The sequence below is a fragment of the Aedes aegypti genome, chromosome 2, assembly GCF_002204515.2.
Source record: "Aedes aegypti strain LVP_AGWG chromosome 2, AaegL5.0 Primary Assembly, whole genome shotgun sequence".
Classification (NCBI taxonomy): Eukaryota; Metazoa; Arthropoda; class Insecta; order Diptera; family Culicidae; genus Aedes; species Aedes aegypti.
In genome coordinates, this window is record NC_035108.1 from 473,315,652 (window position 1) to 473,387,740 (window position 72,089).

The 72,089-nt window shown below is 37.8% G+C and overlaps 3 protein-coding genes and 1 long non-coding RNA gene across 9 annotated transcripts in view; 2 read left to right on the top strand and 2 right to left on the bottom strand.

Annotated features, from left to right (window-relative positions):
- The window catches only part of LOC5564878 (cytochrome c-2), a 6,232-nt gene extending 5,796 nt beyond the window's left edge, over nucleotides 1-436 (top strand). For both annotated transcript variants that reach the window (XM_001649186.2, XM_001649188.2), the window contains exon 2: nucleotides 1-436. This exon is cut by the window's left edge and continues 595 nt beyond it. The gene's annotated coding sequence lies outside the window, so the exon portion shown is untranslated.
- Nucleotides 437-6,577: 6,141 nt separating this feature from the next.
- On the top strand, nucleotides 6,578-45,402 carry LOC5564871 (AP-2 complex subunit alpha). Of its 5 annotated transcripts, none has more exons than XM_021848370.1 (8): nucleotides 6,578-6,700; nucleotides 7,278-7,565; nucleotides 19,442-19,653; nucleotides 19,715-21,396; nucleotides 29,817-29,960; nucleotides 30,028-30,444; nucleotides 43,358-43,562; nucleotides 43,633-45,402. In XM_021848370.1, exons 2-8 carry the CDS (start codon nucleotides 7,502-7,504, stop codon nucleotides 43,708-43,710), a joined length of 2,802 nt encoding a protein of 933 aa, XP_021704062.1. In that variant the 5' UTR covers nucleotides 6,578-6,700; nucleotides 7,278-7,501; the 3' UTR covers nucleotides 43,711-45,402. The 5 variants fall into 5 exon arrangements, with proteins under 5 accessions (XP_021704062.1, XP_001649235.1, XP_021704063.1 ...); XM_001649185.2 differs by having other exon boundaries at nucleotides 6,600-7,006; nucleotides 43,633-45,274; XM_021848371.1 differs by lacking the exon at nucleotides 6,578-6,700 and adding an exon at nucleotides 6,707-6,870 and having other exon boundaries at nucleotides 43,633-45,274.
- Nucleotides 37,688-38,644, bottom strand: LOC110677253. Its single transcript, XR_002501054.1, has 3 exons — nucleotides 38,344-38,644; nucleotides 38,202-38,284; nucleotides 37,688-38,136 (listed from the first exon to the last, which is right to left on the bottom strand). It is a non-coding gene; the product is annotated as an uncharacterized LOC110677253 (long non-coding RNA).
- Nucleotides 45,403-50,919: 5,517 nt separating the features above from the next.
- Nucleotides 50,920-69,895, bottom strand: LOC23687430 (DNA-directed RNA polymerase I subunit RPA2). Its single transcript, XM_011494946.2, has 4 exons — nucleotides 69,699-69,895; nucleotides 68,890-69,635; nucleotides 52,655-54,072; nucleotides 50,920-52,147 (listed from the first exon to the last, which is right to left on the bottom strand). The coding sequence occupies exons 1-4, from the start codon at nucleotides 69,765-69,767 to the stop codon at nucleotides 50,991-50,993; spliced, it is 3,390 nt and encodes a 1,129-aa protein (XP_011493248.1). The 5' UTR covers nucleotides 69,768-69,895; the 3' UTR covers nucleotides 50,920-50,990.
- Nucleotides 69,896-72,089: the final 2,194 nt, after the last annotated feature.

Below are 72,089 nucleotides of genomic sequence, written 5' to 3' on the forward strand. Positions count from 1 at the left end.
TTGTATTGATCGAGATGCTACAATAAAAAAAAAGTGGAACACAGTTCGGTGGCCGGATTGTCCCCCGGGATTCCGGGAGGAGAATCTTCCACGAGTAGTATTATCAAAGCCCAAATATTACGAGTACATAATATGTTATTTGATGGATGAGAAAGGCAAGAGGAAGTACGTTTAGGTAGTTTACGTTGGTTACTCTTTTTCGAATTCGGATGCTTTGATTTGTTTTAAATCCCTGATTTCCTATTTGGCAAAACCCCGACTGGATAGACTTTTAGATTCTCTGGAAGATGCATTGTTTGGTCTGCTAGCAATCAGTGAAATTACTAACTTTACACACAACCTGTTGGCGGGACGTTGAATTGAACGTTCAAAAATTTTACAAGATCGTGAAAAAAAAAATTACGAAACCCGGAAATAAATTTCAAATTCAACACGAGGTTCTCATTTGTCTCAGTTCATCCGAAACAACGATCATTTTGTGTTAAAAAGAAATGAGGTTGAATCATTTTGTAGGCAAGGCATTTGGCTTTGGATTTTTTGCAGATAACAGGGCTGGTAGCAGGTCTCTTCTTAGAGATTTGGTCACTTTTGTTTATTTGTCGACTGGCGTGAGGTGAGAATTGTCGGTGTCGTATAGCGAGGTGACAATTCTCGACTCGAGTGAAGTGACTCTCCATTTGATTTGCACGGCGAGTCACTTCACTCGAGTCGAGAATTGTCACCTCGCTATACGACACCGACAATTGTCACCTCACGCCAGTCGTAGAATAAACCCAAGTGTCTGCATAATTCAATACACACTCAACAACGCTGACCCTCATTAGGATCCGTCATCGTTGATTTCTTCTTTGTGTGAATGTTTTTTCGACAATAATACATGCACGAATCTGGTAGAACGTGCATTCAGTTTTTCTATTACTTTTTTTGCAATTTCTCATCGTAATGCATTTGTTTACATCGGTGGAGGACCGGTGCTAACGCGGGCCTGTCATTTCCATAGAAGAACTGTCAAAATGCTAGGAGATCAGCTGATTTTAAACGTCAAATGAAAAGGCCTATAGGCTGTTTTCCATCACGCCAATCTGTCATGAAACGGCCTACTTTCCTGCACTGAAGTATGCAGTGCGGCCAGAGTTGGGAAAAGTTCTGAGATTCACACTACAGTAGGCAAGCATAGCGAAACACAGTCACCGGAGCCAGTGAAACTCATGCGTATCGCTGCTGTAGGCAAAATGCCTTGAAAACAGCAAAACACCCGTTGCTAAGGGCAACCCAAAACTACTGTACTAAATGTTCTATTTCCCGTTGCATTTCCGCATTTGTGGCCTCCAATGACACTACTCCTGATTTTGAAAATTCATGTACTCAACATAGCCTACTTGATGAGATTCACAATTTTGAACTACTGTATTAGGAGTGATTTTCGCAAAAACTCAAGCCTACTACTACAGTGCCTCCCGATTTTGGCAACACCCGTTTTTGTCTACCCCCGATTTTAGCAACACCCGTTTTTGGCAACATTTTCTTCCCGATTTTGGCAACATGTTGAAAAATATTTTCAATTGATTATTATAAAGTAAAAATAAGTCGAAATAACAATGTGGTGAACATTGCGAGCTAAGAATAGCTAGCAAAGATTTTGTGCAGAATTTGCAGATTTCAAAGTTATTGTTTAACTATAGGAGAAGTCTTATAAAGCAGGCTATCTGTAGTAATCTAGGGTAATATCAATAATGGAAGGCAAGCATATTACAGAATTGACGAATTAAATAAAGGTTAAATTCAGTAAAATCTACAATGAAAGTAGAGAATAGTGTGATTTGAATGTAGAGAAAATTGCTGTGATTATGAATCTGACAATTATGATTTGCATTGTACAGTCGAGAAAATATATTATATTAATACAGTGCCCGTTCGGTTTTGGCAACATGGCAAAAACATTCATGTTGCTAAAATGGAACCGTGTCAAAAACTAACGGTTGCTTTTATTACAATTGTTATCACCGTTATAATGATTTACAATTAAACTCACCTATGTTGAACATAGTTAGCCTCAACAAGATCAACAGAAACAATGAGATTGGAAAGATAGGCAAATGACTCATCATCTAATTTTTGGGTATGTATTTTCGTGTTGCCAAAATCGAATCGTGCCAAACATGAACCGTGCTTAAATCAAACGGACACTGTACTATTTCTGTTCCTTGTTTTGGAAATCTATCTTTTGAATGTCAATAAGTTTAATGTGACCATCGACCCTATAATTAAAAAATAAATAAACATCACGCGAAAATATGGACAAACAGATCACTAAAATTGCATTTTTATTTTTTCAATATAGACGAAGTGTACTCTTTTGTACTCTTTTACAGAATTGAAAAAAATGTACTCTTTCCAGGGAGAGCAAATATGGTAACCCTATGGTAACCCAAGTGTAATAAAAGCTTTGAATGTTATCTTCTTAACTTTTACTATGTTGCTTTACTATGTTGATCAGAAATGTTTTGTTGTTATTGTGCTTGTATGTTTTTTTTTTAACATATCAATTGGATTTATCTACTACAGACAAATTATCTCTATACACTGAGGCAAAAAAACTTAATAATTTCTTAAGGAATAATTATGATTTGGCGCCAAAACGATTATTGTTGAAATTCTTAAGTTGTACTTATGATTTTGGTGAAGAATTTCATTACTAAATTTCATAAGTCAACCAATGAAAATCTGTAACCATACAGTGAAAATTACACAATTATATATATCAATTATTATTAATGTTTGCCTTTCATTTTAGGCGTGCTCAAAATTTGACATGTTTCGATAACATGTGACCTGCATTCGATTAACTTGTACCCAACATCGATAGCGGGACAGTTCCTCTAGCGATGGCTAGAAAACATTTTTCGAGTGATGGCTTTTAAATAATTCAAAGCTCTCACTTATGAAATTTATGATCCCATATTCGAAATGGTTAAGCGTTTAATGAAACCATAATTTGGCTGGTTCATAAGTCATGATTTATGGAAAACCTAAGTATTTTTGCCTCAGTGTAGCCATCCAAACGAGATTGACGCTTCTTCAGCAGTCAAAAGTTTTTCTAAGCACAGCCTTGCGACAATTGGAGAATGGTTGATACTTAAAGAATTATATTTGCAGACACCTCCATAACTAAACGTTTCACAAAAAAATACTGTGTTAAAAAATTAAATTTGAACTTCACACGTCATTCTGTAAGAAAAATAATGAAGTCATTATTACTACAATTTTCTCCACCGATTCCGAAAAATGTTAGCTACATATCCGTTTTCATTTTCACAGATGCCACAGAAAATCTCTCAAAAATAAAATCGAAAACTGTATCCCTTCTTGTTCCGACTATATTTTTACTAGAAGCATTAATTGGTAAAATGATTGAGAAAATTCATATGTGCCAAAAGGATTTTGTAAGCAATTTTTCCAAGAATTCGTAAAATAATCTAACGGTATTCTCGTGAAAAAGGAAACGCAATGAAATTTGAAATTTCAGCAGCCAAGCTATCAACTACCGGGTACCCCCGTTGGTTCAAACGTCATTTAGCTCATGGAACGGAGTAAAGTGAAATGGAACGCTGTGGAACGGAACGCAGAATCAAAACAAAACAGTGAAAGAGGTAACCAGAAACACGTTTCTAGGGTGACTAGATGTTCAAATAAAAAATGAACCCCGATGGTTTGCATGAGGTACCGTTCAAATTAGCGGGGGTGCACGGTATTTTCAATTCGAACATTGCTTCAACAGTACTGCTACGCCACACATTTCTTCTTTAACGGTTTTTTTTTTCAAAAAAATCATATGTTTGCAACTCTCATCAAAATATTTCCCGAAACATAATGCTCGATGAGATCTCGTCATTAAATCTATTTATGGGTGTATTGTGGTGCCAGTCTCGATAAAAAAGCATTGAAAATGGTCATGATCCAAAAAAGGCGAGTTATTTTTTAACGAGCCTTACAATAAATATTTAATGGATATCTCTTATCCTCTCTTTTTTTTCATTCTTGACAATTCATTCTAACTGTGATAACATTTATGTTAGCATAGTAATTTATAAGAACTTTTACTTTTTGCAACTCAGAACCTTGTGCGATGTTGAGACCTATGGTAACCAAAATTGCACTCTATGTTCAGGAAATCCCAGAAATAAACTCATCCGAAAGGATCCTCAATCGCATCTGTATTCGAAATCTGCTACTTTCAATATGGTCTGGCTTTGATGCTGCACATTTGCACTTTACAATAGTCTAGAAATGACCACTGAAAGTAATACCACGCTTGTACTGTGTATAACAAGTGTGCTCTTCAGATGATGCATATAATCAGTACATGAAGAATCTGCTTTTGAGTCAAAAGCTAAACTGAAAAAGATATTTTTCACATCATTCATAGTAGTTGCCATACATTTCCTGTTACTTTTAAAGATTGGAATGGTAAAAAACATAAGCATTTTAAATTTCCCGAATTTGGCAACATCCCCATTTTGGCAACATAAAAATTACGCCTTGTTGCCAAAATCGGTAAGGCACTGTATTACCATTCCCAGCACTGAGTGCGGCAATAGTCATTACAAAACTGAAACCAGTGTTGTAATGATTCATTACGCAATGTTTTTTTAATTAAGTAATGAATCATTACAAAACAATAGGCTAGGAGAAGTGGATGAACAGGATGAATCTGTCAATCAAATACTTGTCAAATTTCATACAAAATCTACTTTTTCTCAGCGATAAGTTCATCCCTCATTCATGCTAGGTGAACCACTTCCCCTAGCCTATAGAGCGCTGCATATGACGAGCCTAACCTCGCTTATTTGACAGCTGCTGGTCCTGTTGTTTACGTTTCGGACTTAGTCGTTTTTTCCATCATTTTTTCATCTTCGCATTTCTATCACCAGCATGCTGATGGTGACGATTTTTAACGGTAGGAAGATAGAATCCGTGGGTTTCTGCAGTGGATTTGACCTCTCCTCGCAGCAAACTTTCACGAAATTAAGAATGATTCGAAAAAAGTACTAAGTCCAAACTGTAAACAACAGGGCCAGTACCTGTCAAAATTGATGCGTGACGTCACAGTGCAGTGAAGTATGTGTAGTGTCATGTGCAGTGAAGAAATTGTAAAATAATGGTGAATGCAATCTGATACCCTCAAATAGTCTTCTACAAAATTGTAAAAAAAATGTTGCTGTACTCGATTTTCACAGCACTCATCGTAATTATCCTACTCGGCAAGCCTCGTAAGTAAATTTACGACTCGTGCTGTAAAAATCATCATTCTTCAACTTGTTCCGTAAACTACTATCTATACTGATTATCAAAATAATTGGAAAAAGAAAATGGAAACGTAGATTTTAATAAACGGAGAGTAATGGTCGAGTTGACGTCATCAACATATTGTAGTACGAGTTATGCCATTGCCAATTTGTTCAATATCTTTTTTTTGCATTAGGCTTGACCAACGTAAAATAGGAGCTCGATGAGCAATACAACTTTGCTGCGTTTTATTGTGATGCTCGCAACACGGCAAAATAGTTGGAAATTCGATTTCCACACGTTTGCTCAACATTGAAATAAATTTCACCTAATAATGAGTAGGTGAAAGCATTGACATTTCTGTAAATACTCTGAATGAAATGTATTGTCAACTGAATATAAAAACTAATAATGAAATAATAATTTGTGTCATAAAAAGCAATGTAGTTTATATTGCTGATATAAGAAATTCATCATTTTTACTTCAATGATCATACGGGCCCATTCACAAATTTCATAACGCTGGAGAGGTGCACTCAGGCAAAAATACTATGAATATTCATTATTTCCCCTTATGTTCATTAGCCACAAGAATCATAAAACAGTATTAGGGCTTGTTCATATATTTCATAACGCTAAAATTGGCCATTTTGGACACCCATCCCCTTGTAACGCTTTTCGTATTGATACTTTTTTATTTTTGTATGAACTGTAACAACTTTTGGACACTCACCCAGTGTTATGAAATATATTAGCGTTATGAAATATATGAACAAGCCCTAATACTATGTTTTATGATTCTTGTGGCTAATGAACATAAGGGGAAATAATGAATATTCATAGTATTTTTGCCTGAGTGCACTTAATGTAATAGAGAAAAATCTTGAATGCCTTGAAAAGTGTACTGTGATTTGTCAAACTTAGGTACTAAATGCAGTACTAGAAGTGGCAAACAATGGGGGTCCTCGATATGTTACAACTCATACAAAATTAGTTGGCCATTCATACAAAAAAGCGTTACGAGGGGGTGGGTGGGTGTCAAAAATGGCAATTTTTAGCGTTATGAAATTTGTGAATAAACCCTTATACGGTTTTCGTGAACATTTCGATTCTAAGCTGTTTCACCTTAATATTTCTAGGTGCATCTCGTTCATTTTGAGTACAAGTGTTTGTATTTTTACTCATTTTCTGTGTCGAACGCAAAGCTGAGCAAATCACGTTAATCGTGCATTGTGTGACAGATTGCGCATCCAGTGACGTTTCTCCTTTTGTAAGTGTTGGTGCGCGGGGGAGAGCGAATCGAATCTAGTGTTGGAACGGTCCGAAGAGCGAAGAAAAATCGATTGATTTTTATCCTTAATCCCCGAAGGGAAAAGCAACTTGCAGGGAATCCTTTTCTGGTTCGGTGTTTGAGGTACGGTGTTATGGTTCCAGGGTGGACAGTGAAAAATAGTCTCGACTCGGATCACGTAACGCAGTTTCGGAACGCGTCCGGCACTTCCATCGGTCGGAAGAGCTGAATTCCGGGAGTGCAATATTCGCAAGAGTGTGTGGAAGTGAATTTTTTAGGGCGTCAAAAGAAGAGTGATTATCATCATTCGTCGTCGTGGAGTTTAGTCTTTGAGGCTCGGTTCCATTGCCTGATTCATCCATTCATATACTATTGTCGTAATCTCCCGGAGGAATCTGCCACGGGTAGAATCGGGTGAAAAGTCGTATCGTAAGAGTTTCTTTTTTTTCCATTTAGGTGCCTTCTTCTAAGAGGCTAGTTTTGCTTGTAAATCTCTTATCAGATAATTGAGCTAAATTCATCTTTTCACTTGACTTTCGCTGTTGCGGTTTAAGTAGATTCCGGAGGGTTACATTGCTGGACAGTGGCGACATATTTTCTGCAAATAGGAACAGAAAAGAGTATTCGCGAATAAGTCGGAAGGAATAATGAAAGAGTTGCATTGATTTCTTGTTGTTTTCTATTTGCATTTGGTTCATAGCTTTGGGTTCAGAAGCTGCTGGTCATACATTGGAATTAGATGAGCCAAAGGAAGTGAAAGACGTGATTACAATAATCATCGATCTGAAAGTGTTTTTCTGTGTGTTAGTTCTGTGAGCTCGAGAGCTGTTTGATTCGAGCAAAACCGATAAACAAGTGATTCCTGGGAACAAGAAGAATATATAATAGGAGCATTTGACCGGAGGACCGTGTTAATCCAGCAGGATGGCCCCTGTGAGAGGAGACGGAATGCGCGGCTTGGCCGTGTTCATTTCCGATATACGCAATTGTAAGTACCTTTATCTAGTCAATTAAGTATCTTTTAATTTTCCTATTATTTCGCTGTTATGTCCTGTTATAACATGACTTTTCTATTCTTGGCACTTTTGATTCTTTTCGATAAGGGTATTTTAAAGCTACTGAGCTAATTATTAGACCACAATATGCGTCGCATTGAAGGGCTTCTCACTGTAAAGTTTCAGGCAATTCGGCCGAGAAAATATACATGCCAAAGTGAATCATGAAAGTGCCAAAGCAGTTCTTAATCATAATCATAATACTTGCAAATAGCATTTAAGAACTTTCTATTTTTGTGATCTCTGAAGTCTCTTTTCTTTTTGCAAAGGGCCACATGGTTCATATTTTTTATGAGATCTCTAAAATTTATGAATTGTTGAAAAGGCTATGTTCCTTTTTTCTGAAGTTAAATAATAACTAAGTCCATTTTCAATTTTCAAATTCATATGTTTCTTTTAGCATTCTTCTGCTTTTGGAAACTGAGCTTGAAATTTTCCACAGAAAAATTTGGAGGAATCAACAAATTTTCCATGATACGTGGTGGAATCTTAATTTTTCGATGAAGCTGAATTTCTTTTCAAAGGTTCAAGCTGATTTCAATCTTATGTCAATATTTATACAAACTGTCCAACAACATGCAAAATTTAATCGGTTTATCTTATTTTATTTTGTTTATTTCTTACATCTTCAACTAGTGTTGCCCAGATATTTACTTAAGTTAGATATTTAATTCTATGCGTATATGCAGACTTACTCAAATTAAAATCAAAGACGTCACATGTTTAGTTGAACAAACGGTCGCACATGGGCCATTGCTCGTTGTATCAATAGTTGATGCGATTAGCTGGTTGCCACAGAAGACTATAGTCTCGAATGGGTCTTTGGGGAATGGAGAAATTGAGTTGACCCAAAAGGAAGTTGCAATCTACATCACCATTCAGTAAACCAAATACAAAAAATCGTTACAATAACTTTCTCCTAGTTGCTAGTGAATCAGCCTACATCGTTCTTATTAGGGCGGTTAATTCATGATACCATTCCAGGGAAGAACTCTTAGAGCGTACTTGATGAATTTCCGTTGGATTAATTCTTTTCTGTTGCACAGCGTGGAGAGGAGCCTAAACAACATCTCCGTATTCCAGAAAGCTGCGATCGCGTTCGTGTTCCTTTTCAAAAACCCCAGCGTTGCGAATGCTCTAGCAGTGATCGTGGCTATATGCTCGTTAAACCGGACTTTGGAGTCAATGGTGATGCCCAAGTTTTTGACTGCATATAGGAGAACTGGGAGTGAAATGAACACCCTAAGCAATTTTCACGTTGTCTTGCTTATGAAACTGTCAGATTATTTCTAAATTGCTCAGAATTGAAGAATGGTGTTTATGTAATGTAACAAGTGAAATATTGAGATGGAAATAGATTTTATCAACATTATATAAATTTTGAAAATTTCTTTCCACAGAGTCAATGTTCCAAACGATTCTATAACATTCCCCAGAATACCATTCCCCCGAAACCCGTTCACCAGAATTCCATTCCCCAGAATGAACCATTCCCCGGAAAATCAATCCCCAGAATGAACCATTCCCTAGAAAACCATTCGCCAGAACACTATAAATCTATTTCAAAATAAAAAAAATCTAGTTTAAAATATGTATTTGAATCTCCATCAAAAGACGTTTTCACACGGCATAAAAATTAACAAGGCAGGCTCTTTATATGTAAATATTAAGTTTGATTGTTAACATGTGACGTCACTCCTATCGACCATTAGATCATTTTTTTCGCAAATTTGTTCGACGTGGATAGAAATAACGTCGTGGAGTAGCTGACAGTTTTCGAAAAAGAAAGCTTTAGTATTATGTTATACATTTCCGAGCTGATTAGCTATATTATGGCAATTCGGGAATAAATAAGTATTCATTACTATTCTGCACATTTAAATGATACATTCTTCTTTACGTCAAATCTATAGAATGTACAAATGGCTTAATGACTTAATTTAATTTTGCACAACATAGTGTGTACCCTTCTTTCGGTCTTGTCATATTGACGAAATAGAAAAAATATTCCGTAGGGAGACCATTAGCCTGGCACACAGTTATATGAAAAAATATCGTCAAAGCACCAGCATCCGCTAGTGTTCCAGTAGCGAACTTGAAAAGTAAGGTTACTTGAGTTACTACATAAACAATTGCACACAGTATGCTTTAATATGCCGATTTGAAATAGCTAGGGTTAAAGTTTACAAATTTACTTTGTTTAAACATAACTTTTTTCAGTGTGAGCGAATTGTATAAATTATCGCTCCTGTACATTTTTTGGATAGCATTTGGGTCCCATAACAACTATGCAAAATTTCAGCTCAATCGGTGAAACCATATTTTAGCGCCAGGCTTTCAAAATTTGTATGGGATTTACTATGGAATTGCCCATTGTCCTCTATCAAAATTCGTAACACAGATCTCGATAGATATCAATGAAGAACAACATTGTTGAAGACCCTAAATCAATCCGTTGCTTTTATGAAAAATGTTATCAAGCAAAGACTCAGAGGCGACTCGTAACCTCACTTTTACCTGTTCTACGAAACTAAAAATGATTAATTATTCGGTAAATTGAGATTATAAAACAAACAGTAAATTATTGGAAACGTCCTTTCTAACAAATCTCTTCTCAATAGATGCAAATTTGTTGCTGAAATTCAAGAATTTATATTCGTGGAACAGGTAGATTTGAGGTTAGAGAATCGCCACTGCTGAATCGATTCAATGGGCACTCAATAGCTTTGCTCACTTTTGTTGAATCTCGTAGCAGATACGCTATTGAAGCCGGCGAACCTTTGGTAAAACAGTTGTTCGACCAATATTGGTATATGGATGTCTTGTGTGGTGGCAAAAAGGCGAAGTCAGAACACTTCAATCAAAGTTGGGCCATCTCCAAAGGATGTCTGGTGCGTTCTCTAAATAGAGGTAATAAACTATAGAGGAAGAATGTCGCTGGCGTCGCTGCAGGAACATCTTTTGCTGGCGGAGATAGGCGGGGCTATAAATGTCAACGCGAAAAAGTATGCAGTTTGACACTTATGTACCCGACATGTTTCTGAGCGAGAACAAAGGGAACAGCAGCGACATTCGTCCTCTATAGTTTTCTATCTCTATTGTTCTCTACGACTCCCACAGCAGCGCTCGAGACTTCTTTCGACGTTGTGCCATTACACTTTCTTCTTCTTCTTGGCATTACGTCCTCACTGGGACAGAGCCTGCTTCTCAGCTTAGTGTTCTAATGAGCACTTACATAGGGGGAGATCCCCCAGTACCGGACACTTAAGCCACTAAATTCATAATTCGTAAAATATTGATTTTATGCGCTCGTGTTACTCATTTATGATAAATATTATCATTTATATAGTGTACAAAAATAAATTTGAAAATATAAATATGAATTTTGACATTGCATTTTGAAGATGTATTTTAGTACCAAATTGATCGATTTTGAAAGGTGGCACCCAATACCGGACACGATCTGGAAATGCCTCGAATTCTGTAAATTTGAACATCATTGAATGTGTTTATTATAGGAATAGTATATAATTGCTAATTCAATGCATTTGCAACATTTACAAGAACAATTTGAATATTTCTTAGTTAGCAAGATGTACATAAAAAACCTCTTTCTTATATGATGAAAAATAGCACATTTTATGATGTTGTTCTGAATGTTCATTTTCCTTATTTTTATTGCATCTTTGATACCATGATCGACGGAATCCATGAAAAATGAATGTATTTTGAGACACTGGTGCAATAATTACAAAGATATCATATAACAAATCAGGCTGTCCGAAACTGGGGGACAGGAGGTGCTTAACCAAAATTGTGATTTGTTCATATTTAGTCCAATTATGGTACAAAATACATTCATACTATCAAAATAGGATTATGTTCGAATATGCTTGCGTGATCCAAAGTATTTTTTCATATTCAAAATAATTACTAAATAGGCTCAAAATTAAGGCAACACGTAAATTTTTTTGAAATTTTCAAACTTTTGTACTTTTTTAAGAAAGTATGCATATTTCAAGGATGTGTTGTTCTACGCAAACATTAGTCTCCATAATAGCTTCCTTTACTACTAATACATCATCTTGATTGGACCATGATTTCTCAATGTTTCGACTTTGTCCGGTATTGAGTGCTGTCCGGTACTGGGGGATCTCCCCCTATTTATTAACTGAGAGCTTTCTGTGACATTTACCACACAATTCCCTTCACGAGAAGAGTGGACGTCTGGCTATTTGGAAATAAGTATATCAAACAATATAGTATGTTACACTGATGGCTCCCTTCTTAAAGGTAGAGCTGGTGCAGGTGTGTATTCTCGTGAGCTATGGCTGAATCAGTTTTACTCACTTGGTAGAAACTGCACCGTTTTTCAGGCGGAAATATTTGCTCTTATGTGTGGAGTGCAATTAGCACTTCAACAGCGCGTCATGGGTAAATTCATATACTTCTGTTCAGATACCATCAGTGTACCAGTATCCGCTTATGCCCCTATTTCCGCTCACTAGTGTAAACATTGATTTTTCGTGTCAAAAACCAACATTTTTCGCACGGATATATTCTAGCAATACTAACAACTTTTAAATGAAGTCGTCTGACATTCTTTTCATTTGATAAAATCATTCTTTATATTGAAAACACAAGACCTCGTGAGCGGTTATTGGACCACTAGATTTTTTTGTGTGTTCCAATAACCGCTCATGCAAAATATTGAACAGAATTTCAAAGAAATATCGATTTTAGTATACAGCCTTCTTTATTGCAGTAGTAGCTATGGTTTGACCATAAAAAACATCAGTATAAATCAAGACTAACAATTCAAAAGGCCTCATCTCCAAAAAGTAAACAATGAGAAAAATGCAATCTCGTTTTGTCAAACAATAAATCAAATTTAAATTATGAATTTAAGCTTTTTATGTTATTTTATCGTCCAGAAAGTCGATGGATAAACTGATTTATAGCTATGAATATTCATTACTATCGTTTTAGCAAAAAATCCTGCTAAAAAACGAGTCAAAGGAAATGAGGCTTTTATTTCACCAAAAGCTGTGCAGCCCTTTTCATTTGTGCCCATAGACGCCGGCCGACGCTGATGAGGCCTGTGAGTTGACGCCTTTGTTTACTCTAAAATGTGTTGAGGCCTTCTAGTTGTGGCATATTTTTTAACCATCTTCAGATGTGGCCTTTTGAAAATCATCCCAAATTGATGATAAAATACGATAATTGAAGTGTAGAAGAGTTTACGTGGTAAAGCAAGGTACATGGGATCTCTGCAGCAAGAGGAGATTCGTGCGGTCGATTAAATATGTGATTTATTCAATCATCGTCATCGATAAACATAATGAGGGATTCCACGGAGGCATGCAAGTAGATTCTGATCGACCATTTCAAAAATATCTGAAACTATGCACAGTTTTTCAGTTCCATTTAAATCGTCATTTTCCGATATCAAATCTTCAAGTTAAGTCACGACTAACTTTTCAAAAGGGTGTATGTGAAAATGGTTCAAAAATATTCAAAAAGCTGCACAGCAAAAACGGTTCGTTCGATTGTTAGACAACTAAAGAAACAAAGTTAGACAACTAAATAAAGATTCCAAAAAAAATACACACAGTAAAAAAAATTTTTTTTTTGCATTAAAAAACATCATTTTTGTCACAAAAACTCAAATATCTCAAAACCCTATCGGAATACCAACGTAATTTTTTGAGGGAAAACGGTCCATTATATTAGCTATCTACCATAAAAATTTGGTGTTATGACATTTCAAATATTTCACAAATTTGACACTTAGTGAATTTTTTTTTTTTCATTGTTATTTTTTTTAGGACCGCAGTTTGTTGCTGAATTTTTTGTTAAGGGTACCACATGAGGTTAACAAGTTGTTTTCATGATATTTTATTTAATTATTCATAACTATTATAGCATCTATTAGAAAGTTAGACGCGATCCAGTGTTGTGATCTAAAGTCTTGATAGTGTCATATTTTTTATTGTACGTAACTGAAGAAAAATTCTCTCAATAGTGTTGAAACCTTTTGATAAAAGAAACCTATAAGAAATCTAATATTGAAGACAAAAGCTACAAAAAAAGTTTTCTATACAGGTATACGACTAGTTTACCTGTAAAAAGTTTACCTCGTAGAGAACAAGGCGGGTCTATACCCAGGTGATCTAGTATACGTAAAGCAGGTCGGTTTTCTCGGCGCTGGTTTTCTCCACAAAGTTAAAATCTGATTACACCTGGGTATAGACCCGCCTTGGTAGAGAATAGACTTTGTTAATCATATTTGGGAGAAAGCGAGTAACTTCAACAACATCAAAAACATGATAGGTACATACCATGAACATACTCACGAAAAAGCTAAAAATATACTACCACTATGGTTATAAAAGATTTAATTGTAAAATGTTTCTTCAGTCAAGCAAACGACACCAAACTAGTCAGTAAAAACTTAAAAGTAATTTTGTTTATTAAAATCTAACGAGCAACATGAGTAGGCGCTTTCTCAACTGTTGCAGGCCGTTTGCAGAAAAAAAGTGTTCGAAAGAGCTACGAAATCTCACCGAAAGCACCATAGATAAACTGAAAGCGGCTGGTTATGCTCCAATGTCTACATTGAATACAAATTTAGGCATTTGTACGTCCTGCCGTTTAAACGTTGACAAACGGGCAATCTGTACATCATCGGTGCAGGAAGTTCGAAAACAACAACAACTGAGGAATTACTAGATGCACCGACAACAACTGAGGAGTTACCAGAAGTACCAAGTGCAGATAGTCTTGCCACGGTACCATCAGCGACATCTGTTTCAACAAATCAATCAGAAGATGAGTGCATCCAGAAGGTCAACATCGAACGCTTCAACGAAGGGATAGCTGGAATAAAAGTGACTCAGATTAAATGGACGAAGATGGGTTACGTCAATTTTCCCGAGAAAAAATACCGTGAAATCAACGAAGCTGTACGAAGAAACCTCTTCAAATTAGGACCTGAGGATGTGGAAAATACAGACTACGATGAGGTAATTATGAATATGAAGGAAAGGTTCTCGAATCTAGCCACGACAAGGAAAGAAAAGTTATTGATTTTGTCGATGCTGCCAAGCTCGTGGTCTATTCAAGACGCCATTGATGAGTTCAAAACCAATAGAAATACAGCAAAAGAGGCAGAACAATTCAAAAATAACTGTCTTGCAACCAAAAATGCTAGGTCGAGTACTTCATTAACAGATGAGACAAAAGAAAAAATAATTCAATATTTTGAAGACGATGAAGTAAGTAGAGCTATGCCTGGCCAAAAAGATTATGTATCTGTAAAAAAAGATGGAAAGCGTCAAGCAATCCAAAAACGATTAATGATCACTACTTTGAAAGAAGCGTATACACGCTTCAAGGAATTTAACGAAAATATTAAGGTAGGGTTTTCCTCATTTGCAAGCCTTCGTCCAAGGCAATGCAAGCTTCTGTCCAATTCAGGAACACATAATGTTTGTGTGTGCACAACACACGAAAATATTAACCTAATCTTACATAGTTTGAAAAGAATCAATTTATCAAAGGATATTAAAATGTTAACTGGTAGTCTTTTGTGTGAAAATACAACATCAAATTGCTATCTACGATCTTGTTCGGATTGTCCAGATTCTTCATCATTGGAAAATACTTTATTCGCTGAGTTTGAAGAAAATTATATTGATCAGTATCATTTGAGCAATGGGTGACCACGGATAGGTGTGACCTAGAAACTATTGTAAAACCTGTAGAGTTTGTGTCATTTTTTTGCTTGAAATTAGAAAGTTTAATTCCTCACGACTTTATTAAAACAGAGCAATCCCGCTTTTTAAAAAATACGAAAAATACATTACAAGATGGTGAATTTTTAGTCATTTGTGATTTTTCTGAAAACTATAGCTTTGTATTGCAAGATGAAGTGCAGTCCCATCACTGGAACGTACAACAAGCTACAATTCATCCATTCGTTATTTATTTCAATGGAAGTACGCAAATTGAACATTTTAGTTTTATTGTAATTTCCGAAGATTTAAGACACGACTCAGTATCTGTAAATTTGTTCATTGCCAAAATGATTAACTTTTTACGCGTTGATAAGGATAAAGAAATCAGAAAGACATATTTCATGTCTGATGGAGCAGCATCGCAGTACAAAAACCGTAAGAATTTTTCGAGCCTATGTCAATTTAAATCAAAGTACGGAATTGATGCAGAATGGCATTTCTTTGCTACGTCACATGGCAAAGGTCCTTGTGATGCTATTGGAGGAACCATAAAGCGCATGGCCACAAGAGCAAGTTTAGCCAAAGAACATGAGCATCCAATTAAAACTGCAAAAGAACTATTTGATTGGGCGAATCGCAGAAAAGAAGAAGATTTAACAAAATTATCATTTTGTTTTACTACTACTGAAGAGTACGAATTAACGGCATCAGAGCTCAGCGAGCAATATAATAACGCGAAAACGATCCAAGGAACCCACAAATTTCACTGTTTCATTCCATTGTCAGAAAATAAAATTAAAGCAAAACTATACTCAAACTGTACTGATAATGATGCAAAAGTGTTCGATATTGTAAAAAATTGAATAACAATAAATAAATAAATAAGTATTAATAAAATGTTTTCATGATCTCATAACGCATACCCAAATCCAAAACTTTTAAAGTTTATATATAACATTTAGAAACTCATCGATCATACTCTAAAAAAAATATCCTGTTAAAAAAAAAATAATTTTCGTGTAATTTGTTAATTTATTTTAATTTATACATATATACATATACATATAATATTTATACATATACATAATACTAATGAATACATGAAAACGACTTGTTTAATTCACGCAAGGCCCTTAACAATAAAATCAGCAACAAACTGCGGTTCCCGTAATAATTTACACCGAAATTTTTTTTTTCTACTAAATGTGAAAATTGTGACATGTTTGAAATGTCATAACTTTTTTGGTTTACCATCACCAAATTTTTATGGTAGATAGCTAATATTCCCTCAAAAAATTACGTTGGTATTCCGATAGGGTTTTGAGATATTTGAGTTTTTGTGTCAAAAATTATGTTTTTTAATGCAAAAAAAAAATTTTTTTTACTGTGTGTATTTTTTTTTGGAATCTTTATTTAGTTGTCTAACTTTGGTTCTTTAAATGTCTAACAATCGAACGAACCGTTTTTGCTGTGCAGCTTTTTGAATATTTTTGAACCATTTTCACATACACCCTTTTGAAAAGTTAGTCGTGACTCAACTTGAAGATTTGATATCGGAAAATGACGATTTAAATGGAACTGGAAAACTGTGCAAAGTTTCAGCTTAATAGAAAAAAATGAATTAAAAAATTTACCAAATTTTGGTGCTGTTGCTTGGAATCACTCTAATGGATGTGCTAAGCGAGAGTGTCGTCGAGCAATTATATGGAAATATTTGTAATATTTCAATTGAACGTTATGTTTCATGCAATTGTAACGAAATCGTGTTGTTATTAATAAGTCGTGAAGTACAGACATGCTGACACAGGTATGTACAGTATTTAATAGTGTACAAATGCACTATAAAAAAGTTTTGTTAATTTCACGTTTATACACTGAAAATAATTGAAAACGTTTTTAACTACCCTCGTGGGGTAACTTGCAACAGCAATTTTAATCTCAATGGCAAGATGTTTTCTGCCGCTTGTCATCAAAAACACATGAAAAAGCAAGATTGACCATTTATTTGTAGAATTTCATTAAAATTGTTAAACCTCAACCAACTTATTACACGTTTGGTAGAAAATAGTAACATTAATCGCATTATTATTGGAATTTATTACTTTTTATTCGTGAAAACTATGATTAATTCTAAAAATATGTTTCAAATGTAACTTGCAGATCTGTCATTATGAACTTTTTGCATGAAATATGAATATAGCTATTTTCAATGACCAACAGAGGCCATTTCAAGACATGCGATCAATATATGATACGTTGCTTTGGTTAAAACATGAATGAAAAATATCTTATGTGAAGCAAAACCCCAAAACCAGTTGAATAAAAAAGTAGCACTAAAACTTTTAAATAGCTTTCTACTAGCCGTCAAGACTTCTGATTTGCTAACTTGTGGAACAAATAAAATACAAAATCAATCGATTTTTTAATCGTATATGGTCAATACTCATGATACAATTAAAAATAATGATTTTTCAAAAATGATGGTACCTAGTTTCTGTTTATTGTCATGTTTTCACTGCAGTCAATTATTTAATGTTTTAAATAACGGTATTGATAACATTTTTGATAGTAAACTTCAGTCTGTATTGTGTGTTGCATGTTACCCCACATCAGGGGTAGCATGAAAAAAGCATATTTCAGCCTCTCCTGATCCCAGGAAAACCAATTTTAATAAAATAAATACCACATGGCATTCTTTACGTAGCCATTAGGATACCAGATTGTATTTGGTTCATCTAAGTCCTTAAAATTTTCGTCCAAATAGATTTGAAGTTGAAAAGTGTTGCAAGTTACCCCGTTTGACGGTATCTGCTAAGTAAATTTGAAACATTTTTTCGTAATTTTAGTTGCAATTTCGATGTTTGTTTAATAGGCCTCAACTCGGTTTCAAGTAAATATAGAAATGGGGCCTTTTTGGGAAAAGGCCGCATTTACGATTAATATCCTAATTATCGGGAAATGAGGTGGGGCCTTTTAGAAAAATGATATTTTTTCAACTTTCATGCATATTTTTGCATGACTATTGTATGTTACAGTAAGAATAGGCTCTTATACACTTAAATCAGCAAAAACCCGATTTGTTTACATTTTGGACTTGAGGCCTTTTCAATTGTTGGTCTTGAAACGAAATTCGAAATACAGTTAAACTTCCATGAATCGATGTTCCATTAGTCGATATCGACTCATGGAACAATACTTAAAACAAAATTTCATGGTTACTATGATGGTCCCTTTAAATAGCTTTATATAGCATTGATATTCCATGACTCGATATTTCCATGAGTCGATGGTCCCTTCAATATCGACTCATGGAGGGTTGACTGTAGTGCAGTTTTTAGTAATTTCTCCCGAAATCTGTTTACCGTGAGCGGAAATAGGAACACTAAGATGCACTAACAAAGTCAATTGAATATTTTGTTATGAAAGTTTTTCAAATTATTTTTATTTTGCCGCGGATTACCTATACTTGGAGCTACATTGTGACATGAAAATAGTTTTGATCGACACAATAGTTATTTTATAATAAATATTTGGACCCATAACTTCCCTTAAATGAGCGGAATCTGATGCACTGATAATAGTCAGGCTGCTATAAAAGCTCTTGCTTCGACCAACTCAATAGTTCTGATTTCGATTATAGAATTTCGTATCACCTGATAGGGTAATTTACGGCTTCGGCACCATTCCACTGTTATCGGCAACCAAACTTCAAACTTCAATTACACAGTATTTTTCTAATAATGAAAGGATTCAGATGATTCTTTGTTCTGTCAGCTTTCCACTGACGAGGTTTCCGAAACTAAACAAACTACTTCGCCAGAGATGTCATCAATTCAAATGTACACGCCTCAAAATAGATGGATGGATCCTTCAAGAAATTTCTGAAGTTTTCCAGAAGGAGTTTCTAGCTTCAATGTCGAAGTTTTCGAAAGAATCCTTGGAAGAACTTTGAAATACATTTATGTAGAAAGAACCCTTGATGAAATTTCTTGACGAATTTTCACTTTAAAAATTTTTCAAGTATGCCGCTAATAATAATGTTTTCGTCTTTTTTTTTTTCAACACCTCAGGTAAAAGCAAAGAAGCCGAAATCAAGCGAATCAACAAGGAACTGGCCAACATTCGGAGCAAGTTCAAAGGAGACAAAACGTTGGATGGCTATCAGAAGAAGAAGTACGTCTGCAAGCTGCTGTTCATCTTTCTACTCGGTCATGACATCGACTTCGGTCAGATGGAAGCGGTCAACTTGCTGTCCTCGAACAAGTACTCCGAGAAGCAGATCGTAAGTTTCACATGGAATCGGAGAACATTTCGAGAATCTAACTGTTTTTCCTTTGTTTCAGGGCTACTTGTTCATCTCGGTACTGGTCAATACCAACAGTGACCTGATCAAGCTGATCATCCAGAGCATTAAGAACGACTTGCAGTCGCGTAATCCAATCCACGTGAATCTGGCGCTTCAGTGCATTGCCAACATCGGAAGTCGAGATATGGCCGAAGCGTTCTCGACGGAAATTCCAAAGCTGCTGGTTTCCGGCGACACGATGGACGTGGTGAAACAGTCGGCTGCTCTGTGCTTGTTGCGTTTGTATCGAACTTGTCCGGATATTATTCCGGGAGGCGAATGGACCACTCGGATCATTCATCTTCTGAACGATCAGCACATGGGCGTTGTGACCGCGGCCACAAGTTTGATTGATGCTCTGGTCAAGAAAAACCCTGACGAATACAAAGGATGTGTCAGTTTGGCCGTTTCCAGATTATCTCGAATTGTGACCGCGTCCTACACGGATTTGCAGGACTACACGTACTATTTCGTGCCAGCTCCATGGCTTTCGGTTAAACTGCTGCGTCTGCTGCAAAACTACAATCCACCAACTGAGGATCCTGGCGTGCGAGGTCGTCTCAACGAGTGCTTGGAGACGATTCTTAACAAAGCTCAGGAACCACCCAAGAGCAAAAAGGTCCAACATTCCAATGCAAAGAACGCGGTACTCTTTGAAGCAATAAATCTAATTATTCACAACGACAGTGAGGCAAACCTTTTGGTTCGAGCTTGCAATCAGTTGGGACAATTCCTGAGCAATCGCGAGACAAACTTGCGCTACCTAGCTTTGGAATCGATGTGCCACCTGGCCACATCAGAGTTCTCTCATGAAGCGGTCAAAAAGCACCAAGAAGTGGTTATCCTTTCGATGAAAATGGAAAAGGACGTTTCGGTGCGCCAGCAAGCAGTCGATCTCCTGTACGCCATGTGTGACCGCACAAACGCCGAGGAAATCGTTCAAGAAATGTTGAACTATCTCGAAACGGCCGATTACTCAATTCGCGAGGAAATGGTTCTGAAGGTGGCCATCCTGGCCGAGAAGTATGCCACCGATTTCACTTGGTATGTGGATGTCATTTTGAATCTCATTCGAATCGCCGGAGATTATGTCTCCGAGGAAGTGTGGTATCGTGTAATTCAGATCGTAATCAATCGGGAAGAAGTGCAAGGATATGCAGCAAAGACTGTTTTCGAAGCTCTGCAAGCGCCGGCCTGCCACGAAAATATGGTTAAAGTCGGTGGTTATATTCTTGGAGAATTCGGAAACCTGATTGCTGGAGATTCCCGTTCCGCTCCAATGGTCCAGTTCAAACTGTTGCACTCAAAGTACCATCTCTGCTCTTCAATGACACGCGCTCTGTTGCTTTCGACGTACATTAAGTTCATCAACCTTTTCCCGGAGATACGGTCCACCATTCAGGATGTCTTCAGACAGCACAGCAATCTCCGGTCGGCCGATGCTGAGCTTCAACAAAGAGCCAGCGAGTACCTTCAGCTTAGCATTGTGGCCTCGACGGATGTGCTGGCAACCGTTCTCGAGGAAATGCCATCCTTCCCCGAACGGGAGAGTTCCATTTTGGCCGTACTGAAGAAGAAGAAGCCCGGCCGGGTTCCGGAGAATGCGGAAATACGCGACAATAAGAGTCCGGTGCCGAATGCCCACAATGCTCATGCTGCTCAAACCAACCATACTGTGAGGTGAGTTCGAATCTATTTTACCTAGAACAGGGGTGGCATCAGGCTTCTTGTTAAAGACATGGTCTCTATTTTAATGCAAGTCTTTAAAAAGTATCTAAGTTTTCAATGAAAGGTGTCTAAAGTTTCTTTTCCAACCAAAATGATCAACCAACCCAGTCACTATTTTCCAACTCCTTGCAGTGAGCCAGGATTACTCTGAAAGTTTTCCAAAATGCTATTCCACGATTTCCTTAAGTGATTTTCCCCCACCAATATCAGTTTTCCACTGCTTTTACCAGTAGTTACTCTAACCGATTTTCGATTCCTACAGGAGTCATTCCAAGAAAATCTTCAAGATTTTATTTCAGATTTCTTAAAATAATTCGTCAATGTTTTTCCAGTAACTCGTACAAGAATTCCTCGAAGAGTTTCTTCGTATTTTTTCAGTTATTTCTCCAGCCATATTCATCTGGACTCCTTCGTGAATTCATATAGGGGAAAGTGGGTCAGTTTGGCCACCTTAAGGAAAAGTCGATAAAAATATTATAGAATCTTCAGTTTTTAGATTAATACGCTAGATCCTTATGATTTTCGTTTTCTTTTTACCGATGGGGTGAAATGAGCACCCTATTTTTGGTTGTGAAATTATCATAATCTAAAAATTTAATATATTTTTTTCACTACACTTCAAAGTTATTAGTATTTTTGAACACTCTCTGCAAAAAGTTTAAATTTTATAGAAAATTCTAATAGTCGAACATCATTAGCTTCATTTCCTTGTCAGCAGAATTTATGCAGTTTTCAAGGGGTGCTCATTCCACCCCACTGGCCAAATTGACTACCCCTACGGGTTATCGCAGGAATTGCTCCAGAATTCTTAAACACATTACACCTGGAAACTCCCCAATACATTTTATCAGTAACTGATTCATCATTATGTTCATCCAGCAATGCATCCTGACATTCCTCCAACATTTAATTTACGATTACTCCTTCCGATGATTACTACAAAAGTTCTTCGATTTTCAGCTAAATCGGGCAAGCTCTCATCCAAGGATTCAATTGATTATTCAATTTAGCCTTTTCTGATTTAACAATAATTTTCAGATTTTTCGAGAAATTTCTCCCATAATTGATTGGAGACATGTCTGGATAAATTCTTTGAGAACTTTCTTAGGAAATTTCTCAAAGAATTTCTGCAGTAATCATATGAGGAATCTCTGAACGTTTTTGTTGATACATTTATGAAAGAAAATTGATAGAAACTCTGGAGTAATTTTTGAGATTATCTCTGAAAATACGGGTTGAATTCTTAGAATAAACCTATTGAACTAATTTCTTAGGGAATTCCATGAGAAGGCTGTTAAAATCAATAAATGTATTATTAGGGCAAATACCTGAATAAGTTTCTAATAAAACTCTTGGAAAAAATCTTGAAATAATACATACAGTAAAACGAGCAGTAATAATTGTAATTGCCTTCTGTTTGGATTATTTTTGTTTTCTTGGTTCCTGAGTGGAATCTCGGTCTCATTTTTGTTCATGGTCGGCTACTTTTAATCTCTTTTTTCAAGCATGATATCTCTTAGGTTACTATTTTGAAAGCACCTAGTCGCTACTCTTTGAATTAATATAAGGTTTGTCTCAAAGAATTGCTCCAAAATTCTACCAGCGATTGCTCCTGGAAATCTATTACGAACTCTTCCAGGGATTCCTCGATGAACTAGTTATTCATATCAACTAGTTATTCAAATCACGTTTACTTCTTCAGTTGATCCATGATTACTCCTGCAGTTGTTCCAAACAATTATCGAGTAATTTCTCAAGAAAAAAAATCATGTTTGCTTCAAAATTTCATTTGAGGTTTCTCACCAGCAAATACGACAGCATTTATTCCGAAAGTTTTGTCACAAATGTTTCTGGAGATCTTCTTCTTCTTCTTTCTGGCGTTACGTTCCCACTGGGACAGAGCCTGCTTGTCAGCTTAGTGTTCTTATGAGCACTTCCACAGTTATTAACTGAGAGCTTACTATACCAATGACCATTTTTGCATGCGTATATCGTGTGGGTCTACCACAAAAGGCCGAATCACAAAAGGCCGAATCACATAAGGCCGAATCACAAAAGGCCGAAAGCACAGAAGGCCGAAACATACAAAAGGCCGAATCACAGAAGGCCGAATCACGAAAGGCCGAATCACAGAAGGCCGAATCACAGAAGGCCGAATCACAAAAGGCCGAATCACAAAAGGCCAAATCACAGAAGGCCGAATCACGGAAGGCCGAAATTTTAAAATAAATTTTAGTGAAAGCTACAAACATTCAGCACATTTTCCTACAAAAAAAGGAAATTTTTACAGTAGGGTAAAGCGGGACAAGATGCACAATGAACATTACTAGCTGAATAAGATTGTATGGTTAGTGTTTTTTGGGTTCGTCAGCTGGTCTATTCTTAGCTGACAAACCCAAAAATATCTATATTTGGAGCTTAAGTAGTCGCGCTGTTGTGTTTTGTACAACATAAGTGTAAATACCTTGCGAAAAAAGGGTTTACAGTGCCTGTTCGATTTTGGCAACATGCCAAAAATTTTCATGTTGCCTAAAATGAAACGTTCCAAAATGTAATGGTTGTTTTTATTGAAACTTGTATCACGGTAATAATGACCACGAATTAAATTAACCTTAAGAAGGCCCATAGAGCCATTGGAATTGACAGGATTTGCAGGGCTGGTAGCAGTTGGACAGCAAAATAATAGTGACTTTAGAGACCAAAATTATCAAAAAAGTGACCAAATAGTAACCAAAAAGTGACTTGAAAATGACAAGCCAAGATTAATAATTGAAAAGGTCTCATCTCCAAAAAGTAAACAAAGAGAAAAACGAAATCTTCTTTTGTCAAACAATAAATCAAATTTATATTATAAATGTAAGCATTGTTTCTTACTTTATCGTCTATAAAGTCTCTGCACAAATTGATTTACAACAATATTTACAACAATGAATATTCATTACTATCAATTTTGCCAAAAATCCTTCTAAAAAACGAATTGAAGGAAATGAGGCTTTTATTTCATCAAAAGCTACTGAGCCCTTTGATTTGTGCCCATAGACGCCGGCCGACGCTGATGAGGCCAGTGAGTTGACGCCTTTGTTTACTCTAACATGTGTTGAGGTCTTCTAGTTGTGGCATATTTTTTAACCATCTTCAGATGTGGCCTTTTGAAAATCATCCCAAATTGATGATGAAATAAGAAAATTGAAGTGTAGAGGAGTGTTGAGTGGTGAAGTAAGGTACAAGGAAATATCTACAGCAGAAGATGATTAAATATGTGATTTATTATTTCGCTCGTCATTCATGAACATGGGTATGTGCTACGCGAGTTTGCGTCAAGAAATTGTTTGGAAATATTGGTAAAATAGTACAAAGCGTAGTCGCTCCGTAGCATAAGGGCCCATTCACAAATTTCATAACGCTGAAAATGGTGGGTATACAAAAATTGAAAAATATTCATACAAAATGCCTTACGAGGGGGTGGGTGGGTGTCGCAAAAGGCCATTTTTAGCATTATGAAATTTGTGAACAAACCCTAACTTACTTCTACTTAGTAAATTAAAACGTTTTTCTTCATCAAAATTTCAATTTTGATGTTTGTTTAATAGGCCTTAACTCAGTTTTAGTCGAATATAGAAATGAGGCCTTTTTAGGAAAAGGACGCATTTGCGATAAATCTCCTGGTTAGCGGAAAATGAGATGGGGCCTTTTAGGAAAATATTATTTTTTCAACTTTCATGCATATTTTTGAATGACTATTGTATGTTTCAGTAAAAATAGGCTCTTATACACTAAAATCAGCAAAAACCCGATTTGTTTACATTTTGGACTTGAGGCCTTTTGAATTGTTGGTTGAAGTAATAATCATAAAAATACGAATTTAAAATGAAGAGAACTAGAGTAATTTAAAATCTTTCTTAACATCTGCCCGAGATTAGACTTGATTGTCATAAATGATCAAAAAGATTGTGTATTTGAGATTTCGCTTATAATTTTTTTTACGAGACAAACATTAGCTAAATGTAGGTTACTATGTTATATTTCTGATTTCAGTCGAAGAAAAAACAAAAAAAATCATATACATGAACTCTGGTAAACAAACTCATGATAGAATGTTTAGCGAAATTCCTGTTCATGAGGATTTAGCAAAAATTCATTGAAGATTTTGAAGTAGAGATGCAAAACGAGTACTACAAATATCTATATTCCAACTGAACGTTTCATTTATTGAATTATTGAAAATAATCATATCACTTAGTGGCGACTCCTAACCTCACGTTTCATCTGATCTACGACCCCGAAAATGAATAATTTTCCATACTTAAGGCTGGTTTGCCACTGACAACAAAAGGTATCGCCTATCTCGATGCGTGAGAAATATCTTCTCAGAAATGGTCCAGAAAATCACATTTCTCTTCACGCAGTTGAGAAGAAATGTCATTGCAAATGGGGCTCTCTAGAGGAAAGTTTCGTGACCCATTTAGTCATTTTTTTTTTTACTTTTCTTGAGTGAAACAGGATACTTAGCTGTAGGTTATAAAGCAACCAGTAAACGATATAAATCGCATATTTGGGGGCCCAGATAGCCGTAGCGGTAAACGCGCAGCTATTCAGCAAGACCAAGCTGAGGGTCGTGGGTTCGAATCCCACTGGTCGAGGATCTTTTCGGGTTGGAAATTTTCTCGACTTCCCAGGGCATAGAGTATCTTCGTACCTGACACACGATATACGCATGCAAAAATGGTCATTGGCATAGTAAGCTCTCAGTTAATAACTGTGGAAGTGCTCATAAGAACACTAAGCTGAGAAGCAGGCTCTGTCCCAGTGGGGACGTAACGCCAGAAAGAAGAAAGAGAATCCAGGACGAAATCTAAGCCTAATCGATTGAAGCATCATGTGAATTCCCTCGTGAATCAATATACTATTATTCTCAGGAATTGCTGCAAAATTCTACCAGGGATTTTTCCTGGAAACCTAATAGGTTTCAAATATCTGCTGACCACTCCAATTCATCGACGATTAGTCCTGCAGTTCTTTCGAACAATTTGAGTAATTTTCTTTCCAAGAAAAATATACATGGATCCTTCAAAATTTAATTTGAGGCTGCACACCAGCAAGAAAAACAACCTACACAAGTCTCTTCAGAGATCCTGTTCAATATTTCTTAATGAATACCTCCAGAAAATCCTGCAAGTTTTATGCAGGGATTCCTGTAAGATTTTATGCAGGGATACATTTGTCTATTTTTTTTTCAATAATTATCTTAGCAATTCAAACAGCAAAACCTCCAAAACTTCCTCAGAAGTTAGAGATTTTTTCCAAAGATCGAGCACTTCAGAAATTTCTACAAAATTTTTATCAGAGATTACTATAAAATATATTTTAAAGGTAATTCCCAGATTGTTTTTAGAAATACCTTCAATAGTTTTTTAGAAATATCTTCAATAACTCAACTAGGGTTGTCATGTTTATTACGGCTTAACCAGCCGATGGTGTTTTGAAAATACCTGAAGGTCGTAGACACAAAAGTCAATTTGGACAAATTGAGATGTAAAATTGTGAAAATTAATAGAATTGTTCTGGTGGGCTTCGATCCCACGACTCCCAATACGCTAGACTGTGCGCGTTTACCAACTACGCCACAGAACGGGTAACGATTCTGCAGCGCAATCAGCCAACCTGAAACCAAAGACCGTCACGACCCCATTTTCTCCTTCACAACCCTACATCTCCTTCGGCTCTCTGAGATGCCCAATTCGACTCTCCTAAGCGTGCCTACGAACAACAGTGAGAGATTTTATTTTTAGCGTCGCACTGATGCCTTGTTTGTGCCACACTACTCATAAGCCAACGTTGGCTCAATGAGATGGTTAGGACCCATACTAATTTTGTTTTTATTTCTGGGGTTATCTCTAATTCCAGAGTTAATTCTTAAAGGTATATCAAACTAATTTCATGGAAAATCTTAAGAAGTTTTAGAAAAACCATTACAGAATCGATAATTTTGTATTTTTTTTTAGAAAAAAAAATTCAAATAGTTCCTAATGAAATTCCTGGAAATAATCTTGAAAACCTGAAAAAAAAATGCATACAGTAATGCGAGCAGTAATACTTGCTACTCAAAATAAAAGTATTCGGTCTCTTTTTTTCAAGCATAAGGTTTTAAAAGTTACTATATTTAGGACTGGTAGCAGGTATCTTTAGAGACTTGATCACTATTTTAATGGAAGGTCTCTAAAGTCTCTTTTTTAACCATAGTGCTTTCCAAAGTCTCTCACAGTCAATCCTGGTGCAAAATTCAATAGGCTTCGAAAAACCTTCAGGGAATCGTACGCGACTATTCCACAAGTTCTTCAGAAATTTCTTCTCAGATTTCTCCGGGAAAAGCTTCAGGAAATCTTCTCGTGATTTGTCCAGAGATTTCTACTGAAATACTTTGGAATTTTTGCTAATTCTCCCAGGAATTTTCAGAGATTTTTCTAGATGAATTTCTCTAGAATTCGCACCAGAAAATTCTTCAGTACTCAAACTCTATTACCTACAGAATTTGCATAGGGATTACTTACTCTTGAAATTTTTGCAGTGACCTAGTATTTCCTCCAGCGATTTTTCCACTAATTCTTCGACAATTTCTCGAGTTGTAACTCAAGGAAATCTTCCAAAAAGTTCTTTCAAGAAAATTCTCATAGATCTATTCCAGAGTCTTTAAATAAATTCGATTAGGGATTGTTTTCAGGAAACCATACAAGAGTAAACCGATTTTCCGAGTAATTCTTCCAAGCATAAAGGTTTTCTCAAGAATTCTCACCCTCTCTTTCCCAGAGCTCCATTGATTTTTGGCGAACTGAAAACGAAACGAATCAGATGAATACTATGCATGAATTGCATGCAATAGTTTGTAGAGTATGATTCCACAATGTACTCAACAGATCAATCCAACGGTCAACTAGTTGTTTCAATAGTAAAATTATTGATAAACAACCAATTTACTATTAAAATACAATCAAAAATTTTTTAACTGATTTCAAAAAATGTATCCCATTTGCAAGCACTTTTTATATAAACGCTTTTTTCGTGAAGAAATATCCGATCAAAGTCGTGCGAAAAAGAGGGTTAAAGGTTTATCCCAGGCATTGCTTCAATAATTCCTCCAGGGTTTATTACAGAGAATCTATTAAAAACTTTTCCAGAAATTTGACTATGATTACTAATGAAGGTCCTCCAAACATTTTCAAGAAATATTTTCAGTAATTCATTCTACTCCTGTAGTTATGAACATTTCTCGTCTAACTTCTCCATGAATCTCTGAGATTTTACAAATAATCTCGTCATCCTTTCGAACATTCCTACACATCCGTCGATGTTTTTTAAGCTATTCCATCTGAAAATTTCTCCAACAATTTATAAAAAATTTCTTAGAGACATCCCTGAAAGAATTCCTGGATAAATTTGTTTAACACATCATTGGAAATGTATCAAATAATTCCGGGAAGCATTCCTAAAAAAGTCTTAGCAGGATTCTCTTGAGTTATTTTTCATTTTTTTTATCTCCTGATTCCTGTTTGGTTTCATTTAGTTTTATTGGTTCTTTTTGGTTTTTGTTTTAGTTCTGGCTTTTTTCACGAATGAGATCTCTCAACTTCCTATTTTAATACCTTCAGTCGCTACCAGCTCTGTATTTTAACCCTCTAATACCCAACTCCGCCTTTAGACGGGGTACACTTTGGAATTTTGTGTATTTTTTCGTAGCTCGGAAATCAAAATGATTTTATTTTTGGCTAAAACCTTGACTCATAACACGCATATAAGAAAAGTTTTTTATGACTTTTGAAAGTTTTTTGTATTTTTGAAAATTGTTTGAAAAATTGTATTCTTATATAACCTACAGATACCCGGGGTTCATTTAACGTGTGATATAAAAAATCGTACCTTTTATATTTTTCTACGATCAACCTATCACAAAAGAAGAGCTTGGTGGTATTCAAATAATTTTAAATCTGTTTTTTCGTTAAATACACGTAAAATAAAAATATTTCCAGAAAAATATCAAAAATTTAATATTTTTAAAATTAGCGGAAAAATTTGAATTTTTATTATTGCCAAAAATCAGTAGCTAGAAGTGGCTTCAAGAAAAAATGAAAAAGGGTAGGGATGTACAAAAATAAAAATTATAAAAATCAAAAACCGAAATCCATAGATTTGCGAATAAAAATAAAACATTGCCCAAATCGTGTTTAGAACGATTTTAGATAACTAAAAATGATATTTAGATCGAAAATAAAAATTTGGGTATTAGAGGGTTAAAGGCGCTTATTCTTGAACTTAAAGCCCTCTGGAAATGGGCTACTTGAAACTTGAAACTTGAACTAATACTTCTTATTTCTTTCCAGTATAAATTCTACTGCTAGTTCCGATCTGCTCGGTTTGAGCACTCCACCGGCTAATCAGTCTCAAACCGGAACACTGATTGACGTCCTCGGAGATATCTACAGTGCTACGAACGGCACCGGCAACGTGATTAACAATGCCAAAAAGTAAGCTACTGAGAAGATTACCTCCGAAATCAAGACACTAACTACCTAACTAACTTCCATTCCACAGATTCGTCTTTAAGAACAACGGGGTGTTGTTCGAAAATGATCTCTTGCAAATTGGCGTCAAGAGCGAATTCCGTCAGAATCTGGGACGCCTCGGACTGTACTATGGTAACAAGACGCAAACGGCGTTGCAGAATTTCGTTCCGACCTTGCAGTGGTCTCCGGAAGATGCTCTCAAGTTGAACGTACAGATCAAGGCGGTAGAACCGACGTTGGAAGCCGGAGCACAAATCCAACAACTGTTGACGGCCGAATGTATCGACAACTACAGCGAAGCGCCATCCATCGTCATCAGTTTCCGGGTCAGTGGCGGAGCGCCACAAAAGATCACCGTACTGCTACCGTTGACCATCAACAAGTTCTTCGAGCCGACGGAGATGAACGCCGAATCGTTCTTCGCGCGGTGGAAGAATCTCGGAGGGTGAGTAGAATTCAATATATAAAGACAATGCTTCCCGAAGCGGAACGATCAAACAAATCTTCACCTCCATTGGCGTGTGGATGATAATTGATCACACTCAAATTATCATGTGGGGGTGCGAAGGGCTGCTGTTAGATCTACTTTTACGTCTAAACTTCTTAGTCGACTGCTTACTCTTTTAGAGAACTGAAATCAAGTGTTTTCAACCCCTTTCAGCACTTCTGTCGGTCATGTGGCTTGTTTGCTCAAAGCCGCGTTATAATTTATATGTCATAGACGCACTAATCTCTCGGATGCCATTGATAATTAGTCTATTCAAAGTGGACATTAATACTATTGGCGACGATCAGTTAGCATTTTGCTAACCAGAATGATCCGTAGCCATTCTTACTATTAGCTAGGTAACATCGTTAACATTTATGAAGTAGAATATATCTGTTTTTTTTTAACTACTCTGAGAAAAATGCCAAGTAGGTAGATTCACAGAGTAGAAATAAGTGGCGACAATCTTATTTTAATATGATTTTGATATTGCCATGATAAAAAATACCTCTTTTGTAACAATGGTATAACAATCTAATTGCAGCTTCATTTTCGCAAAATTTACAAGTAGAAAGTAGGCGTTGTGAAGCATTGCATTTGCCACCGAAAAGTGAATCTTGTAGGAGACTGTAATATATGTTAAAGCCTAAGGAAACTTTACTCCTTATTATTCACTAGATTAATTGAAAGTAAGACGCTGAGATTGATCATTAGAGTACACATGCTAGTTTCGAGAAATTGTTGAACAAACAAGGAAAGTGACTTATTTCTTTAAGGACATATTAACGCAATGACCAATAAATACTTTCAACAACAAGAATAACGAAATGAGCTAGAACTACGACTAAACAGCCTAATTTTGTTAAGACTTGATGACAATTGACATTTAAGAATCTAAACTCTCATTTCGACTAGACAGTATAGTAATGACACTACTATTTCAAACAAATTCTGATGAAGTTGCTGAATTTTATAATGCTTCCTTTTCTCAGAAGCAAGGGAATATGGGAATTTTTCAAAAACTACCATGTCACAATACTAATAAAAAACAGTGTTCATGTGCGCAGCATAGCCTAGTCCGTCTGAGTATTGGTCCTGGTAGAGGGGCCTGATCGAGGGTCCAACTGAATACCATACAAAAATAAGCTTTTCAGAGCGTCATAGACATCCAGAAAGCAGACTTCCTAATTAAAAAAATCATGTTGGTGACCCTGGTAAGCAAATAAAATTAAGGATATCAAGCGAGTTATATCTTCTGATCCAGATAAGATAGAAAGTTGGAGTCTTGAGTATGCAATGATTTAAATCCGAATTACCGTAAGGACGCCATTCACCGCTCATTGAATTATTTTGAAAAATCTGAACAAATTTTCGCAATAAAAGTCATCAACATGTATTAGTATACCAGAATGGATTGTACTAGAATGAAATTCATATGGTTTAATTTTATATACTAATTATAATAATTTTAGGCTGTTTAAGGCGGTAAACATGAGTTGAACAATGATTTTATTATGGCAGATCAAAAATACTTCTTAGCTGCCACGCTTTAATATGTTGTTGTACTATAGTACAAATATAACAACCAGCTAATGAAACTAAATTAATTCCAACTAGTTGTGTATATGAAGTCTCATACTTAGGATGAGCGGTGAATGGCGCCATACACATGTATCATTGGCATACATGTTATGCGGTACCATTATATGTTGTTCACATTTCAACTTCTTTCCTACAAAAACAAATGTTTTATCTTGCGTCTAGCGCAAAAAGTTGTGAAAAATATCGAAAAACCGATTTTTGACAGAATTTAATGTGTTGAAATACTGTTAAATGAGCGGTGAATGGCGTCCTTACGGTACTAGGAAATGAAGTGAATCAGGACTGAGTCACTGGAATATGAAGTGAATCAGTCTTAAATTTATTTGAACATGAAGTAAATCAGACCTGAATTGTTAGAAAATGAAGTGGAAACTTTTAGGAACACATGAATCACTAGAAAATGATTGTTGATTATAAAGTGAATCAAGTCGGAAACACACGAATATAAAGAGGATCAGACATTAATCACATTAAAACCTACCATAACTTGATGTTGCAACTCGGAACTCAGTAACGTCTGTGACGTCCGAATTCCTTTCGCTGTCTGAACAGCTTTGTCGAAGACTCGAACTTGCTATTTTATTAGGATAACAATACAGAACTACATTAAAATTCTCCATTCTTCAAAATTCATCTTCATTCAACAAGTTCACCACCGGCACCTAGTGACAGAATTACGAGCAAAACTGTTTGCCTTTCGAATTACCTTCTAACAACTTTGTCAAAAACTTGAACATTCTTCCTTATCAAAATTATGAGATAGAGCTTGTAAGAAGTTAAAAACAATGTTGCTGAACAACGATCGGAAACGCGAGGCACGATGAATTTTCGTAGGCATCAAAACAGAATCTGCGAATAAACACAAACAACCGTTCGGGCGCTTCATTCGTTCGTGTTTCATTTTCGGATCGCTGTTTCTCCCCTAAGTATATAGGCCAGGGGAAGTGGTTCACCTAGAGTGAATTTCTGTCAGAGAAAAAGTAGATTTTGTATGAGATTTGACAGAAAAATGAATGACAAGTTCATTCACTTCTCCTGGCCTATTGACAGCTATAGAAGGTATGCTTCACGCCTGTGCATTGGTATTAGTAGATAGTTATAAACTTTTACCGGATTTGTATGGAATTTGTTATATTTTAATGCAATTTAAGTAAATTTAGGTATTTAGGATAACAAAATATCGATAATTTAGCAGAATAATTTGTTACGTATCCGATTGGGAGGTCATTTAATGCATTTGTTCTATTTATGAGGAGTATTTTTCATGTTTCTCATCACAACCCATTACCTCTCTCAGAAATAACTAGCAGTGCAAGTTGTTTTTTTTTTTAATTTTATATACAAGAATATATTTACTATATGTACATAGAAAGGCCTGATTGTACGGAATGCAGGAGTTGAATCTGATATAATTTGGGAAATTTGACCGAATGTCTTGGTCACATGAGGGGCCTAAATACAAAGGAGTAAGAGTGACATTTAGGTCGGTTTTGAGTTACGTATACTGAAAAGTTTCAAGCTTTACAACAGTGTTTTCGGAAGATTTTCGATAGACCTTTTCGATCTTTTAGATAGGTATAATAAAATATATTTCGATAGTTTGATGGTGAAATTTAAGCGCTTTTCTAGTATCAAACCGGTGAAAACTGGCTCTGCAAAAGTTTTCGTAGCTTGATCGAAAGAGTAGATTTGTCTAAGTATAATACAAATTGATAGCGCTTCAATATCATAATTTTGACGTTATAAATGATTAATGAAGATTTAAATCAGTAGACTCAATGAGATTTCAATTTACATAATAACAGCTTGTCCCGTAGTAACATTTGCCGAGCAATGATTTAAAAGCGATTTCCATACTAACTTCAAATTTATTTTAAAAATAGTTCCAGGGCACGGAAAATTATAACATTTTGGATTCTGGTTCTATTTTTTACGTAGAATCATGATATGTAAAAAAAATGGACACTTCTAAACAAACCATTTGAATTAATTGAATTTATATTCCGATTTCAGTACAAATCTGACGGATTTTCATAACTATTTTATCTGTGTGAGTGTTTTCGTGTAAGATAGACAAAAATGCAGCGTACCTTTAGTAGCTGTCAAAATACGTTGGTTTCTCCCGAAGCTATCATCGGGTGATTTTCCATCGCTCGGTAATAGGCCAGGAGAAGTGGATGAACTTGTCATTCATTTTTCTGTCAAATCTCATACAAAATCTACTTTTTCTCTGACAGAAATTCACTCTAGGTGAACCACTTCCCCTGGCCTATGTGAACCAACCCCCTGAAGCAAGCGCTAGTTCTTGAAGCCTACCACCATCTGTGTGGCGCTAGTGCTGGAGTAAACAAATTTAGGCTTTGCCCTCATCAAACCCCGCGCGGAAGCGACAAATGTCGTATGAGAAAAACATTATACTATTGATAATCGTTTATCGTTGGGCCTAATCAAATGTGGCTAAATTATCTAGCAATAGGGCGATATTCAAAACTGAAAAGGCAATAGATGGCTCTTTTTCAATGGTAATAAAAACGAAATCCTGAACCAAAGAAAGCACCACGGAAGATGAACTAAACACAAAAAGTTATGTTTTCACTTTACACTTGATTTCTTATCACTACTTTTTTGATTCAGTTTCCTAATTGCGAGCAATTTACGATTTTCATTATTTTCCATACGTTTTGACAGCTCTCCGACTACCATTCTTCCATGCGCTTGTGTTGAAAGTTTGAGAAATTTGAGAATCCAGCGTAGCGCGATCAGTGAGAGGAATACAAACATCAGTGTCGCCGCTCGGCGGCCGGTAAGAGAAACTGAATGTTCGAAAGGTTGTTGTCTGCAATTTTTGCCGCTGGCGCCAACTGTTAGTGGTTATCAACGAAATAAACAGTCGTTACCCTATTACAGAAAAACTAGATAAATTAATACACACTAAACACCAGATTGGTAAGTAAAATATGAATGTCGCATTCGAAAACGAGTGTGTCTCGTGCCTAAAACGGTATTTTTGGACGAGCTGTCAAATCAGCACCTTCTCCAGCACCAAATTTTTGGCTTCACTCCACTTGTTCGTGGATGACAGCCGTTTCAGTCCTGTGATGTGAACGGTACGATCCACGCTGCCTGTTCTTCGCGAAGAGCAGGAAAATATTCATTTCGATCATCTTCATACGGGCTCGCAACAATCACGCTAAACTTGCTCTGCTCAAAAATGAGTGCCGAGCGCACAAAATTGGCCTCTTTTCGTGCAGCACAGATTCTGTGCAAAGGGGCTGTACACAGTTTTGTGCAAACGGGGGTAAACAAAACTGGATGAGTGAAATGAGCACAGAGGAGGAACGCTTGGAATGCGGAATTCACTTCCAATTTTAAAGTTTTTCAGAGATTGTTTCATTTGAATGGCCGAAGTGGAAGCAAATGGGGAAAAAACTTTCGCATTTGCGACCATCTTCCGGCTTTTCGCTAGGAAACATTTCAGAAAACTCCCCATCTTACCAACGGCCAACTGTTTGCTGTCGCGCGGGAGATCATAGGCCAGGAAAAGTGGATGAACTTGTCATTCTTTTTCCTGTCAATTTTCATACAAAATCTACTTTTTCTCTGCTATAAATTCACTCTGGGTGAACCACTTCCCTTGGCCTATTGACAGTTCCATTTCCATTGATCCCCGCACAGCCGCCCATAACAACTGTGCAAAATTTCAGCTCGATCGGTGAAACTATATTTACGCGCCAGCCATTCAAAGTTTGTATGGGATGTACTATGGGAAAACTCACTTTTGCAAAGAAAAATCGCCAGAGGTCGCCCATAGTGCTCTATAAAAATTCTTAACACAGATCTCAGTAGGTATTTCTACGTTGAAAAACATTGTCGAAAACCGCAAACCAAACCAATGCTTGTGAAAAAAGTTATTAAGCATATACTATTCGGAAATTTTGCCCACTTTTGTTATTATTGTTATTCCTTTACGTGTTAAACAACGTTACTCTGTCAATAGGTTTTCATTCGTAGAAATACCGAATAAAGTCTGTGTTTAGAATTTTTATAGAGGTCAATGGGCGACCTCAGGCGATTTTTCTACGCAAAAGTAAGTCTTCCCATAGTAAATCCCATACAAACTTTGAACGGCTGGCGCTAAAATATAGTTTCACCGATCGAGCTGAAATTTTGCACAGTTGTTATGGGACCTAAATGCAACCCAAAAAGTGGACTGGAGCGGGAATCTAAACTTTGTCCCACACTAGTGCCACCTAACGGTAAAATTGCGAACCGAACTATTTGCTTTCCGAATGTCCTCGATTTGCTGAACAACTTTGCTGAAAACTGCACCATTATAAATCATCAGCATCGCGAGATATAGCGTCATGAAAGTTTTGAGGTGATGCTAAACTCCGTATTTATTCTACTATCGTAGAATATTCTGCGTAAAATTCTGGTACATATTCTTCTGGAAATTCTCTTACCAGGAATATTGCTTTGAAATTATTTATTCAGAATTTTTTAACCCTCTTTTTCCCATGGTAGCTTCAGCCCGGCAAGTATTCGGCTTATAGGTATGCGGCTGTAGAGCGTAAGAACTCAGTATCTATAAACAATTCGCTCTCACTTGTAATCGGGAGATACAAACGCAAGCGTGTTGGGGATTTGGCAAGTTCTATGAATGAAGAGTCGCGCAAAGAGAACTGGCATCAAGTTCCCCAATCACAAATCATTTAATTATTCTGGCCACCTATTTTACTGTGAGCGTTTTCCAGTGACTTCACTCAAATGCACTCTCAATACAAATGTTATTTTTACTAAGTCGCGAAGAACAAACTTGAAATTGATCTCTGGTTTTGTAATTATAAAGTAATAACAATGAAGTGTTTATTGGAAAATTGCAACAACACATACGACAAACAGCATGAACTCTTTATCAGCTGATATTTGTGTAAATTTTAATGTCTTCGCAAAGTATAACTGTTAGCTGTTGGATGTACCGATAATAATGTTGATTTAATTAGTTTTAGTATTGTTTTACGCAAAAGAATGGAACAACATTTTGATTCAAATGCCGAACACTGTGTTAATTCTGTCTCATATTCCGAACACCTTGATTCAAATTCCGAACAGCACGAATAAATCGTATTCAAATGAATAATTTCGCAAATAAATTTATCTGAGCTTGTTCTACTGGTCTCAAACTAGAGAATCATCACTATCACGATGGTATAAATTATATTGGAGACGATTTGATTGAATTGCAATTGACTGCCATTTCCTTGTTATTTGGTGACATATTTCTACGAAACATTTCAACAAAATCGCCATACAAAAACCGAGTGTTCGGAATATGAGTCTGTTCGGAATTTGAGATAAAACGGTAAACTCGAAATTTTCAACACAGATCCTCAAGCGATTCGAGTGAGAGTGCAGAAAAATGCGAGGATTTTGTTGCAAAGTTCCCGGTATGGGTAGAGCAGAACTACCGGAGCGAACCACAGAGCAGACACTGAAAGGCTAAGGCACCAACATAATCTCAAACACGCAGTGATAATTTTAATTGCTTGTATTGATTGCCATTATGATTGCATCACACCTGATCCCTACTTCTAGCTTCGCTTGTCTTATATCTAGATTAACATAATACCTCCGTCCCAATCATCGTAACTTGGCTTAATCTAGGCGCTGGTACTCACGGCACCGCTTCTCTGCACTAACACCGACCGCGCGCTCCCGACTGATGCACCATCCTGCCAGCTCATCCTTCCTTGACTGATGGATGCTGAAGAACTTGCCCTCAACCGGCGGGGGGCGGCCCAGCATGAATGGGATTCACGGTGACCGTCTCTTGGGACTGCGCTGCCTTCGGCCGCTGGCCGAGTTCGTCTTGAAGCGTTTCGGGCCGTATCCAACCACCGTCGTTAACTGAGCGCACAATATCACACGGTCTTGCCTTGATGGAGTTCTCCTCACCTCGGATCCGAAGAAAGATGACCCAGTACTCGGACGGCCTGAGCGACTGCCCAACAATGGCAAAAGTGGTTCCAGAAATGGAACACAAAAACCCTGTAATGATGTAATTACGCTTTCAGTCGGATGTGCTTTATTCGGCTTCATTTTCGCTCACTCACCCTTAAAGGGGCCTTCCGATGTCTCTTCTCCTTCGAGCTGTTGGTCGGTCTCTCTCGGCGTCGGTCTTCCACAGGCCGGTTCGCTGCAATTATCCCACATTTAAGTCCAAGCTGATCGACCACCATTTTGTTTTTGACTCACCTAAAGCTTCCTCGCTAATCAACGTCAACTGCCTGGGAGATCCGTTTTGCGCTTCCTGTCGGCCGCTGTGATTCAATGATCTTTTGGCCTGCGTGGGATGTGGATCCTGATCGGCGTGATATCTGCCACTTCCAACTATTTTCTGCACCTGCACCGAGATGTGCACTTGAAATCCGCCACCGCAATTCACGAAAACAACTTTCACTTTTCGGAAACTGATCCGCACATCAAGCCGGACTGACTCGAACTACAGTCGCCTCTCCACATCTCGATATCGAAGGGACCATCGAGATAGGGAGAGATCGAGACATAGAACAAATTTTTAACGAATACTAGATTGAAAATCACCCCGTTGCCAGGAAAATCAAAAACAAACAGATGTCATTTCGTCTTCGCAAATTGTTTTGAATCTCTGAAATCTAGTCTAGTAACCTTTGATAATGGGCATATCGACATACGGAGAGAAAATTGGGAACGAAAATCACATCAGGATATGGAGATATCGAGATAAGGAGGATATCGAGATATGGAGAGTGAAAATGTATGCAGAGTGAAGGGACCGAAAAAATCATCGACATAGGGAGAGATATCGAGATGTAGAACATCGAGATGTGGAGAGTCGACTGTACCACTGTTCTGTTCTCTCACCAATCGTCAACACACAGCTTTCGCTTGTGTGAGTATTGCGCCGGTATGCTGAGAGGGGTCATTTGCCGACTGCGAGCGTAATCTCACTCTCCCTCGCCGTGTGGTATTGGATTTGTGCTTCGGTGTGAGTTTGCTTGCTCGATTAGGATGGACGCTCTTTGCTCGTGCAACGGTAGTAGCAGAGATGTGGTCGAAGAATGGAATGTGTAGAGATTTCTGACAGGGGTGCTCAACTACTTTTGCGTTTTGCATCATATTTGTTGGAACTTATATTTTGCTAACATGATAACTTATTGACTAGATGCATACAAACGACGGCTTTTGCGGCAAATCAAATCTAAACGTAACAATTTTTTCAGGCACTCTCTCTCTCGTTGCGATGCTCACCATCACTCACACTTCAAACGAACTCTCGAGTCTGCCGCCCGAACAGACAGTCCTCGGGGAGTTGTGAGAGCACCCTTTTTTGATGGAATTTTACTCGGTTTTTTTTGTGCTGCATCTTCCTCGCTCATTTTTTGTTCCCTCTCTGCTTAGCATTTTTTCGCTCCCTCGCAAAGAGACAAAGGCAGCACGCTGCTCTAGAGTATGTCACCGAACTCTTATGATGTTGAGGAGAATTATCAAGCCTGGTTACATCATCGTATTACACCGCAACATAAGGGTTCATTCAAATATTACGTAACGCAAAAAATGACGATTTCATACCCCCTCCCTCCCCCACGTAACAGCTTTTGTATGAGAAATTTTATTTTTTTGTATGGACCGTAACACCATGCAAGACCCCCTCCCTCCCCTGTTGCGTTACGTAATATTTGAACAATCCCTAAACCGCAGCAATATATTTTTTTTTGTCGCGATAACAATACTCCTCTCGCCCCAAAACGTATTTGTTTATTTTGCTTAATAGGTAGACGATTTGACGGTTCACTTTTAGATTTAGACTTGGTTTCACCACAGACAGACGTTTAAGCAGGAACAAATTTATTCAAAATTCCTGTGTAAATTCTACCGTGGTGTCACCTAGGGAGCAAATTGCTGCAGTACAGTGACAGTTCGTAAAAGCACGTGGCTTCATCTTCTCGCTTACCACCCAGTCCACCACCCACTGAACAAAAATATCAAAACAATCACTTTGAAAATGATTCACACAATTGTGATATTTTCACGCCAATTTACTTTACATGAGTTACGATCATTCAAGGGTGTTATACTAGCATGAATCTGTGAGTAAATTAAATGCCAACTTGTGGTAAAAATTACAATGGCTTTAATTATCTTTTACATGAGAAATTAGATCCAAAAGGGAACATCACCCACCCAGCGCGAAAAAAAGGTGCATGGTTTTAAGCGTTGAGCACGTCGACTGTGGGAGCGGTTGTGTGTCATGCTGTCAACGAAATGTGATCGGGATGGTGGCGGGACGCATACGCCACTAACGCCATCTGTTAGCTTATTGCCACTTGACGATTTGTGGCGGCCATGTTTTTACACAAGTGGCTGAGTCTAACTTGAACGTCTGTCTGCGGTTTCACTTTTTGCGCAACTCTCCATTCATAGACTCTGCGGTTTGGTATCTAAGTCTCTTTCGGACATGGATTTGCGAAAAGAGACGTGTTAATAGTTAGTACTCGGATTCAGTTTGGCTTTCTATTCCACAGTATCATAAGGTGTTCTGTAGCTTAGTTGGTCTAGCGTACACGGAGTCGTGAGTTTGAGTCTCACTAGAACGCGTATTTTTTTCGCAAATTCATGTCTCAATTTTTCAAACAAACACACTGTGTCTTCTGATTATAAGTTCCCAAAAGTAATAATAAAACTATTAAAAAATAATTAATTTACTTTAGCTTAGACTAACTACACATATCAATGGTTGCTATTCCGTGATTGACCGAAGTCAGTGAAGACGCACAAAGAACCAATTATAAGTTCGGCTGGGATTGGCCATATTCTTCTTTCAGTGTCTCTATTTATACAGCGTCAATAGCGGCGTCGGCCACGTCCGTCAGGTTGTATTGGGGGAAGGAATGTTAGTGTGTAACCTTTGCTATTTGGAGACCGTGTTTACCTCTGTATCTCCACAAAAATCCACAGGATTCACTTTGATAAGTGATTAGACCATGATAAACAATTATGTGTGGAATATAAACATGCTTATAAATAGGTATGATATTTTTGATTGATATGAAAAATTTCCAAGTAGAAGAAAATAATGTCGACACTTGAAGTGACGTTTTTCATTCAAAATTTGTTGAACAAATAGCTAAACGCAACATTCCTACAGCTGTCACGACGAAAGCATGGGTTATTATATTTTACTTATATGAAAAGAAAATCTCGGTTGGCTGGACCATCACAGAACACTATTATGCCGAAACTTACAGTGATGAACCATTCAAAGTTTGTTGTAAAAAGTTGATCTTTTGCAAGTCTACATTTATAGTGTCGAACTATTCACAGTTTTTTTTAATTACAAAAATAAAAGTAATAGGAAAAGAATATTTCGAAAAAAAAAATAATACCTATATATGTAAAACATAAATAATTTATAAATAAGAGTTTATGCCGACACTTACAGTGACGAACCAAAAAAAATCATGTTTATGCCTCACCGTTGTAAGGATAAAATTTGCGATCATACCTACACTCCCGTGCATAAGTTTGGGTTCACATCCTAAAAAACATGCAAAAGTGTTCTGCCCATATCTCTGTGATTACACGTGCAATTGAAACTCTCTAAGTCGCATTCGAAAGGCAAAGAGTTATTCTTACTTCGTATGTATTTTTCCAAAAATATTATTTGAACTTTGTATACTAAATTTTTACTTGAAGTTGGGACATTTTTCAAAAAACACACTGAAAAATCATATCTAATTTCCTCAGCATTGGGTCGACCAAAATTTAAAATCAAAGTGTCATTAGAATCGTAATCTTATATTCTTTGAAGAGACCCCACGAAATTTTGGCGGAAAAATCTGAAAAGTATTCAAAATCAATGAAACAGTCAGTCAAGTCATCGTGCAAAAGTTTGGGTTCACTTGAACTTACTTAAATCTGTGAAATCTCAAACCAATCAAACCAAGCGCGTACCATTATTTGCGCTGAAAAAAGCTTTAAACTATTAAAATCGGTTAAAAAATGGCAGAGATATTGACAAAAATGATGTGCGTGCGGCTCAGGTGAACCCAAACTTTTGCACGATTTGCATCATACTGAGGGGTGAACCCAAACTTTTGCACGATGACTTGACTGACTGTTTCATTGATTTTGAATACTTTCCAGATTTTTCCGCCAAAATTTCGTGGGGTCTCTTCAAAGAATATAAGATAACGATTCTAATGACGCTTTGATTTAAAATTTTGGTCGACCCAATGCTGAGGAAATTAGTTATGATTTTTCAGTGTGTTTTTTGTAAAATGTCACAACTTTAAGTAAAAATTTAGTATACAAAATTCAAAAAATGTTTTCGGAAAAATACATACGAAGTAAGAAAACTCTTTGCCTTTCGAATGCGGCTTATAGAGTTTCAATTGGGCGTGTAATCACAGAGATATGGACAGAACACTTTTGCATGTTTTTGAGGTGGTGAACCCAAACTTTTGCACGGGAGTGTATTTTACAGATTTGAAATAAAAGCATGAAACGAGCTCACCAATTGATCCTTTATCCTGAGCAGCCACAATCCACTTTCAGCTTCACTTAACGCACATAGAAACCACTCTGGAGACGCGATAAAAATAGCACTTGCTTTTCATGCAAAAAATCGCTCTCGTTAAAATTATTAATTTTTACCATGCATTAAACAAACAAAAAACTTTTAGGCCTTGTGATTGGTGGTGTTTTTCGGACATATTGGTAATAATGTAGAGTCTGTAGAGTCGGATGTAATTTTTTGTCAATCGAAACATTCTCCATTCAGCTAATGAGTGTTTGTGATGGGGTGCATCCTCTGTTTGATAAAGGCTTGCTTAGGTGCCTTTAAACATGACTTAATTTAAACAAAATAATTGAAGAATTAAGAACTTGTGTACATCAACCGAAAGCATTCGATTTTTAAAAAAATAAATAAAAGTTAAATTAAAAAGAAGCAAAACTATAGAAACAGGAGTTAGAAATAGTGCTTCTAAAGGCACAAGCGATATTGAATACAATAATGTGAGTTTTCTCAGTTTTCATATTTTTTCCACAAAACTAGGCTAATAAGCTTTCAGATAATGTAAACATAATGTTGCTGGCTCTATTTTTCGATTTTATACGAATATTTGCTCTTAGCTATGCGTCTATTGGTACATCCTCCCTACTGCTTTAATTATTAAACACATTTAGCTAACCTCTCACACCTGATCTTTCCACCCACCACATATAGTGAGCAACAGCGAGCGCAACGAGTCTTCAAGGCTCAGCAGCCGCTCGATCTGCCCGGCGCCCGCAACAAGCTGATGGGATTCGGAATGCAGCTGCTGGACAGTGTCGACCCCAACCCGGACAATATGGTTTGCGCCGGAATCATCCACACGCAGGCCCACAAGGTGGGCTGCCTGTTGCGTCTCGAGCCGAATAAACAAGCACAGGTCAGTGAGACAAAAAAAAAGATCACGTCTCAATTGGCTTTGACTCATGATTAATTTGATTTCGTTACAGATGTTCCGTCTGACGATTCGTTCCAGTTTAGAGAACGTCACGCAGGAAATATGCAATCTACTGGTAGACCAATTTTAAGCAAGCAAGAGAAGCGCTCTCGTCCGTTTCTGATTCCTTTACGTTGTAAATTATGCTGGTATGTAGTGATGTTGATTAATATTAGTAAGAAAACGAAAGAAGCGTTTTCGTTCTTCGCCATACGGAAGAAATCAAGCAAGCATACAACACATACCGCAGCAGTAACAATAATGAGAATAAAATTGATATAGATTGGATTGTATATCGCAGGTCACAATGTTGGAGCGAGTATGTGTGCAAATGAGATGCAGTGTACGACGATGATGTAGATATGTTTCTGTAACCACTGTAATATTGCAAACAATTTGCAATACTTCTATGGAGAAATCGTGCTGGTCGACAGCCGATCGTACGCTGCTAGAGGAAATATGCTTATTCGATAGCGATAACGACTTATCAAGTTTTGCGCATTCTCGCTCTATCGTTTGCCTGCTACGAAGTATCAAAGAATTAGGCTGAAAGTGTATTATGGAGAAACAGAATAATGAAAACCCTATTAATAACGATTATGATTCATTTGTTGAAATTGATTATAGAAAAAGTATTTTGGACTACCGAAGACAAGTTGATTTAGTTTTACCTTTACTGAAATTCTACAACCTAAAAATCTCATTTACTGCATTAGACATATTACAAACGGCAGACATTAGGGAAAATACATAGAGAAAAATTAGACTACTAGTAGTAGACAAGTAGATATTGTGAAACTGAGACACAAGGATCAAAGATATTCGCGGAACGTTGAAACACGTAAAACAGATTTCATCGTGAATCAAGGCTGACATTTGCAGTAAATAAATGGAACACCGAAATCATCACACATACGCACGTTGTAAATGTTGTATTGTTTGCGCGTTTCATATCGTTCTGAATTGGGATACCCAAAAGTATTGCACAAAGCATGATCATCATTGGTGCAATAGACACACTTGTTTTTAACGGAGAAACATGCAAGCTACTACAATCCTAATCCCCCCTGAACTGTGGTCCACACTCGAACTCGCATAGGTCCATTATTATCAGTGGTCAGCAAAACCACCTTCCGTAGCCAGTTTGTTAACAAATTCGTACCTATGCCTTCGTACTGCTTGTAACTTTTAGTGACATAAGTTTGCGTTTTTCAATGTTTATTCCAACCTTTTATAACTCATGTATGAATGCATCGTTACTAATATATTACGTTATACTATTTGTATATCATGATCAAGACAAGCGAAAAAAAAGAACTAAAGGAACAATGAAAAAATACTGAACTCGTATATAGTGTATGTAAGAAAGTTTGCTTCGCTCTTTCTTTCAACCAAACTAAATTGATCCAAACATTTACTCCCTGTCCATACCTCTAGGTGAAGATGAAGAGATACATAGAAATTACATTAAAAAAACGTAAACTAACGATTCCCCGTGTCCTCTCGATATGGTGTAATAGACAAACAAGAACAGAATTTACTATGTATTCAATATTCTCTATTGATTATAAGAATAAATCAACTGATTACAAAACAAGACAAAAACCAACTCGAAACGAGCAAACCCGAGGCAAAAAATAGTTTGAGGATCGTAAGGAAACAAAACATACATAAAATGCGTCTTAGCAGCGGATGGAAGCAAAATAAAATACCCTAAACTTATATTTAAAACCATAATAAGATAAAACAGATGAGGAAAATATACAAAGGTTATTGAAAATTACAACGTGGCTTTTTGTTTGTTTGAGAAAATTCTTACTCGACTGACAAACGCAAGGTAGAACCTACAATGTGGATTGATATTGGGAAATTGTGTGGAAATGATCGATATGAATGATATTTTCAGATTCATGGAAATTTGACTTAATATTGCTAAATATTTTAAAGATTTGGAGGATAAATGCTGAAGAAATTCGTATAAATTTTTGGAGGAACTTCATGAGGATTTCCTGTTTGAATTTATTCAAAAAATCCTCGAGAAGAGTTTCTATTGCATATCCAGGAATTCATCTGGATGAATTATTGAAGCAATTCCTGGGAGGAACCGTGGATGATTCCTTGAGATTTTTTATGAAAATGCTTAGTCCGAAAGATTACCGCAAAAATCTATGTAGTAACTCTTGGAGGATTTCTTGTATGATATCCTTAAAAAAATCTTAAATGCTCAATGCTTTTGTTCAAAATCTGTGGATGTTTTCCCCTTAGGATAATTTGGAAGCTCCTCTTGGAGCAACAACTGTCTTTATAGGTAGGTGAAAGAATTTTTAAGAAAATATTTGAAGGAAACACTGGGATAGTCCCTGGGATAATTTTCGGAGTAATCGCTGCTTAAAGAGCGAACATGAAATTATTGCGAATTTTAGGGTTTATACATACATTTACTTCAAAATTCAAAAGAAAAGTTAATCGATGGAGCCTTGAGTGTAAAATTGAAGGCATTTACGCTTGATGCCCTCCATCAAAGTCTTTACAGTGTCATCCGGTACCAGTTTCTAAGTTTTTTTTTTCCATTTTCTTAACATGTCCTTCTCGTCTTAGACTATCTTCTTGCCCTTCCGAAGTTCCCGCTTCATTATTGCCCAGTACTGCTCCACCAGTTTGGCGCAGCTCCAAACAGTTTGGCGGATTCATGTTCTTTGGAACAAAATGGACAGAATTGGCCTCATACCATTCCAGGACACTTTTACACACAGGTCAAAATAGTGGAGCTTCGTCTTGCTGCTGCAAGAACAGCAACAGGCGCTTCTCGAGGCACTCAGATTTGTAGATCTCGCCATTTACTGTGCCCTTTGTCACGAAAGGATCACTCCTCAGTCAGCAAAAGCAGATGGCCTGCCAAATGAGATATTTGGAGGCGAACTTCGACATTTTCTTCTTCTTAAATTTGTCGTCCACATCGAACCCGGTGAAAACTCCAACCACGGAAGTTGCTTTAAATCGGCTTTTATATACGTTTCGTCGTCCATCACATAGCAGCCAGTTTTAGCCGTCGATTGTTGCCGCTCATCGCGGTTTGGGAAGTTCTGTACCTTGTATGTATGTAGTCTAGCTCTTTTCTTTGCATTCTGGACGTAGTTCTGCGACATGCCGATCTTTTTAGCCAAATCACGGCTTGAGACGTTGGGATTTGCTTTAATCATCCGCTTCACCTTTCCCTCCGTCTTTTTGTTCTCCGGTTCCGGTTTTCTTCCAACTCCTTTGCCGTGGTCCAACGTCAACCGCTCCTGGAACCGCTTCAACACGCTGGAGACGGTTGCATGGTGAATGTTCAACATTTTTCCCAACTGCCGGTGCGACAGGTCAGGGAATTTCAGGTGTTTGGAAAGAATTTGTTCTCTCGACTCGCGTTGGTTCACCTCCATTTTCGTTGAATCGAAAAACACGACCTCGAATTTGACAGCATATAAACAATACACATCAATGAGAAAGTGTGCAAAAAATTTGGTTGATTTTTACCCAATGGTAGAAAAGTTATGCCCTTTTGAATGTGTCGCAATAATTTCGTGTTCGCCCTTCAAATTAATTACTAGAGGTAGAAGCGTTGAAGTGCTCTACGATTACTTGGTGCAAATTCTTTCTTCTCCAGAGAAGTTTCTGGACTCCAAGCTGAACTGTGTACTATGGCCCTCCGATCATTAAGGGGGAATGGTCCTCCGTAAATCTAGGGGGTTGGTGTCAGGCCTTGCAAGCCAGCCGTAAGAAATCAAGCAACGAATAATCAACGAGAGAATACGAACCGGGACAATCGAAGAAGACCACAGCGACGTAAAAGGACTGGCGATTGGAAGCTCGATACGTGGAACTGTATATCTCTCAACTTCATCGAGAGCACACGCATAACTCGCATACCGACGTGTTGAAGGATTGCGGAATCGGCATCGTAGGGTTGCAGGAAGTGTGTTGGAAGGAATCAATGGTGCGAACGTTTAGAGGTAACCATATCATCTACCAGACCTGCGACAACACACACGAGCTGGGAACAGCTTTTATAGTGATGGGTCAACTTCGATTTCAGCATAATAAACGTGCACAGCCTTCACTCCGGAAGCCACGACGTCAAAATCACCATAGGAGATCTAAACGCTCAGGTTGGCCAGGAAGAGGAGTTCAGACTGACTATTGGAAATTTCAGCGCCAACTGGCTGACGAACGTAAACGGCTTATGACTAATTGATTTCGCTGCCTCCACGAATATAGCACCTACTTCCAGCACAGCCTTCCATCGTGCATCGGTACACCTGGAGATCACAACAGCAGGCAGAACAACAAATCGACCACGTTCTGATTGATGGACGGACACATCTCCGACATTATCGACGTCAGGACCTATCGTGGCGCTAACATCGACTCTGACCACTATCTGGTGATAGTTAAACCACAGTTAAACAGCGCCCAAAACTCTCCGTCGTTAACAACGTACGGTACCGACGGCCGCCCTGGTATGGTATGATCTAGAGCGGCTTGAGCAACCGGATGTGCAACTGAGTACGCGCAGCACCTCGAGGCTGCATTACCGGAAGAGGGTGAGCTGGATGCAGCCCCTCTTGAAAACTGCTGATGAACAGTGAAAGCAGCCATCAACAATGCAACTGAGAGCAACGTCGGGTACGTGGGACGGAGTCGACGGAACGATTGGTTCGACGAGGAATGTAGGCAGATTCTGGAGAAGAATGCAATTCGGGCGGTCATACTGCAGCATAGACTCCGCACTACCCTGTTCTGAATAAATTATCATAATCGTGTTATCAATCAATATGAAAAGATGACTGAGATGAGAGTATAGAAAAACAGTTAGCTCAGTCTAGTACTAGCCGTTGCATGTGACGGAGGCAAATCTGATTTCTACTAGTAAGGTTCCATTTCTTGGAAAGTTCTCTTTTTTGAAGATCAAGTTCCCTACGGGGGTGACTCATTTCGCATACGGACGATTGGCGTAATGGATGTTTCGCATAAGGGGATCTTTTTTTTATTATCGTACAAATTGGGCCGAAGGGTCTCAGATTTTCATGAAACTTTTTCCACAGGCAGGGCTCAAGGATATATGAATAAAAAAAATTGAGAAAAATTCAGGGTCGCCTATTTTTCCGGAAAACTCAGGTGGAAATTTTTTGTTTTCCCTTGACACTACTTACTTTGGAAAATCATAACTCATGAACGAAGCATCGTAGAAACAAAGTTTTTATATGAAAATTTAAGCAAATTTTCTCAAAAATCCAAAAAAAAATATGAACTGGAAAAAGTTTTCCACAAAATTTTCCACCGTTGGGAAAATTCGTAAAGAAAAGCCGGAAAAACTATGCCCGAACTCGTGGAAAATTTTCAAAAAAATATTTTCGAGAAGGTAATTTTATAAGCTTTAATCACTGAAATTTTTGGAATGCACTTTTTTTTCGTTTTTGAGTTATGGCCAATTTTGTGAAAAATGTCCAGATGTGCCATATAAGACTTTTCTTTGAAAAATCATAACTCAAGAACGAAACATTGTAGAAAGAAAGTTTTTGTATGAAAATTTAAGCAAATTTTCTCAGAAATCCAAAAAATAAAATATGAACTGGAAAAAGTTTTCTACAAAATTTTCCACCGTTAGGGAAATTCATAAAGAAAGGCTAGAAAATCTATGCCCGAACTCGCGGAAATTTTTTATTAAAATATATTTGAGAAAGAAACTTTATAAACTTCAATTCTAGTAACTTTTAGGATGTACTTTCTGTTGGTTAGAAAAGTACATCCTAAAAGTTACCAGAATTGAAGGTTATAAAGTTTCTTTTTTAAAAATATTTTATTAAAAATTTCCACGAGCTCGGGCATAGATTTTCCAGCTTTTCTTTATGAATTTCCCCAACGGTGGAAAATTTTGTGGAAAACTTTATCCAGTTCATATTTTTTTGGATTTCTGAGAAAATTTGCTTAAATTTTCATATAAAAACTTTCTTTCTACAATGTTTCGTTCTTGAGTTATGATTTTTCAAAGAAAAGTCTTATATGACACATCTGGACATTTTTCACAAAATTGGCCATAACTCAAAAACGAAAAAAAAAGTGCATTCCAAAAATTTCAGTGATTAAGGCTTATAAAATTACCTTCTCGAAAATATATTTTTGAAAATTTTCCACGAGTTCGGGCATAGTTTTTCCGGCTTTTCTTTACGAATTTTCCCAACGGTGGAAAATTTTGTGGAAAACTTTTTCCAGTTCATATTTTTTTTGGATTTTTGAGAAAATTTGCTTAAATTTTCATATAAAAACTTTGTTTCTACGATGCTTCGTTCTTGAGTTATGATTTTTTAAAGTAAGTAGTGTCAAGGGAAAACAAAAAATTTCCACCTGAGTTTTCCGGAAAAATAGGCGACCCTGAATTTTTCTCAATTTTTTTCTATTCCTATATCCATGAGCCCTGCCTGTGGAAAAAGTTTCATGAAAATCTGAGACCCTTCGGCCCAAACCCGTACGGTAATAAAAAAAAATCCTCATAAAGTAGTTTCATAGAAGAATAGGTATAGCATTTTAAAGATGGCATATAATTCTCAGTTTGTCAATTGTCCGTATGCGAAATGCCCCATCAGTGTTGCTCAGACTCATTTCCCCGAAAATAACATTTTCCGAACTACGAAGCCACGAACTACTACAACCATGCTCTATCCTCCTAAGATAGAAAAGCCGATGGTTAAGCTTGAGTGTTGCACACAAAATCGATCAATTTTGATCCCAGAGAGCCACAATTCAAGTTTCGGTGAAATGAAATGAGTGAGTGAGAGAGTGCGAATCATTTCACCGAAACTTGAATTGCGGCTCACCGAGATCGAAACTGTCGGATCCCATGTGCAACACTCAAGCCCAACCACCTCCCCCTCCATCTCAGGAATACAACGCACATTTATAACAGTTCATGGCTTCACAATTCGAATTTCGGGGAAATGAGTCTGGTCAACATTGGGGCAGCCCCATCCCCGTTCCCTACCTAAGTAAATAACATAATTTTAGCGTTTCTTGGTGTTAATTATCATACACAACACCTAGAAAATCCTCTCATTATCCTATGGGGAATGGATGGAGGAGCTTCTGGACAAATCTCTGGGAGAATTGATGCAGAAATTTCTAAAATATTTCTGGAAGAGCTCCTGAAACTGTTCCAGAAGAAACCTCTGTTGAAATCACCTCAATTTCTAAACCACATGGATTAGGATTAAGCCATTTACGAAGGCACTTTTCATTCATTCAAATATAAGAAAATAGTAAACTATTATTATTTACAGTAAACTTTGTTTATTGAAACGTTATGAACGAAAATAAAAATAATCTGTAATTAGTTTTCTACAATAAAGGCATCTCCAGGTCCAGTTTCACGTTGATGTTCATCGCCGTCAGTTGCGACACCAAGAACTTGAAAATGTACGGTATTTCAACGTACCCAATTTCTTTATCGCTACGACAGAGACGACACGTGGCAGGCGTTCGATGCGTCTCCGATGAGTTTGTAGCCACTCTTTTGGTGATGCTGCTGATGGGCCCAAGCAATGTCCCGCAGCTCCTGCACACCAAGGTTGTAATCTTGTCCGATCCGTGGAACAATCGATCCTGCAGTAGGAAAGATGCTCCGTGTGCTATCAGAGCGTCGCGTTCCATTTCTCCAAATCGAACTCCTCCTCCACGGGATCGTCCCTTGTTTGGTTGATGCGTCAGCTGATCTAGGGGACCCGTCGATCGAACTTGCCACTTATCCGACACCATGTGCCGAAGACGTTGGTAGTGGACAATTCCGAAGAATATGTCCGCTTTCATTTCTCTGCCATCCACTCCGCTGTACATTCGCTCTGTGCCGTGGTAATTGTACCCGCTTGCTTCCAGTAGTCGCCCAAAGTAATCAATTCCAGTGTTGTTTTCGGTGAATCGGAACGGAGTGGCATCGTGCACCAGACCGTGACAGGCACCGGTTTTGCCGGCCATCGTTTCGATCATCATAGCAATTGTCATTCGCGATGGGAAACCATGTGGGTTGAAGATAATATCCGGAATCATACCCGACTCGGTGAAGGGCAGATCCACGGCAGGCCACTTCTGGGAACAGATACCCTTTTGCCCAGCTCTGGAAGCAAACTTGTCCCCGACGTTGGGATTTCTCACTATCCGGAAGGTGATGACGGCCCGTTTCGGCGCACTGGACGAAGTGGAACCACAGAGCTTGACGTTGTCCACAATGGCATCTTCGTGGCCATGGAACTTTACTATGTGATAACTGTGGTCATTGGTGTCGAAGTAGCAGTAGAGGGGAGTTTTCAACGAAAGCTTAGCACTTTTGAACGGCAGGCCATCGTTATCCAGGAAAGGTCGAAGGTTTTCATTGCGCGGATCTCGGGCGAAGAAACTGTCCCCTTTCAGCTCGATGAATTCGTTTTTGTAGATGTTCCCATGAGCAAATCCACGCTCGAATGCCGACTTGTTGATGATCATGGCGTCTTCCATGTCGTAACCTGCGATAGAATAAAGAAGAGATTTAAAATATGCACGTCACTCAGTGCAGGGATTGTTCATTGCTAACAATAGGAATACAGTTTTGAGTTTCATTACTAACAATTAGGAATAATCTTACGACAGTAATGACAAAAAAAAATGTTGAAAATGTATTAAATTAATGAACAACTTGTTTTTATCTATTTAATTAAGCTAGACTTATGGACAAAACGATGCTACAATTTCAAAGGAGCGTGCTGCGAGTATTTTCAATATTCGAAACATTTTTTTTTCGAACAATTGTTGAAACAAGTGAATTTTGAAGATTTGAAAAAAATCACCAGCTTAACTTGAAGTTGAAATGGTTAGGGGACCAGTTATGAGGAGAGTCTTCAAACTCTTCACAGGCCGCAAGAAATGAAGTCTCGAGCCGGAAGCAGTCCGCGGATCGTATGTTGGGCAGCCCCGTTTATAGTGACCTGCATAAAAAAGTGACCCCTTACCAATCCTGAAAAGTTTTCACTTACCGGTATACGAAACCACAGCTACGATGGCGTTCGTCCCCATGGCGTAGTTGTCCAAATCGATGTTGTCGTGATGGACCGGTCGGAACAGCGGCGTTCCCGGAGTTTGCAGCCGATAGAACTTCGAAACACACTGCTGCTGCCAGTTGTGGCAAGGCGTGCCCATAGTCTGCTTACCCATCTGGCACTGGTACATGTTTCGGGGCGATTGATTGCAGTCCGGCATGGGAATCAGTTTGGCCAAATTGCTTAGGAAGGATGTCTTAGACAGTTCCATATGCGTCGTCACGTTTGGATAGGACTCTTCGGGAGTAATGCAGATGTCCATGTACACTTGTTCGAAAGTGCCTATTAGCTCGATTTTTCTGGCATATAAATTCATCACGGGACGCATCATACGAGCTACTCCGACGAAAATGTACAGTCCTGGATACTGACCTCCCTCTTTGGAGGGAACCAATGCGATTTCCGTAGCTTCCGGGATTTCTTGTCCTTCGATCTTGAGCAAACGTAACTTATGAACTGCTACACCTGCGATGTTTTTTGGAATATGTCCGATAATTCTACCTTCCAACATAACGGAATAGCTGTCTCCGACATTGAAGGTGTCGAAAGCTATACTGTTGATAGGCGTCATTCCAAATCGGATCAAACAGGCTTCAATGTTGGATATCTTTTTCCGATCGGCACTTTTAGACACCATACAATCGGAAGTCATATGATTCAGCAAACCACAAGGCGTTCCGTCAGGCGTATGGACAGGGCAGATGAAACCCCAGGCATCCGGAAGCAGCTGTCTAGCTTCGGTAGTTCGCATCGTCACGAAGAAGGAACCACGATGGACGGCGCGGAAGTGCGACATATAACGCATACGGTTGATGTTCTCGGCCACGATCACCAGACCCGAATCCTGCATCAATCCCATTTCGCTGGCCTTGGGCATATTTCCGGTCGCTAAGAAGTTGGAAAAGGACCGATCAAAATTCGCAGTATTCTTGCAAGCCATCAGCATTTCGTTCTGGGTCAAGTGTGCATCATCATCGCTACATAGTTTCAGAATGTTGTATTTCACGCCCGTGAGGAACGAAATCATGTGTTCCCGCAGCAATTTCTGATACAGATGGCCTCCGAGAAGCAATTCCTGCATCATGACGCTATCGGCCCCTTCTGGCTTGCAACGGCCTTGGGCAGCGGTGAAAAGCTTCTGCATCATGAACACCAACAGATTGAACTTGTCCAGATCGTCGTCCAAATGGATGAGTACGCAACTTTTGAGCAAATAGTCCGCCGTTTCCTCGTTCGTGTACCATGAGGGTAAATTGTACAGCTTTTGGCGGAAAACGTTTCCGATGTAATTCTTGCATTCTACTTGGTTGTGAATTCCTTCTTCGTGCAGTTCGCGGAGCATATTTTGTATGCAGCTAAAATTATAAAATTTGTTAAATCATCATTTTTTTTTTATTATTGATTAATTTGGGACGAAGGTTTTCCAACAACGTGTATGATTTTTTATAGGATGTAGTATGGATCAAAAGTAAACTTCGAAGGCAGTAATACATCAGTGTTTTCAGTAAGTCAAGTCATCGAAAAAATTGAGGTCTCTGCCAAACTGCCAAAACTCTAATCAATAACAGAAATACTTCTATTTCTATTGACCTATTTATAGATTTTAACCTAACAGTATCATGACCAATTCAAAATTTGTTGTTAGTTTTAACCAATTCGCACAAATTCGTAGGTGGTACAGTCATAGAGCGTTGTATGAGGGTTGCCTCCTTAAGAAAGATGCAGAGAACCGTACAAGCTCTCATAGATGTTACGGGAAAGTTCCCGGTGGGAACTTTGGTCGTATGCTGACAGGGAAGGGGGGGTTTGCTTTTGCTTTTGCTTCTGCAAACCTTGAGCGTCTGTACTCCATGTTAGGAGCGGCTCACAACAGCGTCTGTTCCCTATGTCAGGGGCGGCTGATCATCGTCCGAGTGCCAGAGAAGGACTCTAAGCTAAACTGCGCACTATGGTCCTCCGAACATTTAGGGGGAATGGTCCTCCGGAAATCTAGGGGGTTGGTGTCAGGCCCTGCAAGCCAGCCGTAAAAAAATCAAGCAACGAATAATCAACGAGAGAATACGAACCGGGACAATCGAAGAAGATCACAGCGACGTAAAGGGACTAGCGATTGGAAGCTCGGTACGTGGAACTGTAAATCTCTCAACTTCATCGGGAGCACACGCATACTCGCCGACGTGCTGAAGGACCGTGGATTCGGCATCGTAGCGCTGCAGGAAGTGTGTTGGAAGGGATCAATGGTGCGAACGTTTAGAGGTAACCATACCATCTACCAGAGCTGCGGCAATACACATGAGCTGGGAACAGCTTTTATAGTGATGGGTGATATGCAGAGGCGCGTGATCGGGTGGTGGCCGATCAATGAGAGAATGTGCAAGTTGAGGATCAAAGGCCGGTTCTTCAACTTCAGCATAATCAACGTGCACAGCCCTCACTCCGGAAGCACTGATGATGATAAAGACGCTTTTTACGCGCAGCTTGAACGCGAGTACGACAGTTGCCCAAGCCACGACGTCAAAATCATCATAGGAGATCTAAACGCTCAGGTTGGCCAGGAGGAGGAATTCAGACCGACGATTGGAAAGTTCAGCGCCCACCGGCTGACGAACGAAAACGGCCTACGACTTATTGATTTTGCCGCCTCCAAGAATATGGCCATTCGTAGCACCTACTTCCAGCACAGCCTTCCGTACCGATACACCTGGAGATCACCACAGCAGACAGAATCGCAAATCGACCACGTTCTGATTGATGGATGGCACTTCTCCGACATTATCGACGTCAGGACCTATCGTGGCGCTAACATCGACTCTGACCACTATCTGGTGATGGTCAAACTGCGCCCAAAACTCTCCGTCGTTAACAACGTACGGTACCGACGGCCGCCCCGGTATGACCTAGAGCGGCTTGAGCAACCGGATGTCGCAGCGGCATTAGCGTTGGGCAATTTTGAATCGATGTTCCGAAAATCGATGTTTTCATTCCGATTAATCGATTTTTTGAATCGATGTTTGGAGCACCTCAAATTGGGTGAATCGATTATATTCATTCGATTTTTTGATTCGATTAATTTTGTTGCAATCGATAAATATTTCTGAATGAGTTGTTAGAGAAGAAACCAAATTTTGAACTAGCCTTGAAGTAGTAAATCTTTTCGATTAATCTTCAAAACTAATTTGATTGAAAGACGTTCAAATTTAATACAAATGAATTTGATCTAATTTCAAACTTTATAAATTTCAATTTGCATTCGATTCGAATCGATTTAAAAACATCGATACAAACGATTCGATTAAATCGATGAATCGATTCGGCAGTCCAAATGTGAATCGATTCAATAATATTGATGTTCTGGACAAATTTGCCCAACGCTAAGCGGCATACGCGCAGCAACTCGAGGCTGCATTACCGGAAGAGGGTGAGCTGGACGAAACCCCTCTTGAGGACTGCTGGAGAACAGTAAAAGCAGCCATCAACGATGCAGCTGAGAGCAACGTCGGGTACGTGGGACGGAGTCGACGGAACGATTGGTTCGACGAGGAGTGCCATGAGGTTTTGAAGGAGAAGAATGCAGCGCGGGCGGTCATGCTGCAGCAAGGGACCCGGCAGAACGTGGAACGCTATAAACGGAAACGGCAACAGCAGACCCGCCTCTTTCGGGAGAAAAAACGCCGCATGGAGGAGACGGAGTGCTGTGCCGGTCTCAGGAAACGCGTAGGTTCTATCAGAAGCTCAACGCATCCCGCAACGGCTTCGTGCCGCGAGCCGAAATGTGCAGGGATAAGGATGGGAGCATTCTGACGGACGAGCGTGAGGTGATCGAAAGGTGGAAGCAGCACTTCGACGAGCACCTGAATGGTGCTGAGAGCACAGGCAATGAAGGACGGACAACGGAGGAAATGCCTTCGTCAGTACTGCGGAAGATGGAAACCAACCAGCCCCCACCTTGAGGGAGGTTAAGGATGCCATTTACCAGCTCAAGAACAATAAAGCTGCTGGTAAGGATGGTATCGGAGCTGAACTCATAAAGATGGGTCCGGAAAGGCTGGCCATTTGTCTGCACCGGCTGATAGGCACAATCTGGGAAACAGAACAGCTACCGGAGGAGTGGAAGGAAGGGGTAATCTGCCCCATCTACAAGATAGGCGACCATTCTAAATGCGGCCTACAAAGTATTATCCCAGATCATCTTCCGTCGTCTGTCACCCGTAGTAAACGAGTTCGTGGGAAGTTATCAAGCCGGCTTCGTTGACGGCCGATCGACAACAGACCAGATCTTTACTGTAAGGGAAATCCTCCAAAAATGTCGTGAATACCAGGTCCCAACGCATCACCTTTTCATCGATTTCAAGGCGGCATACGACAGTATCGACCGCGTAGAGCTATGGAAAATCATGGACGAGAACAGCTTTCCCGGGAAGCTCACGAGACTGATAAGAGCGACGATGGAAGGTGTGCAAAATTGTGTGAAGGTTTCAGGCGAACACTCCAGTTCGTTTGGATCCCACCGGGGACTACGACAAAGTGATGGACTTCCGTGCCTGTTGTTCAATATTGCGCTAGAAGGTGTTATGCGGAGAGCCGGGCTTAACAGCCGGGGTACGATTTTTACGAGATCCAGTCAATTTGTTTGCTTCGCGGATGATATGGACATCGTCGGCCGAACATTTGAAAAGGTGGCAGACCTGTACACCCGCCTGAAACGCGAGGCAGCAAAAGTTGGACTGGTGGTGAATGCGGCCAAGACAAAGTACATGCTAGCTGGTGGGGCCGAGCGCGACAGGGCTCGCCTAGGTAGCAGTGTTACGATAGACGGGGATACGTTCGAGGTGGTCGACGAGTTCGTCTACCTTGGATCCTTGCTGACGGCTGACAATAACGTTAGCCGTGAAATACGGAGGCGCATCATCAGTGGAAGTCGGGCCTATTATGGCCTCCAGAAGAAGCTGCGGTCAAAAAAGATTCACGCCCGCACCAAATGTACCATGTACAAAACGCTCATAAGGCCGGTAGTCCTCTACGGGCATGAAACGTGGACGATGCTCGAGGAGGACCTGCAAGCACTTGGAGTCTTCGAACGTCGGGTGCTTAGGACGATCTTCGGCGGTGTGCAGCGGCGAAGGATGAACCACGAGCTCGATCAACTCTACGGCGAACCCAGTATCCAGAAGGTGGCCAAAGCTGGAAGGATACGATGGGCAGGGCATGTTGCAAGAATGCCGGACAGCAACCCTGCAAAGATGGTATTCGCTTCGGATCCGGTTGGTACAAGAAGGCGTGGATCGCAGCGAGCTTGGTGGGCGGATCAAGTGCGTATCCATTTGGCGAGCGTGGGGCAGAACCGAGGATGGAGAGATGCGGCCACGAACCGAGTATTGTGGCGTGAAATTGTTGATTCAGTGTTATCTGTGTAGATGTTAACTAAATAAATGAAATGAAATGAGTTGTTACGGGATATTGGAGAATGTTAATGGGATTCTATATTTGAAACCTCTCTGCACGTTTAATCGACCGTCAAAAAAAAACTGTCTACACTCGCCCTGCTTGGGATTCTAAAGCACACACGCCAAAAACAAATGTTGTTATTATTCGGAAATACTCCTAGCCTTTACCACCACACGATAGTATCCATTACACAGTTCGTGAAGATCCTTGCAGCTAATGAACCATTTTTTTTGTGAAAAGTATCTTATCATTCAACTTTAACAGCCACAGAATTTTTGTGTGCCAAATTGAAACTTACTATAAAATCATCTACCGTAAAGCACCCATATTTCGCGCGCGCTTCTAATTTCGCTCACTGACATTTTGAACATGTTTTGCGAAAGTCATTTTTGATGGCTATTATTTTGAATAATTCTTCTTCAGTCTTGGTTACAGAACATTCAATTGTGTAGTCCAATATGTAACAACAAATATGGATAAAATGGCAGTGAGTGAAATTAGGAGCGTGCGCGAAATATGGTAGCATCACGGTATGTTTGATCTTCATAAATTTGTTCACGAAAATCTGTGATATATCCTGGTATTTCAATTCACGACAATCAACGTCAGATTGCTTCATGAATTTATGAAAAAAAAAAAAATGTTTGAAATTACTCAAGATAGAATTCATAATCGAGTCTAGTACACGACACTGAAGACGGCCATACACTGGAGGTCGAAATACGTGTATCTGTCAAAGGATACAAACTCTAGTGGAATTGAATGGTATAGTACTAAATTCGGTTTTCCTTCTACTTAGAATTTCTAGATGAACTTATTTATTAGAAAAATTATATAAAAATGAACTGCCACCCATGCTCGCAAAACAGTCCCATTTGAATTTTCATCACTTTTGAGTTTTTTTTTGTGAATTATGTTTTTTATTAGTGTACTTCATGGTATCATACTTAAAACTATATCTTTGTATGGACAAAATGCGAAAAAATACCAAATCATGTGCGTCCCATATTGAAAGTACCCGCATAACAGTCCCCCTAGTAGATTACGACGAAATTCAAGTAAACCTATTCATTTTATGATTTCTGTAATCTTGCATCGTAGTTTTCATCCCGTAAGAAAAACAAACACTACAAATTACAGTGTTTTAAACCATCTCCACTTCATAACAAAAGCTGTTTTTCATTTTTTATAGAATGCTTCTGGTGCGATGAGTGATAGAAACATATCTAATCCTTATAAGAGTCTAAATTAAAAATAAGATTAATAGCTTCTCTCAAGTCAAACCTATAGCTGTCATAACTTCCGTCTTCTGATCGATTACCTTTCAACGAAATCTCCGCTGGATTCATCTTTCTAACGACATGGAGGGGAGGCTTTCTGGGCCAACATGGGAATTAGCTGGTATCGTCGACTGGTCAAGCAGTGCGTTTAGCAATATCTAATGCTGAGAATTAAGAAGGTACAACATTATGAATTACTAAGAAATGTCCAACAGCTTTGTCGAAATCAGGCTAACCAGAACTGCTGCAGGTGAATCCAAAATACTTTTCCTGCATGGCCAGCCGCATCGCTTCCATCAAACCCAGGAAAGTCTTGAGGGCTGTCGTTATCCCCACTATTGTTTCATATTGTTCATATTCGTTATTGTTTGATATTGTATAAAAAGTATTACCAATAAAATATGAAAGAACTATACTAGCAAAAGGAATAGTGCCTTGGAATCCATAGTAAACTTGTCAAAGTGCGCGATAGTAAAGTAAGCGAGTCCCAAGTAATGGGACTAGTATGCGGGTATATTTGAATTTGATGTGGAAAGTACTCGGAAAACGAGTCTTATTGACAACTATCTTGGATTTGTATATAAAAAAAACGCATTCACAAAATTTAGTAGTTGTTCATTTTCTTGTACTCTAATGATAATGTGTTGAGTAATGCCACTAGAATTTTCTGTTGCCAGCACCGGCATTACGAAAACTTTTGCAATAATGTTCAGTTGCGTTTTTCTCGACATGATGATTTTCCTGATGGGACTGTATTGAGGGATTCCACGGAGGCATGCAAGTCGATTCTGATCGACCATTTCAAAAATATCTGAAACTTTGCACAGTTTTCCAGTTCCATCTAAATCGTCATTTTCCGATATCAAATCTTCAAGTTGAGTCACGACTAACTTTTCAAAAGGGTGTATGTGAAAATGGTTCAAAAATATTCAAAAAGCTGCACAGCAAAAACGGTTCGTTCGATTGTTAGACAACTAAAGAAACAAAGTTAGACAACTAAATAAAGATTCCAAAAAAAATACACACAGTAAAAAAAAAATTTTTTTTTGCATTAAAAAACATCATTTTTGTCACAAAAACTCAAATATCTCAAAACCCTATCGGAATACCAACGTAATTTTTTGAGGGAAGACGGTCCATTATATTAGCTATCTACCATAAAAATATGGTGATGGTAAGCCAATAAACAAAAAAGTTATGACATTTCAAATATTTCACAAATTTGACACTTAGTGAATTTTTTTTTTTCATTGTTAATTTTTTTTAGGACCGCAGTTTGTTGCTGAATTTTTTGTTAAGGGTACCACATGAGGTTAACAAGTTGTTTTCATGATATTTTATTTAATTATTCATAACTATTATAGCATCTATTAGAAAGTTAGACGCGATCCAGTGTTGTGATCTAAAGTCTTGATAGTGTCATATTTTTTATTGTACGTAACTGAAGAAAAATTCTCTCAATAGTGTTGAAACCTTTTGATAAAAGAAACCTATAAGAAATCTAATATTGAAGACAAAAGCTACAAAAAAAGTTTTCTATACAGGTATACGACTAGTTTACCTGCAAAAAGTTTACCTCGTAGAGAACAAGGCGGGTCTATACCCAGGTGATCTAGTATACGTAAAGCAGGTCGGTTTTCTCGGCGCTGGTTTTCTCCACAAAGTTAAAATCTGATTACACCTGGGTATAGACCCGCCTTGGTAGAGAATAGACTTTGTTAATCATATTTGGGAGAAAGCGAGTAACTTCAACAACATCAAAAACATGATAGGTACATACCATGAGCATACTCACGAAAAAGCTAAAAATATACTACCACTATGGTTATAAAAGATTTAATTGTAAAATTTTTCTTCAGTCAAGCAAACGACACCAAACTAGTCAGTAAAAACTTAAAAGTGATTTTGTTTATTAAAATCTAACGAGCAACATGAGTAGTCGCTTTCTCAACTGTTGCAGGCCGTTTGCAGAAAAAAAGTGTTCGAAAGAGCTGAGAAATCTCACCGAAAGCACCATAGATAAACTGAAAGCGGCTGGTTATGCTCCAATGTCTACATTGAATACAAATTTACGCATTTGTACGTCCTGCCGTTTAAACGTTGACAAACGGGCAATCTGTACATCATCGGTGGATCAGGTTGCAGGAAGTTCGAAAACAACAACAACTGAGGAATTACTAGATGCACCGACAACAACTGAGGAGTTACCAGAAGTACCAAGTGCAGATAGTCTTGCCACGGTACCATCAGCGACATCTGTTTCAACAAATCAATCAGAAGATGAGTGCATCCAGAAGGTCAACATCGAACGCTTCAACGAAGGGATAGCTTTAATAAAAGTGACTCCGATTAAATGGACGAAGATGGGTTACGTCAATTATCCCGAGAAAAAATACCGTGAAATCAACGAAGCTGTACGAAGAAACCTCTTCAAATTAGGACCTGAGGATGTGGAAAATACAGACTACGATGAGGTAATTATGAATATGAAGGAAAGGTTCTCGAATCTACAAGGAAAGAAAAATTATTGATTTTGTCGATGCTGCCAAGCTCGTGGTCTATTCAAGACGCCATTGATGAGTTCAAAACCAATAGAAATACAGCAAAAAAGGCAAAACAATTCAAAAATAACTGTCTTGCAACCAAAAATGCTAGGTCGAGTACTTCATTAACAGATGAGACAAAAGAAAAAAATAATTCAATATTTTGAAGACGATGAAGTAAGTAGAGCTATGCCTGGCCAAAAAGATTATGTATCTGTAAAAAAAGATGGAAAGCGTCAAGCTATCCAAAAACGATTAATGATGACTACTTTGAAAGAAGCGTATACACGCTTCAAGGAAATTAACGAAAATATTAAGGTAGGTTTTTCCTCATTTGCAAGCCTTCGTCTAAGGCAATGCAAGCTTCTATCCAATTCAGGAACACATAATGTTTGTGTGTGCACAACACACGAAAATATTAACCTAATCTTACATAGTTTGAAAAGAATCAATTTATCAAAGGATATTAAAATGTTAACTGGTAGTCTTTTGTGTGAAAATACAACATCAAATTGCTATCTACGATCTTGTTCGGATTGTCCAGATTCTTCATCATTGGAAAATACTTTATTCGCTGAGTTTGAAGAAAATTATATTGATCAGTTATCATTTGAGCAATGGGTGACCACGGATAGGTGTGACCTAGAAACTATTGTAAATTAGAAAGTTTAATTCCTCACGACTTTATTAAAACAGAGCAATCCCGCTTTTTAAAAAATACGAAAAATACATTACAAGATGGTGAATTTTTAGTCATTTGTGATTTTTCTGAAAACTATAGCTTTGTATTGCAAGATGAAGTGCAGTCCCAACACTGGAACGTACAACAAGCTACAATTCATCCATTCGTTATTTATTTCAATGAAAGTACGCAAATTGAACATTTTAGTTTTATTGTAATTTCCGAAGATTTAAGACACGACTCAGTATCTGTAAATTTGTTCATTGCCAAAATGATTAACTTTTTACGCGTTGATAAGGATAAAGAAATCAGAAAGATATATTTCATGTCTGATGGAGCAGCATCGCAGTACAAAAACCGTAAGAATTTTTCGAGCCTATGTCAATTTAAATCAAAGTACGGAATTGATGCAGAATGGCATTTCTTTGCTACGTCACATGGCAAAGGTCCTTGTGATGCTATTGGAGGAACCATAAAGCGCATGGCCACAAGAGCAAGTTTAGCCAAAGAACGTGAGCATCCAATTAAAACTGCAAAAGAACTATTTGATTGGGCGAATCGCAGAAAAGAAGAAGATTTAACAAAATTATCATTTTGTTTTACTACTACTGAAGAGTACGAATTAACGGCATCAGAGCTCAGCGAGCAATATAATAACGCGAAAACGATCCAAGGAACCCAAAAATTTCACTGTTTCATGTAGTAATGAATAAGAAACAGTATAAATAAAATAATAAATATGTAATTAAATACACAAATTTAATAGACCATAATAATACAAATTAAATAAGCAAAATGAATAACGTTAATGCTTGTTTGGCAACACGGTCCGAAAAGGCCGTAAAGCTTCGCATATAACGGAGTAACGAAAATTTGGTTGAAAGCTTCGCGTGGACGAACTATCAAGCTGAGTGCGCTCATTCTGTGTACGACTTTTGGAGAGGACAGTGCGTCGGTTCGGTCGGTACCACATTTCATTCCATTGTCAGAAAATAAAATTAAAGCAAAACTATACTCGAACTGTACTGATAATGATGCAAAAGTGTTCGATATTGTAAAAAAATTGAATAACAATAAATAAATAAATAAGTATTAATAAAATGTTTTCATGATCTCATAACGCATACCCAAATCCAAAACTTTTAAAGTTTATATATAACATTTAGAAACTCATCGATCATACTCTAAAAAAAATATCCTGGTAAAAAAAAAAAATATTTTCGTGTAATCTGTTAATTCATTTTAATTTATATACATATATACATATACATATAATATTTATACATATACATATAATATACATACTACTAATGAATACATGAAAACGACTTGTTTAATTCACGCAAGGTCCTTAACAATAAAATCAGCAACAAACTGCGGTTCCCGTAATAATTTACACCGAAAAAAAAATTTTTTTTTCTACTAAATGTGAAAATTGTGACATGTTTGAAATGTCATAACTTTTTTGTTTATTGGTTTACCATCACCAAATTTTTATGGTAGATAGCTAATATAATGGACCGTTTTCCCTCAAAACATTACGTTGGTATTCCGATAGGGTTTTGAGATATTTTAGTTTTTGTGTCAAAAATTATGTTTTTCAATGCAAAAAAATTTTTTTTTACTGTGTGTATTTTTTTTGGAATCTTTATTTAGTTGTCTAACTTTGTTTCTTTAGTTGTCTAACAATCGAACGAACCGTTTTTGCTGTGCAGCTTTTTGAATATTTTTGAACCATTTTCACATACACCCTTTTGAAAAGTTAGTCGTGACTCAACTTGAAGATTTGATATCGGAAAATGACGATTTAGATGGAACTGGAAAACTGTGCAAAGTTTCAGCTCAATAGAAAAAAATGAATTAAAAAATTTACCAAATTTTGGTGCTGTTGCTTGGAATCACTCTATTGCGAGTATGGGCAGTAAATTACTTTACTTTTTTTGTTTTGATCGACACATTCATTTCAAAATTCATTCAATGCATTTCACATGCTACACATTTAGGATGCAACTACAACATTATAATCATACAACAATACGTTTTGGTCCAAGTTATATGAGCGACATATGTAGTATAGATTAAGTATAGCATATAATTTACACCGCATTTCTCAAGTAGTGCAACCAACATGGATGACTGTATGTAGAAAGTATATATTTGCATCTCAGGTTTGGCGAAATTGGAAAAAAGAATAGTGAAGATTGAAGAATCAATTAGAGTTAAGGTTAAAATTTTGTCTTTGCTTTCATGGAAAGCGAATTTCTGAAACAAAGATCTTAATAAGCAACGTGTATTTCATAGAATATAATCTTTTTTATTTGTGGTAGGGAGCCGGATCCTATTCTTGGTACTTTTGTTTCACTTCGGTAGCGGAGTTGTTTTTGACGACTACTGAGCTAACATTTGGACACAATGTGCGTCGCATTGTAGTGCTTCTTATTTCAAAGATTCGGATAATTCAGCCGAGTAAAAACCACCCATGCCAAAGTGCACTGTGGAAGTGCCCAAATAGCTCTGCATCCTTTTCAGTTGGTGCTGCCTGATAGCTTTACTTGTCAAGGCCTGGCTTTTGCCAAGTTTCCCTTCTACCAGGACCAATACTCAGACGGACTACGCTATGGTGCCCACATGAACACTATTTTTTTATTAGTAGTGTAGTAGTGTCATTACTAATACTGTCTAGTCGAAATGGTTTTGAATAATTTGTCATTTAAGTGCTATTCTGATTATCTCCTGTCTTTTACGTAAGATTAGAGTCTTAAATGTCAATTGGCGTAAAGTCTTAACAAAATTGGCTGTTTAGTAGTAGTTCTAGTTAATTTCAGGTCTTTACGTTCATATATCCTTGAAGAAAAAAATCACTTTCCTTGTCTGTTCAACAAATTCTCGAAACTACCAAGTGTACCCTAATGATCGATCTCAGTGTCTTACTTTCCATAGTAATTTTATAGTGAATATTTAAGAGTAAAGTTACCTTAGGCTTCTATTACAGTCTCCTACAAGATTCACTTTTCGGTGGCAAATGCAATGCTTCACAACGCCTACTTTCTACTTGTAAATTTTGCGAAAATGAAGCTGGAATCAGATTATTTATACCGTTGTTACAAAAGAGGTATTTCTTGTTATAGCAATGTAAAAACCATATTAAAATAAGATTGTCGCCACTTATTTCTACTCAGTGAATCTACTAGTAATTTTCCTCAGAGTAATATTCCCTACGTCGAATATGATAACGATGTGTCTAGCTAGCTAATAGTAAGAGTGGCTACGGATCATTCAGGTTAGCAAAAGGCAAACTGATCGTTACCAGTAGTATTGATGTCCACTTCGAATAGATTAATTATTTGAAATAGGCATCAATTCTATCAATGACGCAGATGTCCGTTGGATCACATCCGAGATATTATTGCGTCTATGCCATATAAATTATGACGCGGCTTTAAGCAAAAAATGCCAAAATGTGATACCACCACTACATGTTACGCCATTGGTTTCCATCATATGGGCTAATGGATTGTGCCCTCCCATCGCGGCAAGTTCGCATAACCAAGGGGAGGGATTTTCTTCAAAATCTTGTAGTTACAAAACAAACTGATGTGCTGATATCGCATAGAAATTTTGTAAGAATTTATGGTAATAATAATGATAATCACCAAATTCTCGAAATCGAATGCAAATGTATTTGACCTTATTCCAAATCTCATGAATTTCAATTCAAATTCAATTTGAATCGATTCAAAAAAATCGATTCAAAGGATTCGATTAAATCGGTGAATCGATTCGGCTGCTCAAATTCGAATCGATTCAGTAACGATCGATGTAAAAGACAAATTTGCCCAACGCTAGTTCGAATGCTCTTTGGTCGGTGTTCAGACAGACCGGACCAGATGATAGTTTGGCGCTCGATAGATACGTTAAGGACTCCATTTGTTCCTATGCTATTTTGGTGTAGATTTATTATTGAGGCTCCCCCAAATCTACGCGACTTTTTACGGCGACAGTGACAGAAAAACGTCGCGATTTCGTTGTTGTGTCGCTGCAAGTACTCTTCTATGGAACCATCTTGACTGCCACGACGCGAATCGCTGCGAAATCGCGTCGCTGCGGCTTAGACGTGCTCATCAAACAGTGCGTGAAGCAAAACATCAGCGAAATCGCGGCGATTGTTTGTCGCTGTCGCCGTAAAAAGTCGCTCAGGTCTGGGTGAGCCTTTAAAAAAATACGTGGTCCAGTCTGAACACCGACCAATTTAAGATGAAATTTTTGGAGTACTATCTGGAGAAGCTTTGGTATAATTCTGTAATAATTTAAGGAATATTAGGTCGGCGTTAAGCCAGAGTGGACCAAGTAACATTTTTCATATTTTGAGAAAAAAATTGCTAAAAATCTTACATTTTCCAATTTTTTAAGTTGTTAAATTTTTTGTTAAAAATTTCCACACATCTTTTGTGTTTCTTCCAAACAATAAAATGTGAAAAGATAATCATGGAAACACATAATCTAAACCTCTAATAGAACGGGTTTTTGATGGAGGCCTTTACTAAGGGCCTTGGGACTTTTTCGACCCATTTCAAAATTCAAATCAATCAAACTTTTGAAGAAATTTGAAATTTTCTGGGATTTTTTTTTGTGGGAATTTTGTTTTTGCGGAAACAAAAGTTTTGAATGACACCTAGCGGAGTTTTCATAAAAAAGGTTACAAATTGTGACTTAACTTAAACAAGTTATCTGAACCGTCCTCATATTGTTGAAAAGGTAGGTATTCAAGTCTACCAAGTATCTTCCCAATAATCCGAAGGTACTTTCAGTAAGGAACCTGACAAAATTCAATTAAATCAAGCAGTGTCAGCCGGGTTAAGAAACACTTCCGCACTTTCATAAATCATAATTAACTCCGGCATTGAAGGATTTTCTCGATCAAATTGAATGAAGCTCTACAGAAAATACACGTATATAGAGAACATATTGCTGCAAAATATGAACCAAGTGGGTATCAAAATCTCAATTAAGTGGCCATATTTTAAGTGATACGTCCCCCTATTTGGAGTCCAACAAAAAATTCCGCCAGCAATTCGATAAGGATACTCCCAAGAGTAAAAAATATATTTCCTCAAGGTATCCATCAAGGATTTCACCAGGAGTATTCGAGAATCTCGTCAGAAAATATTACAAAGATAAGTAGATGAAAAAACCGAATTTAGTACTATACCATTTAATTCCACTAGAGTTTGTATCCTTTGACAGATACGCCTATTTCGACCTCAACTGTAAGGCCGTCTTCAGTGTCGAGTCTAGTACACGATTATCTACTAAACAGCTCGAAGATTTATTATCATTACAAAGATATTTTTTGGCATTCATCAAGTGTTACCTCTGAAAGCTTCTACGTATATTTCAAGAGACTAGTTGGCTTCTTAGGAGTCAACTATGCCAAAAATTTCCTATCGGTGTCACCAGGAACAATTTTACTTCCATTTCCAAGCTTAAACTCTATAGAATAAGAAAAGTGCTTGTCGAGTTTTGATACTTGGTTTATAATCTCTTATCAGAAAGGAAGTTATTGAAAAATAAAAACAATTGTTTATCATTTTACAAATATTTGATATATTAAAAATATGACTCGGTGATAATTTTTTCTGGCATAACAAGCTAGGTAAAAGATTCCTTACTTGTATCCAACAATTGGAAAAAAAAGACAAGCAATCAATTGCATCGCGGACTCCCGTTACGGCCAAACATGAGGCAGAGTGTTTGAGGGTATTACTGAAAAAAATCTGGAGAATTCTAAAAAAATCTTTGAATCCCTGAAGGAACTCCTGAAAGAAAAATTAAAAAAAAAACTATAGAATAGTCTTATATGAACCTCTGAACTGTGCTCGAGAATTCTCTCTATGATTGACTACAAGGTTTACGTATTTATTAATAAACTTTTGAATTCTTGAATAAGGATTAAAATGAAAAAAATGTCTATTAAACAATGATTAAAACCTATTAAAACATGCCATTTTGGTTTAAAAGAGACTTTACAGACCATTCAATAAAATTAAAGCTTTTTCGAGACTTGCGTTAAAATATACACCGAGTCTCTGAAAAGAAAACCGCTTTAGTCTGTAGGTATCCATGATATCTACCTATGGTAAACATTTCATACTAATCGGAGGACCTTCGGCCCAAACCTGTCCCATAAAGTCCATCATTAAAAACTATCATTCAAAAACTTACTGTTTGTAGTATTGATCATCTTCAAATCCGGCAATCAGTCGTTTGTAAATTTCATTATCCGTGTAATGGGACAACGCTTTCATCAGCATCACAATCGGAACAAACGTTAGTGACTTCCGAATAGAGAACATCAACTTGGCCGTTCCATTCACCAGATAATGGAGCACATTGTTCGTCGAAGTCTGATCCGTCTTCACGCACCGAATCATAACTCCGGTACTGCTGAATTCCTTTCCACGATCCTTCCAGGAGTTCCGGTTCAGGGCGATGGGATAGTTTCTTCGCGTCATGATAATCATTCTTATCAGCTTCTCCAAACCCCTCACGATGAAATGTCCGCCCCACTCGTCTTCGTGTTCCATCCGTTCGACCAGTTCCTGCGGGGACAATCCGCCCAAATTACAGGCCTTGGACCTCAGCATGATCGGCAACTGGCCGATGTCTTTCGTTATGGGTGGTTTCGGTTGCCCATTCACGTCCCAGTCGATCACTATCGTGCACATCCCCGCGTAGGTTTCATTTTTCTGCCGGCACTCCGAAGGGAAAATCCGCTTCTCCTTGGCATTCAACTGATTCAGGGGAACCGAAGGCTTTGCTATTGAGCAATCGCTGATCCGAAGGCGGACCCGATTTTTATTCGGCAACTCAAACTCCACCGGTTCGAGTCGACGAATCACATCCTCAATGCCCTCCTCCAACATGTAGTTGAAGGAATCGACGTGAGGCGTTCCGAGATTGGCCAGAATCTGCAACACGCAAAACGTGACCGGTTAGAGGTTAAATCAGCATCCTACGTTCAAATCGCTTACCTCATTTTGTTTCGGAGGGATTTTGCTGAATTGAGGCCGGAGATTGGTGAGCACTGGTAGGTTCTTCATTCTGAACTACACTTTTTCCTCGTTAGACATTTAAATTTCTGAAATTTCCCTAATAATTTACGAAAAATCTTCCACACGATTCACTCTGTTGACCAAAACATGCTGCTCTGAGAAGTGCGAATGAAAAATGACAGCCGCCTGCCGCGATTCTTTGAAATTGTATTAGTGTTGGTGTGTTCAAGATGTAAATAAATAAACCTCGCTGGGCACAGGGTGGTCCAAAAGAAACGTTGTCGATCGGGTACCGTGATGCAGCGAGATGCGGACACAATATGACTTTGACCGGGGAGAAGACACTAAATCTGATCGATAAATTTTTGATATCATCTTAATGAGCTTGTATCAGTAGATTAAATCTACTTAAATCATTTGCGTCAGCTTTTTTCATTACAATAACGACTAAATGCATTATTTTAAATTACATCGGAAATATTGAAACTTTTTGAAGAAGTTTATCTATAGATACAAATATATACAAATACCGGGTTCCCCCGTTGGTTTGACCACATTTAATCTGAACACTTTTAAATCTGTACCCCGCTAATTTGCACATCGTTCTGATTAAAAATGGTTCAAACGTCATTTAGCTCATGGAACGGAGTGAAGTGAGATAGAACGCTGTGGAACGGAACGCAGAATCAAAACAAAACAGTGAAAGAGGTAACCAGAAACACGTTTCTAGGGTGACTAGATGGTCAAATAAAAATGAACCCCGATGGTTTGCATGAGGTACCGTTCAAATTAGCGGGGGTATATACAAATCAGCAGCTACCAAATATCGCAAGGGCACTTCGGTATCAATGTTCAGCGAACTATAATTTTCGCAGCAAACTTTACTCTTTACCTCTTTAATACAAAATGGCGGCAATAATAAATCAAATTTGTTTATTCAATAAAATGATATTTTTGAAACAATAATTGTAATTCGTTAAAATGAAATTATTATTATCTTTATTATCGAGACTTTCAGCCGGAGGCTGGTTCGTCTCCACCGTTAAAATGAAAATCAAGCATCAATATTTCACACTCGGCTCAAAATTTTGTTGCCTAAAAATATAAAATGAAACCGGATGGATTGATTAAATTCAAAGAAGATTGTTGGTTCTAATGGTTGGGTTCTTAGATTAAACCGTACAATATTATTCTGAGTTTTAAAATATTTTTTCGAAATATGTCTCTGAGGACTAGATTAAAATTTATCCTAGAAAAATGTCTCGGGATTCTCGTAGTAATTTAAATTTTTGAAAGTAAAATTCATACGTTCATGAGTACAAAGATTCCTCCGCAGTTTATTTTACAGATTCTGTAGTAATTTCTCCATGATTCTACTAAATATATACACGCTTTCCCAAGTGCGCAAATACTAGGCTATTTGACGTTCCAGACTAATATTTACCAACCAAAGATGCATGGTTAGGCTAGCTAACTATAACATAAAAGGAAAAAATGGGATAAATGAAGTTCAAAAAACGGGACAATTTTATAAAAGTTCAAAATACAGTGGAGATTAGATGGTTGGAACATGACTGCCTTCCAACTAGCGAATCCGAACCATGAGTTGGGACGACTGACAGCTGGTGAAAATGCACCAGTTTCACGCATCTGGAGCAAAAATACCAGGTGATTTTTTTTTTTTCAATTTCTTCCAATTGCATGGACAAATGTCTTCCACTTCAAATTTTTCTATTATCAGGATTACTCGATACATTGTGTAGAGTGTCCACCCCCTTGGGATTACTTTATTCAGTGAACTAAGTAAAGATAAAATTTTTGGGATAGGTTATTGTGGAGGAGTTCCTTCACACCCTCTTCAAAAAAATCCTCCACATGTAATAATTATTCCTCTGGAGTCTAGAATTATGTTTTCAAAGCATGCTTGTCAAGTAACAGCTGTACCTAAATGGTTTTATTTTTAACCATATTTCAATATAATCGGAACTCTCCTGGTAATGAATCATTGTTCTTGAGAATATTGAAAAATTATTCATCGGTAGGTCAACCAGAAATTCTTCTAAGAATTCGTTCATTGATTGAATCGCCAAACATATTTCTTCAATTGCTTCAATTCCACGGAATATTCTGGATTGATGGAATTTACAACAATATGGAGGTATTTATCCAAGATATTATAAATGTATTCCTCCAAAGAGGAAATTCAAAATTCAACCATTAAAACTTACACCAGAATAACTCTTTTTGAGATCCTTCAGAAACATTACAGTGATTCCTTTTGTATTTTTTTTTTCTCGCAGGAAACCATTTTCAAGATGCACACTTAAAATACTACACACAAAGCTTTTGCAGTTTGATGCTGGCAATAAG

Bases quoted from the DNA above. Each gene is read 5' to 3' on its own strand.
- LOC5564871 (XM_021848370.1), top strand. From the start codon at position 7,502: ATGGCCCCTGTGAGAGGAGACGGAATGCGCGGCTTGGCCGTGTTCATT. The intron at 21,397-29,816 runs GTGAGTTCGAAT...ATTTCTTTCCAG, and splicing joins CAAACCAACCATACTGTGAG to TATAAATTCTACTGCTAGTT. The intron at 29,961-30,027 runs GTAAGCTACTGA...TCCATTCCACAG, and splicing joins GTGATTAACAATGCCAAAAA to ATTCGTCTTTAAGAACAACG.
- LOC23687430 (XM_011494946.2), bottom strand. From the start codon at position 69,767: ATGAAGAACCTACCAGTGCTCACCAATCTCCGGCCTCAATTCAGCAAA. The intron at 54,073-68,889 runs GTAAGTTTTTGA...TTATAATTTTAG, and splicing joins GATGATCAATACTACAAACA to CTGCATACAAAATATGCTCC. The intron at 52,148-52,654 runs GTAAGTGAAAAC...ATTCTATCGCAG, and splicing joins AGCTGTGGTTTCGTATACCG to GTTACGACATGGAAGACGCC.